The sequence below is a fragment of the Hemicordylus capensis genome, chromosome 1 (genome assembly GCF_027244095.1).
Source record: "Hemicordylus capensis ecotype Gifberg chromosome 1, rHemCap1.1.pri, whole genome shotgun sequence".
NCBI classification, from domain to species: domain Eukaryota; kingdom Metazoa; phylum Chordata; class Lepidosauria; order Squamata; family Cordylidae; genus Hemicordylus; species Hemicordylus capensis.
The window spans coordinates 157,569,192-157,641,280 of NC_069657.1; the positions used below are offsets into that span (position 1 = coordinate 157,569,192).

The 72,089-nt window shown below is 43.8% G+C and overlaps 1 long non-coding RNA gene across 1 annotated transcript; it reads right to left on the minus strand.

Moving 5' to 3' along the window:
- Window positions 1–23,447: 23,447 nt before the first annotated feature.
- Window positions 23,448–49,739, minus strand: LOC128339938 (uncharacterized). Its single transcript, XR_008313344.1, has 3 exons — window positions 49,602–49,739; window positions 36,787–36,882; window positions 23,448–23,942 (listed from the first exon to the last, which is right to left on the minus strand). It is a non-coding gene; the product is annotated as an uncharacterized LOC128339938 (long non-coding RNA).
- Window positions 49,740–72,089: the final 22,350 nt, after the last annotated feature.

Consider the following 72,089-nt stretch of genomic DNA (forward strand, 5'->3'; position numbering starts at 1 on the left):
TGTCTGACTGTGTAAACAAGAATAATAATAATAATAATAATAATAATAGGCTGACATTTTGAGCAGTCACATGGTGCTGTACTGAAGCTGTGTCCCTGTGCAACAAGGCTGCTCCAAGCTCAGCCAGAGTGTTTTGTCAAACAGCAGAACTCACTTGTGGCGGGGAGGGGAGTGATTTCCACTGACCCCCCCCGCCTCCATTGGTGCTCTTTGCCTTCCAGAAATATGTCCTTGAGGGCTGTGCAGCCATTCTTTAACTCACATTTTATGTGTGGCTAATACCTAGCCAAACAGAAGTTACCTAGTGACTCTCACACATCCAGTGATACTTTTTCTGTTCTGAAAGGGCCACTCATTATACACCCATTGCTGAAATTACAAATATGCTTATCCCTTTCCCCACCCACCCCCAAACTGGTAAAAAGACATATTGTAAACTGAACCTCATTTTGACATATTTTTCTGCTTGCCATCAAAATGAGTTTCATCACAATGAACTTCCTGACCAACAAGGGAGATATAAATACTTTGGACAGCTTAGCTAGATATGAGTATGTACCCAGCTACAAAGGCAGGCAACCCAGTGGCAAATTTATCTGGGTTGCTGACCTTCATTTCAATAAGACATGCATAGAAGAGCTTCCTGGTGGATTGTGTTCATAATTTGTAGATGGAAGCAAAATATATTGAAGATATTTCACCCAAAAGGAATACTTTCCCTAGTTGTGAGTATTAATTGCTACTTGTGGAACAATTAGGTTAATTGAGGGCAGGGCATTGGTCCAGCTATCTAAGCTTATCTTTGAATTCCCTGGATTTTATGGGTTTAAGTCTGATTCTGAACAGGCCTACAGGGTGTTTTCTTCGCGGATTAGCTGGACCTCTGCTGGAACAATTCCATCCCTGGTACCTAGTGGACAGCACAGAGCCTTTCTTTTTATTTATTTTTTCCATGTGCTTTTAATTCCTCTTATCTACTTGCCTCTGCTAAGTCAAAGAGCTCTGAAACAGGTATTAACATTGGGTACATGACAGGATGGGTGGGGAACACACTTCTTGGAGGGGATTTGAAAGGCTCATTGGCATGTCATAAACTGACTTTGAAAAACACTCCTTAGAGTGTGCTCAGCAGAGGGATGGTTTATGTCACCTCTATTCTGAGCTTCCACTATTTTATCTTAGGGTATTAGTTTGTAAAAGAGGAATGTACACAGGCTAGCACTAGTGAGACAATGAACTTACATGACCTAATGTCTTAGCCATCTTAAGACTTGACTCTGTGTATCAGCATTTAACCTGCACTGAGTGAACAGTATCAGTGCTTAAACAAGAGTACAACTTGTTCCCTCATCTTGGTATCATGATCCAAGCTAGGCCCTGAAACGGCCATTATGCCAGTGGATCTTGCACAGGGTTGCCAACGATCACAGCTATGGAGACAACCAGTATTTTTCACCACATCAGGCCACTGACATCTCCAGGACTGACTGAGATTATGGATGCCGATTTCTAGAGACTCTAAGCCAACCCTGGATATTTGTTGGCAACCATACTGTTACATTAAGGGCAATTTAGCACTGCCTTGTTCCAGCTGTGTTATTTTTCTAGGAACAGGGGCTCACATAATGAGGAAAATTACTCCATCCCATTAACTTTTTAATTTCAATGTGGTTACTTTGAGGAATTTTCCTAAGCATGTCAGCCATGGAGCTTTGCTCCCTGCTCCCACCCCCATCACGTAGGAGCATTCCAACATTTCATTCCTCCTTCCATTGCCCTACCACAGCCTTAACTGATCTAATCCAAGAACAGTTATATCACTTGATTACACTGGCTGACATCCTGACTAAACAAAGTGCATGTGCAAGCAGGATGTGTGGCAATGGAGCAGCACCCCTCACACAGTTCCCCTGTTCTCTTGCACTCATGCTGTTTCAAGGAAGACAGCTCTATCAAAGGCTACTAGTCTTAACAGCTATAGGCTAACCTCAGGCTCAGAGGCAGGATACCAGCTGCAGGGGCGCAACTTCAGAAGAGAGGGCATGCCTTCGTCTCTTGCCTGTGGGCTTCCTAGAGACATCGGGTGGATCACTGTGGGAAACAGGATGCTGGACTAGTCAGGCCTTGGGCCTGATCTAGCAGGGCTGTTCTCAGGGGTGTAGCTAGGGGAGAAGAGGTCCTCTCCCCAGTGGCCCCTCAGAGTGAGGGAGATAATGAAGAAAATAGGGAGGGAGGCCCTCAGTAGCTGGGGGGGCCAGGTACCCATCTGCTCAATGTTAACTACACCCATGGTTGTTCTTATGTTCACAAGGGGGCCAAGAATTTGAAGCACTCCCTACATTCCAGAAGTACTTAGTTAGATTACAGGAAGTATCTCATGGAGGGTCAGCAACTTGTTTCCAATCTTACTAAGAACTTCCAGAGCATGGGGAGCATGCTGGACTCAGCCCTCTTGTATAACAGCTGTGAGCACAAGAGGACAGGGGAATTGCATGAGGGATGCTGCTCCGTGTCCACACAGCCTACTTACATTCATGCGTCTTTCGTCAGGATGTCAGCCACTGAATGTAACTGGTCCTCATCACATGAGTTCTGCAGAAAGGCCATAGCATGACTGAGTGAATCTAAATGCAGTTATTTGAAGAATGGTGTAGTGTAAGTGAAAGAGGGTCCATTTTATAGGTTTCTAAAACTGCCAGGGCATGAGAGATGATTTAATTTATTACTGTCTTGTGCAATTAGTTATTGTAGAACACATGTATGCCTTGTATGTCACATTTCTGAGCTTTGAATGGTAATCAAATGTGTGAGTATGATTAGCTATTTTGTTCATAGCATTGTTTTGTGAATTATATGCCTACTAGCCGACCCCGCACAGAGCATCTGTGCGGCACTTTGGGGCCGGCTGTTTCCCCCTCCCTCTTCCTCCTGCCCCAGTCTCTCCTCTCTTCCCCTTCCCTTCTGCTCCACGCTCTCCAGCCCTCCTCCCCTCCCGTTCCTCCCCACACACAGAGCCGCAGCGAGAAGCCAAGAAGGGCCCCGTCGCCGCCATTTTTTCTCCTTCTCATCCACCTGCCGCCACCTTGGCTCTTCTCTCCCCCCCTCTGCCCTCCTGCCGCCGCAGCCTTTCTCTTCCCTCACCCGCTGCCGCCTTTCTCTCCCCCCTCCTCCGCCCGCCGGCTGGCTGGCCGGCCACCACCGGCACTTTCTTCCCCTCTCCTCCTCAGTCCTCACTTCGGAACTCTAGCAGCATGTCACGAGAGTTCCGCCGCCAAATCCTGGGCACGCATGTCCCAAGAGAATTAAATATACAGATGTTAAATATAGATATATAGATATATATTTGTTTCTAAAACTATAGCAGTCAATGAGAGATTAATCAAGAGTAAGGTGTTAACATTAAAGAACATTAAATAACCCTACAACCCTACAGGCTTGGGCACCTGGAGCATTTTCAGGCAGCAGGCTTTACCGCATGTTTACTGCGAGGCTTTACTGCAAGTTTGAAGTTGCAAAAAACAAAACAAAAAACCTGCCACAAAAAGTGCCTTTTAAAAAACTTTGGATATAAATCGGGCTACACTCTAATGCACAATGAAAAACCGAATTGTGTGTGAAGTGCTCCCCAATAGCCCACTGGTAAATCTGATTTTGGGGTGAATCTGACCAATATATGAATGCACCCCCTCCATTCTGGAGGAGATGCAAACTAAAAGCCCTGTGTGAAAAAGCATCTGGTCTGCTGAATGCTGAAGGCACATACTCAGAATCTGATTTAACATTCTGATCTGGAAAAGAACTTACTTTGATTTGCAGTTCAGCTACAAGCTGGACAAAGTCATGACTGGAACCAGATTATCATTGCTAGTTTAGATCAAGTTTCCACTTTAACAATACCAAGGCAGGAGTACTGGTACCGGTGCACCCTTATTTTTAAATAATATTTCTTTATTACAGTTCTATACTGCCTTTTCTCTGTAATGGAGCTCAAAGCAATGTACATGGGATTTCCCGGTGATGACTCATGCAGGCACTGAAGAGATCTAGACCTACTTAACTTTGGTGAGATGATTGCATCATGTGCCCTCAGACCATGCTCTGCAACCTATCTGTAGCCCTAATCTTAAGTGTCCCAGTCTGCAGATATTGTGAGAATGTGTCTGTGCTTTGATTGTTTTATTTTTAAATGGATATCTAGTTGGCATGGCAAAGGAACTTTGAATGGATACATACATATCTTATAGACCAAGAGATAAGTTGCCAAATGATGTTGACCCACATGGGCAAGTGACCACCCGCCTGCACTGCTGCGTGTAGGTACCGGTAAGCACGGCTGGAAGTGTTGCAGAACAAGGCAGTTCCACTCTGACTCAGAGCAGGACAATCAATGTTGCATGATGTGGCACCCATTATTTCCAATGATGGCTGTGTCACACAACTGTGTTTACCCATTTTCAAGTTGGAGCGGAACTGCCCTGTGCCACAACACCACTAGGGGTGCTTGCGCGCGCGCGTGCACACACACACACACACACACACAGCAGCGCAGTCGTTCAACTGCCTGTATTTTGCTGCAAGTTATATGGGTCACTCTTTTCGCTTGAAAATATTTATGTGTTTTTTTGTTGATGATATTTATATGCCACCTGATATCTGTATCTCTAGGCAGTGTACATAATTTAAAATACAACAAATATAAAAGAATAAAAACAATTACAACAATCTCACAGAATCAAAACAATTAACAGCTTTAAAATATTATTTTGATTATATATTCTATTGGTTATTATGTTTATATCTTTGCCTTTCTGTCAAACAGTAAGATGCTCAAGGTGGTGAATATCAGTAAAAACTAATAACAGTTATACGATACATTTCAAAAGAACACTTAAACAAATGGATATCACAGCAGAAAGTCAGTAGCATAAAAAGAAGAAAACAACCAAAAGCACCAAGCTAGGAACTAGCCAAGCCAAGGTAAAACAAACTTTTTTAAAAAATTGGCATCTGAAAGTCATTCGGGAAGGGGCCAATCTGATCTCCTGGGACAGAGAATTCTATAGCCTTGGCACCACTTTGGAGAAGACACTCCTTTCTCACCAGCCACCTCTGATGGTGGCAGAGCATGGATCGGAGCCTCCCTTGGTGACCTGAGTGGGTGAGCAAGATCATGTGGAAGGAGGTTGACTCTCAAGTAACTCAGTCCCAAGACATTTAGGGCTTCATTGGTAACAACCAGCACTTTGAATTGGGCTCAGAAATGAACTGGGAGCCAGTGCAGCTGATATATTTATTTATTATTTATTTATTTGTTCGATTTATATACTGCCCTTCCAAAATGGCTCAGGGTGGTTAGCAGTGAAGTCACCTGCTCCCCCAAACCAGTCCCAGTTAAAACTCTAGCTGCTACGTTTTAGATCTCTGTTTAAGTCAAGACTTCCAAACAGTCCAAAGGTAAGCTTCAACAATGACATATACCCCAAAGTCTTCCATGGGTTGTGCCATATTTCAGAATGACTGTGCTACTCGCTATTAACCCCTGCTAATGGCGCAGCGGGGAAATGACTAGCGAGCAAGATGTTGCTGGTTTGAATCCCCGCTGGTATGTTTCCCAGAATATGGGAAACACCTATATTGGGCAGCGGCGATATTGGAAGGTGCTGAAAGGCATCATCTCACACTGTGCGCGAGGAGGCAATGGTAACCCCCTCCTGTATTCTACCAAAAAACCCCACAAACCCCACATGGCTCTGTGGTCACCAGGAATCAACACCGACTTGAGAGCACAACTTTAACTTTAACTGGCAAAGATGCTCCTTTTAAAGAGATGGCTTTCTTATTTTTAGCAAGGGGAGAGCAACTGTTTCTGTTCAACCCAGCCTATCAGTCCAGTGGCCATTGCTGGTGTCTCCTTTGCGGATGGCGGGGGGTGAGAGAAAAATGTTATTTTAAAAAACAAGCTTGCGAGGGTAGTGGGGGCTCCTCCAACCCCCTGCCGGCCTCCCCAAATGACAGACCGGTCAGTCTGTGGCCCATTTTGGGCCTCTATGCATGCAGGGTCACCATAACAGTGATCTCCACATGTGTGCAGAGGCCATTTGCATCACCACCAGTGGCTGGTGGCAGCCGCTTGCTTTTAAAGTCAAAAATAACTTTTCCCTCGCCCCCTGCCCCGTACTTACTATGGCAAAATCCTTTACTTTGCTGGATTCCCCTTTACAAGTAAATCCCCTCAAGCCAGCTCATGAGCTGGCATGGGTGGCTTGATGGCCAGACTGGATGGGGTCCTGGCCTGATCAAGCCTGAGCAAAAGCCTCCTGGGGCAGCTTGAATTTGAGCCGGATTTGAGCCAAACTGGGAAAACCAGTTCCATGCACATCCCTACCAAACAATCATCAGTTTCCTAGCCTTCTCCCTGCTACTGTGAGATCGGAGGGCAGGACTAAATCCTGGAGACTGCTCCATAAGAATCCATTGGGCAGAGCCTTCCTAAGAGAGGTGCTAAATGATTCAGCACTCTGTGCTTGTCAGGTCCTGTTAGATTTGCTGGGCACTACTGTGGGTGGCTTGCTGTGGCCTGACAGAATGTGCTGTTCTTGACAGAACTTCTGCTGTTTATGGTCACTCTGTGAGCAAGCTAGTGAAGCCAATCCATTCTCTTTGCTATTTGTAGACCTGCTTTATGCTTTCCGATGCTTGGCAGGATTGGTGCTGCAGATAGTGGCTGAATTTAGTAAGAACATTTTCAGACATCTGTGTGTAATATGTGCCAAAGTGGGTGGCAAAGCACCATCTGATGCTTCATTTACATCACTAGTGGATATTTTTATTGGAGAAAGCTACTTAGGCTTTTGGGTGCTTGTTTGTTTGTTAATTTTAAGATTACGATATTTCACTGAGGACTGCTTTTCATATGTACACAGGAACTTGTGAAAGTTTATTTTGCTTTGAGAATCTAGGCTTCTTTAGACTGGCAGACCACGACAAATAGGAACTTGTGTGACGCTACACAGCATGTTACACACGTTCCCCACAGATGATCAGTTACATGTCACATGTGCTTAAGTTCCATTGAAATGAGTCAGATGACAGACTGCATAACGAGAGGCAAGACGTACAGACTAAATTGGCTTCTATGATGGTGCTGATTCATCAAATACACGTTTACTTGCACAAGATCCAGGCCCCAAACCTACAGCCAGCCTTCTGACAATTAAACCCAGTCATGCCCCCCAAGAATAATTATGTCTGATTCTTCCCCAAAGGGAAGCTGGAGGAGACAAGTGCTGTATTGGGGGCTAAAGCATCTGTTCTGTCTACAGCATAGCACTTTTTAGGGAGGAGACAGAGATGAGAAGTGATGGCCACTGGAGCAGCAGCAGAGGTGATCACCTCAAGAAGGGGGTGGCTGATGATATTTGGAGCTCTGAGCCATTCATTCAATCAGTCAATCAATCAATCAATCAATCAATCAAGCCATTCATTGGGAGCCCAAGCCCCATTGGCCATTTATGATGGTGATCATCCCTGCTGATGCCCCTTATGATGCCCCTGCCCTGAAAAATAATGTTTAACCATAACAATCAACTGCTCAGTAGAAACATGCCATACTATCAAGTATCAAGCACATCATCATCATCATCATCATCACCATCATTATCATCATCGTCATCAATATAATATATTCTATCAAGACCTATTTTGCCTGAACACAGTCAAGTAACAACGGATTCTCACAAAAAAAATGTCAACCATTACAGCTTGTAGCATTATAGCATTCAACCAGAGGCTGCTTAAATTCAATAATAAATTCAAGAGAAGTAGTGATAAGAAAAATGAATGACTCAAACTTCCTTTTCCCCATTCCTCTTCTGAAGGGAGAGAACAGTATCACTACCTCTATACATGAGGATATTTCTTCTGTGCAATGTGTGAAGTGGCTTTCAGATTCAGGGTTCTGTCCTGGTGTTGGTCTGTGCCTCAGGAATACTTCAGTAGGTTTTGGTACTGACTTGAATCATTAATTTGTCTTGGGGCAAAGACAGATGAAACATTTTTTAAGAACAGTGGCTGACATCCTAAATTGCTCATCAGCTCCCACCGTGTCCCCACAGGGCTTCCTAATGCATGTGCTTCATTAGGATGTCAGCGACTGAGCCCAACTTGCAAGTGACCTCACTGTTTTCTGTCCAGATTTACTTCCTGTTCCTCTCCAAGGTTACATTATGAGGGGGAACCCCCACCCCTGCAAATTTGTATCTGAAACTGTCCAACTACAATGCTGATTAGCTGGCACCCTATGATGTCACCAAGAACCCCTCCCAAGCCGCAAAGCAGTTACATGTTGTGTTGAAATTCTTTAAAATATATATCATTATTATTTTATTAATTTTACAGTCACTGAACAGATAGCTACGTAGCATTTCAGAGATAGCACAGCCAGCCAGCCTGAATACTCACAGCTGAACCACCATTCAATTTGCTTGAATGCGTGCCTGTCAATCGAATTGCAAAGGCAAGAAGAAGGCTCCACCCTATGGCTAAGGGATGCATTTGGAGTTTTCTTCCGTTTGTGTACGGCATTGTCACTTTGACTGCTTTGGAAGACTCTTGTAGTACTGTTCCAATGCTAAAATACTTCAGAATATAAATTATGAGGAGACCACTTGGATGCATCATTCATCCTTTAATAAGTATGGCAGCATGTCTAATTGACTGACACTCACAAGAGCCCAGAGACATATTTCAAAATACAAAACATGTGGAAAAATAGGGATGATCATGAAGACAGCCACAATCAAAAATAGTTTTCATCTGCTTTCTGGTTGGAGGCCTGCCTTTCTTGTGATTAGGGTTTTCAAAGGTGCATGTCAAATTTGGACATCTGTTGCTACCAGTTTTAGGAATTGTAGCCAATTTTCCTGTGCAACGCTGAACAACATTCTTTTGAGGGCTCCTGCTGATTACATTGAGACATAAGTGTTCTGTTTTATTGTTCCTTGCTCATATTTATTTGTGTCCAGTAACTTACACCACCACAGTTATCTTTGTTTTGTCTTTGCTGCCGGTGCTGCTGCTGCTGCTAGGACCAGAGTTTTAGATTGTTGCTCCCTTCATTTCCAAATTCTTAAACAATAATGAGGTAATTTTTCACATTAAAATATAAACCCATTGTTGCCTTTAACAGACTAACCAGGTGTGTGTGTGTGTGTGTGTAAAAGCAATAGATTCCATCATTTTCTGGGCAGTTATCTCATTGACATTTATGAATTCTATGATGGGAAAAGAATGTGCCTTATCATATGGGTCCTGTCCTTGTTATGGTCCATCCTCTCTCCCTTGCCAACCGACTGCAGTGTGGAACTAGAGATATGGATATTATAGTTGCTGACCCCGCAGAGAGCATCTGTGTGCTCTTTGGGGCCGGCGGTTACCTCTCCCCGCCCCCCCCTTCTGCCCCAGTCTCCGCTTTCTAACCATGGCCAGCCCGTGCCGGGCCCAGCCGCTTCTCCTCCCCGCTGCCATTTCTTTCCCTCCTCCTGGGCCTTGCCTCCGCGGCCAGGCTGGGCCTGCCGCCGCCTCTGGACTCCATGGCTGGCCCGCTACTGCCATGGCAACCAATCCTCCTGGGTGTGCCTCGGCCAATCAGGCGTCTCCACTGCCCAGCCAATCAGCTGGGCACTGGGACGCACATTCCAAGGCACACCCAGGAGAATCCTCTCTAATAAAAGCTTTGGTGTCCGTCCGTGGACAGACACCAAGGCGTGTGTTCGTGCCTCCCTGGGCTGTTCTGGGCATGCGCAAAGCGCATGCCCAGAACAGAGCAAGGGAGACACGACCGCCAGCACCCGGCGGCCATCTTGGGCGGCCAGAAGCGGCCGTCCTGAAAAAGCCGAGTATGCGGCAGCGGGGGGAACTGGCTGAGGTGGCGGCGATGCCGCCGCCTCGGCCAGAGGACGCAGCGCGGCCGAGGCCTGGCGGCGCCACCGAAACCGGGCGGCGGGAAGAGGCAGCGGGGGAAGCCGGCCGAGGTGGTGGCAGAGCCGCCGCCGAGGCCTGGTGGCGCCGCCGGAGCCGGGCGGGAGGGAGAAAAAAATGCTGCCGTGGCCAACGCCGCCGACCTACCACCCTCCCTCCCAACTGCCGAGTCCACCTTACCCCGACCCGTGTCAGTCGGGCGAAGATAGTCCTTAATTTCAGAGGCAGAGAGGAGCTCACAAGCAGAGCTCATCTCTCTGCAAAGCCTCTTCCCGAAATGGCATTTTGGGCGCAAAGGATGCCTACTGCGTCCTTTACGTCCATACTGCCAGTTCCGGCAGAGCCTTTGCACAGAGAGGAGCTCTATTTGCAAGCTCCTCTCTGCCTCTGAAATTAAGGACTATCTTTGCCCGACTGACACGGGCTGGGGTAAGGTGGACTCGGCAGTTGGGAGGGAGGGTGGTAGGTCAGTGGCGTCGGCCGTGGCAGCATTTTAAAAAATGATTTCTACGGCCTCCGCTCCGCCCCCGGTCCCGGCCTCAGAAAGGTAAAAAAACACAAAAAACCACACACACACTTAAAGGCGTGAGAGAAAGCTAGCGCCCGTTATCATAACGGGCTTAAAAATACTAGTTAATAATATAGATGAAGGTGCCCGTATGGTGGTTTACTGAAGCAGATGGAAGAAAGGTAAGACAGGAAATCCACTCCACTGTGGTTCTCTGCAGGCCTGTTTACAACATCCATAACATAATCCCAGGATAACAACCCATTCACTTTGCTTATAGAAAGGCAGTCTGCTATCTCTGGAAACATCAGGTGCTCTGAACCACATTAGTGATTCAGACCCAAACCAAGTCTTTAACCTAGGGATAAGGGATCATGTGAAATAAATAATAGTAGAGTTATCTCTTCATGAGTAGAGTCTAAGTAGGCCTAATTTTTTTTGAACTATCTATTCCAGAACTTGCAGAAAGTGGGTTTGCTGATTCCTATATACCTATATATAAGTGGTTAAGCCAATGAGTTTGGATTAGCACATGGGTTTAATATGTCAAAGTCTGTAGCATTTTGTAAGAGTGATGCCTCACAAAGCTTTTTGGAATGTGTTAGCCACAGGTCTGCCAGAAGTAAACTGAATGGATACACCTGTATACACAGCGGGAGTTATTATTGATAGTAGAATGGTGAATTTGGCAGAATACATTAGGGATCATGCACAGGTTAGGCGCTTCCGGGGGGTGGGGTGGAGATGGTGAATGGGATCTCTAAAAAAGAGGAGAGCAGGTCCTTACCTGCTCTCTGCTGCCCCATGGAGCTTCCAGCTGTGACAGCGCTCCCCACAAGAACTTGCGTGCAGCACCGGCATGCACAGGTTCTTGGGGGGAGCGCTGTCATAGCGGGAAGCTGCATGGGGCAGGTAAGGACTTGCTCGCCACCTTTTTAAAGATCCCACTTGCTGCACCCCCCACGGCAGTGCCGAATTCTTGCATGAACTTCAGTTCATGCACATCCCTAGACTACATATCTGTGCAAATACACCTCAGGCTTGGCTAGTAGATCTAAGGAATCTGTAATCAAACTGGCCTAATGACTTTGCCAAGTATTTGCAAATCCCCTAATACAGTAAATTGCTATAGACTGCTTATCTTAAGAAGTCCTCAGCTGGTGACTATAATTCTAGCAAGGTTCTAGCAAGGCCCTGCTTGCAAAACACATTTCTTACTGCACAGGGAATGCTGATTATTCCTTCCTGTCACAGCCTCTTGAATTGCACTAGATACTGTAAAGTATTTCATGACTGGTATTTTGGTGGGTACAAAAGTATTTCTGTAAAGTATTTCATGACTGGTATTTTGGTGGGTACAAAAGGCAAAGAGTAAAACCTAAAAAGTCCTGGTGCACAATCACCAAAGGCCACATACAACCTTTTGGATCAGAGCCAATGAATTCTGGTTGCACCAATATCATATTGTTGATTATTCTAAGTGTTACATTAGTGGTGATCTAAAGCTTGGAACTAACTGAGAAATAACTACATATTAAAGGTCAGAATACAAATACCTATATATAAAAATATGATAACCAGTCCTTTCTTTAGTAAAGTAAAGTAAAGTGTGCTGTTGTCGAGTCGATTTCGACTCCTGGAGCCCACAGAGCCCTGTGGTTTTCTTTGCTAGAATACAGGAGGGGTTTACCATTGCCTCCTCCCGCACATTATGAGATGATGCCTTTCAGCATCTTCCTATATCGCTGCTGCCCGACATAGTACCAGCAGGGATTTGAACCGGCAACCTTCTGCTTGTTAGTCAAGCATTTCCCCACTGCGTCTCTTAAGATGTCTAGTCCCACACTATTTTACACATTGTGGTAATTTGTCAACAAAGACCCAATTATGTAATGACAACTCAAGAAACCAAATTCTTGCCAGTTTACTAGGGGTGATATACTGTGCAACAGTATGTCAGCCCAATAATATTGCATTTGTGAAATTTGCATAAGTTGTGCAAACGCAAAATTTGTGTTTCATAAGAGTAAATCCATTTGAACTAATGGGGCTACTCTTATGTAACACAATTTGCACAAATTTTGTCTTTGTGTAACTTATACAAATTGCATAAATGCAGTGTTACTAGGCTGATGTACTGTTGTGTAATATGTCAGCTACTAAGATTTATTTATTTATTTATTTATTTTTATTAACACATTTTTATACCGCCCAAAACTTACATCTCTGGGTGGTTTACAACAGAATAAAAACAAAGTAAAACATTCGTTAAGACAAAAATTCGGGGTGGGGGTGGGGACACATTACAACAATTTAAAATGTTTAAAATAATATTTTAAAACAGCATTAAAACCATTAAAGCAACATTAATTAAAAGCCTGGGTGAAGAGATGTGTCTTTAAAGACTTTTAAAAAGCTGTCATAGATTATTTCACAAGGGAGCGCATTCCAAAGCCTCGGGGCAGCAGTGGAGAAGGCCTGTCCCTGAGTGGCCACCAGATGAGCCGGTGGCAACTGCAGACAGACCTCTCCAGCAGATCTCAGTGGGCAGTGGGGTTCATGATGAAGAAGGTGTTCTCTCAAATACCCAGGGCCCAAACTGTTTAGGGCTTTATAGGTTATAACCAGCACCTTGTATTTTGTCCGGAAACATATTGGCAGCCAGTGTAGCTCCTTCAATACAGGAGTTATATGGTGTCTCCCAGATGACCCAGAGACCAGCCTGGCTGCCACATTCTGGACCAACTATAATTTCTGGACTATGTACAAAGGCAGCCCCACATAGAGTGCATTACAGTAATCCAGTCTGGAGGTTAACAGAAGATGTACCATGGTTTTGAGGTCGTTCACCTCAAGAAATGGATGCAGCTGGTGTATCAGCTGAAGCTGATAAAAGGCACTTCTGGCTACTGTCTCAATCTGGGAGACCAGGGAGAAGCTCGGATCCAGAAGCACCCCTAGACTGCGTACCTGTTCTTTCTGGGGAAGTGTGACCCCATCCAGAACAGGCAGATCAAAATCATTTCTCGAGTTCCGACCCCGCACAATGAGTACCTCCATCTTAGCCGGATTCAATCTCAGTTTGTTATCCCTCATCCAGCCCATCACCGACTCCAGGCAGGCATTTAGGGAGGTTATGCCCTCTCCCAATGATGCTGACATGGAGAAATAGATTTGGGTGTCATCAGCATACTGATAGCACCCTGCACCAAATCTCCTGATGATCTCTTCAAGCGGTTTCATGTAGATGTTAAACAACATTGGAGACAATATGGAGCCTTGGGACACACCATACATGAGTTCAGATTTTGAAGAACAGCAGTCTCCAAGGGACACCATCTGGAACCTGCCCGAGAGGTAGGAGCGGAACCACTGCAAAGCAGTGCCTCCAACTCCCAACCCCCTCAGACGCTCCAGAAGGATACTATAGTCGATAATATTGAAAGCCGCCAAGAGGTCCAGAAGGACCAAGAGAGTCACACTTCCTCTGTCAATTGCCAATTGGAGATCATCCATCAGGCTGACCAAGGCAGTCTCCACCCCATAGCCAGCCCGAAAGCCAGCTTGAAATGGGTCTAGAAGCAGTCTAATAATCACCTCCTTAAGACAAGGAGGCATCCTACCTTTCCTCAGTGACGCATTTATAATCTCTTCCAGGCCTTCTACACCAACCCCGCTGCCAGAAAATATAAGCCATGTCGGGCAAGGGTCAAGAGAACATGTGGTAGGCCACACCGTTCCAATCAGCTTGTCCACATCCTCAGGATTCACAAACTGGAACTGATTCAACCTAATCACACAAGAGGAGTCGCTGGACACCTCCACATCAGAAACTGAAGTAATTGTGGAGACAGAGTCTAAGTTGGCCCGAATACGAGAGATTTCCCCCACAAAGAATTCATTCACAGTGGGTAATCGATGGTTCAAGATTCTGATTTAAGGGAGGAGGGGCACTCACTAGCACTCTCACAACCCTGAACAACTCCGCCAGACGTGAACTTGCGGATGCAATACGGGCAGAAAAGAATCGCTTCTTTGCCGCACGTATCGCCTGAGCATAGGTCTTCAAATGAGCTCTATATTGCAATCTGTCAGATTCAAGCCGAGTCTTTCTCCACTTGCGCTCCAGTCGTCTACCTTGCCGCTTCAGCCCCCATAGTTCTTCCGTATACCAAGGGGCCAATTTTGAGGCGGGTCAGAGAGGACGCTTAAGAGTGATCATGTCTACTGCCCCAGTGAGTTTGCTGTTCCAATTCTCTACCAAGGCATCAACAGGCTCACCAGCAGAGCCAACATTAAATCCCTCCAAGCTTCTTGAAATCCTATTGGATCCAATAACTTCCTCGGATCCAATTCTCTACCAAGGCATCAACAGGATCACCAGCAGAACCAACACTAAACCCCTCCAAGCTTCTTGAAATCCTATTGGATCCAATAACTTTCTTGGGTGGATCAGCCTAATAGGTCCCTCGCCCATGCGAAGGTGGGAAGTGATAGTGAGTCCAACCTTAACCAGATGGTGGTCCATCCATGACAATGGGGAAATCACAGGATTCCCCACCCACCTACGGAACACCACCCTGATCAGAGTGAAAGACCAAATCAAGAGTGTGACCAGCAATATGCGTCGGCCCCGAGACCACTTGGGATAGGCTCATAGTCATCATGGCTGCTATGAACTCCTAAGCTGCCCCAGACTAATTGGTTCCAAAGTGAACATTGAAGTCTCCCAGCACCACAAGCCTGGGGGACTCCAACACCAAGTCCGAGACCAATTCTGTCAGCTCAGTTAGGGACTCCGTTGAGCAGCGGGGCGATCGGTACACCAACAGAAGTCCCAGTCTATCCCTGGTCCCAGACTTAAGTACACACATTCGAAATGGTTGGACACTCTAACAGGGATCCTGGTCAAGGAGAAGTTATTCTTATAGACCACAGCCACTCCACCTCCCTGCCCACGGTCCCTCACCCGCTTCTCTACAGAGTAGCCTGGATGAAGAAGCTGGGACCACATTGGGCCCCCAGCCTCCCTCAGCCAGGTCTCTGTAATACATACCAGGTTGGCACCTTCATTCAGAATCAAATCATGGATGGCTTCTGATTTGTTCTGGATTGACTTGGCATTACAGAGGAGCAAGGTGAGGTTCCAAGGATGATCGGCACTGCTCCCCAAGGTCAAAGAGCTGGCAGGACAGCCGGAAGGGGAAACAGCTATTAGATTTCCAAGTCCCCTTTGCCTGTAACGGCCCGCTGACCAGCCAACGTTACTTCTTCTGTTCCCCACCACGACCGGAATGGCCGCCCCACAATCAGTGGACACGCCCCCTGTCTCCCCATCTCCTATTAAGCCCAGACACATTCTAAGATTATCTCACTCAGGACAAATTAAAACAGAAGCTCCACTATTAAATGCTCCCCCCCATACAAATACCTAGGCCAAGAGACTTGGCCCTCACCCTTGCTGTCCCCCGAACTGGCTCCCCCAGAGGGGCCGCCGCCACTGGCGGAAGCCTATATAACCCTGAGCAGGCAGCTCTAGGCAGCTGGAATGCAGGAAACTGCCAAGTCACCCTCCTCCCCGGCCCCAATCCTGCAAGGCCTCACCTCAGCACAGCAACCAGTCCTGGGGGGCAGATAACAGACGGGGGGCAGCAGGAGAAGCAAACAGGCAGGCACCCAGTCTCTCACTCTGGGGTCTACCTAGGAGCAGGTGTTTTCTCTCCTCTTCTCTCAGTAGCAAATGAGAGTTCCTCAAAATATTTGTTTAGGCTGAAATCTTGAAGAGAATTATTAGCATATGTCACTTTAAATAACAGGAACAGGTAGCATTGCAAAGCATTTTAGACATAATTTATAATATCATGTGAGGAAAAGCATCAAACAACAACAACAACTGCTGTTGTTGTTAAGCGCCTAAAATGGAGCGGATGCATTCTCCACAATGGAGCTCCAGTAGTATTCATAGTTCTGCAGGGTATCTAGAAGCTCATTCTGAATACCCTGCTTCTGAATACCTTTTGGGGCATAAAGGTCAGGGTCAGTGCATCTTGGGTGTAAGGTTAAGAGCAGCTTGAGGTCAAGTCAGGGATGACACAGAACTGGTAAAATGTAGAGCACTATTTCATAAGAAACTACAAACCTTTCTATTTGATTTTCACCTCCTTGTATAATGGCAAACATTTACTAAACGCCATTCACAATGTACATGGTCAAGCCCTGATTGTTTCCTATCTGGGGATTCTGTAGACGTGAGCAAACAAGCCACTTTTGTATTTTATTAAGATCATGAGATCTTCCTGTTAACAATCCAGCCATGGGACATACAGCTGAGAACATCTGAAGCAAATCATGTGCTTCAGATGCTGGTCACTGAAGCTGAAATTCTCAATAATTTGGGAGTATTCATGTACCCCTCCTCCCATCTTTTCCTCAGACTGTAATCTGCTCCACCCTAAACCAGCCAGTATGATCAAGCAGGGGAGGATTTGTGGAGCAGCTGGTGATTGTGACACAGTTTCCATCATCAGTGTAGTTGGGAATCACTCAGGACCACAGTTTAATGGCTTCTTCTCATCTTTTCCTCCAGTCTAGACATTTACCGCATTTGCATCATACTACTGGTACCTCTGCTCCCCACTTCAGTGGTTGATGAACCAGATTACCCAGGACTGGCCAAATAAGTAGTCTTTACAAGCACGTAGGGATAATGGCGTCGGGGAGGAGGGGATGACCAGGGCACACCCTCACCCCACATCACTCCCTCCCCTGCTGTGCTACCCATGCCACATTTCGCAACCCCCTGGTCAAGGCTGGGTTCACTTCCATGTGCCCGTCACCCCCTTCCCCTTGCATCATCATGCCAATAGGGGGCCGTGACCAGTGCTGGAAGGAATGTGCGGTGGCCCCCTCGTCCAGTTTCACCCACTGCATTGACATGATAACATGGGGGGAGGGACAGCAGGGGGGATGTGGCGGCAGCAGCAGCAAGGCAGCAGTTTGGAGGCATGCAACGGTGGTCTGTCCCTGGGCCACTGCCCAGTTTGCTATGAGGCTCTTTACTTATGGGGATGGGGCCGTAGCTCAGTGGTTTAGTTCCTGGCATCTTGAGGTAAGGCTTGGAAAGACTCCTGCCTGAAACCTTGGAGAGCCCCTGCCAGCCTGTATAGATAATGCCGATCTAGACCAATGGTCGGATTCAGTCTAAGGCAGCTTCCTATCACCGGTCTTGTTTCTGCCTTGTTCTTTCTTCTTATTATGGAATGCTGTACTTCATCTTGAATGGACCAAAACCATAAAATAGTAAAAGAGGTGCCTCTCCCCTCTGCACAGTAGGAATTTGCTTAACCAGAGGATGACAGATGGGAGGAAGCTGTAGCTTATTGTTATATTGTTACTTCTTGATGCTTACATATTGTATTCACAAGCACAATTGTGTAAATAGGAAACTGGCTGCATATTTTTTCCTCAGACATAATGTTTATAACCACACAGAGATATAAATGTTACTGAGGCCATTCACACAACCATATGGGGGTAGTTTGAGGTAGGGTTGGGTGGGAAGTTCCTACCCTGTTCTAGGCAGATGAGCAGATCTCATCTTTGTTTGGCTCTGCAAACCTCATTTGTTTGGCTCTGCAGATCTCATCTTCGTTTGGCTCTGCAAACCCCACATCCAGATGTGCAGGGCAGCTGGGAGCTTGAAACAAAGAATGTTCTCCCAGGATCTGGGGAACCTTCCTGGCATGCATCAGGCTGCCAGGAGAATGGAAACCCTCATGATGTCAGCATCTGCTCTCCGACTGGCCACAAGGGGGCAGGAGGCAGGCCCAGCCCTATCCAAGCCATTTTGAGGAATGAATAATAGAGAATACTGTGCAGAGCAGCACATTTATAGCTAGCAGCCCTTGTAGTTCCTTATTATAAACATGGTGGTGGACTGCCGGAAGCTGCTGCAAAAGGGAAATGCTGGTACATGAGCAAACTCTCAGGTAGGATGGCTTTTCGTCCTACCTTGGCAAAGAATCAGGTAAAAGTGTTGGGCTACTGAGGTTTGAGTATGCTGGGTGGCAGAGATTCCCATGGGTCCACGTGAGTCTGGAAAGGTGGGTTTACTGTCTCCAACTCTCTTATTCATGGTCATGTGAATGGGCTACTATGTTTGAATTATAAAGGCAAAATTTTGAAATATGCTATATTTTCCCTTTGGACCTTTGTTTATGACGGTAAACAAAGTTTGTTTGAATGCTGAATGCTTTTGAATAAACAGACCTTTGTTTATGACGGTAAACAAAGTTTGCTTGAATGCTGAATGCTTTTGAATAAACAGACCTTTGTTTATGACGGTAAACTCCATATGGTAAAAGCAGTTGGTAAAAAAGGTAAAGTTGTGCCATTGAGTCGGTGTCGACTCCTGGCAACCACAGAGCTCTGTGGTTGTCTTTGAATACAGGAGGGGTTTGCCATTGCCATCTCCTGTGCAGTGTGAGATGATATTTTTCAGCATCTTCCTATACTGCTGCTGCCTGATATAGGTATTTCCCACAGTCTGGGAAATATACCAGCGGGGATTCGAACTGGCAACTTCTTGCTTGCTAGACAAGTTAGTTCCCTGCTACGCCAAAGCAGTTGCTATAATTTTTTAAGACCCGAATGTGACCAAGAAATAAAACCCAGTGCGGGGCTATGCAGATGACGGGAGTGGGATTATGCAGATTCAAAGAGGTTTGATTCTAATGGCTGGGTTATGATTGGCAGGAAGCATGCCCATCATTCATTCCAGCAGTGTCCTCATACAAATGAATGGCTCTCATTTTTCTTTCATATATGCATAGTTATATGGCTGGAATTTTTAAAATAGAGTATATAGATGGGATCATTCTGACATGCAGTTTCACTTGTATTCTGTATGAATCTATATATCAGGTCTACATTTAATTAAAAAAAATCTCCCTGTGATAAAATATGTTAACTTGGGGGTGTTATATGAAACTGTAATTATCAAACAATATCATAGTTGCCACTCTTAGGCCCAAATGGTGAAATAGTCACATGATTACTTCATCATGATTACTTCAGGCACCCAAGGCTTAATTTTTCATTTAATGTCTTCACTTACTCTAATTCCATGCTCAATTTTTCTTGCTGACAGGAAAATGAACAGTGATTATAGCAAATCTAGATTGCCTACGGGAAAGGTGGTTACTGTAAAAACAACAAAGAGTCTTGTGACACCTTAAAGACTATAGATTTCTTGTGGTATACACTTTTGTGGACTAGAGCTCACAAAAGCTGATATCATAACAATTCTGTTCATTTTTAAGGTGCTACAAAACTCTTTGTTGGTCTTCCTCCAACAGACTAAACATGGCTGGTGCTCTGAACATGGTTAGTTGCACAAGTCCTGCTATTTGCAAGTCTTTAGAAACAGCACACAAATCGTAATGGCTAAGTTCTACCACAACACATTAATATCATAAAATATTTGCTTCATATTTTCCTCAGGAATTTTCTGTGTACTTCATAGGCTCAGCTATCCCTATTACCAGGGCCATCCCTATTTTCTGGAATCTGTCCCTATTTTATCCTGATTTTTGCCACTTGTGGATGTCTTCAATTTTTTTTTTCATGTGCTAAAGTTGTCCTTCTTCAAGATTTGGCTCCCTCCCCAGGCTCTAGAAATTAAATCTTCAAGTGCATGGATGGATGCATTAAGTAACTAGTGCACTTGCATGAAAATGGGTACACAATGGGTGTGTATAGTGCACAGCATATAGTGAGCGGAATCCAGTCTTCAGCAATGTGTAATGGAGCAGGGAGTGTAGGTGGTAATCCTTGGTATGAGAATTGGTTGTTATCAGTTTATCCCTAGTGCCATCCATGAAATGTTGGAGAGTGCTGCTGCTGTTTCTTCTTCTTCTACTACTTCTACTTCTACTACTACGATGTATATTATACTACGTATATTAATATACTGCTTTTCAACAGAAGTTTTCAAGGACTATACAGTAGGTTCAGCTGGTTCCTCTGCTTTGGTAATCTGAAATAATGTGCTCTGCATGCCAGTTACTTCCTGCTTTCCTTCTGCAGCATGCTTCTAGTCAAAGTGCTACACCACACTACCCTTGTTCCTTGGTCACACACCCTACACCACATCTTCTAGGTTGCCTGGCAAATGGCTACCCCCCTTCACATTCACAGGCATGTCCTTATGCTCTAGGTATGTATACTTGTTTTGAATTCTCCACCAATTTCTTTATATTTTTTTAACATGGAGTTGCAAATGCATACTGAAGAATAATAATAGTGGCTGATGTGCATGATTTATGGAACCGGAATGTTCCATGTCAGGATTGCTGCAAGCCCCGATGGAAGCAAGCCCCGATGCTGTAGAGAATCAGCAGCTACCCTAGCAGCATTACTGCTGTTCCTCCCATCATTGTGAATGGAGACAGTGGTAATGCTACTAGCCTTAACTGTCAGTTCTCTTCCAGTTCCATAGCAGCCCCAACTAACAACAACAATAATAATGTCAACAATAATTAAATAAATAATAGCCTTGCCTGTGCATCAAGGTGATGCTCTGTCTTGTGTTACACAAGTACCGTCATCTCGGAAAAAGGGCAACCTCTGTGACACTTCAGCTGTAATTCGTGGAACATACCACTTTTCAGCAACAAAGTTCTCAAAATGGTTTACATAGAAAAAGGAAAAAGGAATATTCAGATGCCTGTGATCTCCCCATGCCTGTTCTCTGCAAACATAACCAGCTATTTCTATTTCTGATAGCCACTTTAGTCTATTGTAGTAAAAACAAGAAGATAAACATATGGAACATTGTATGAACGCTCAGGCTGCCTGCAGCCAGAGCATCTATAGAACTGGGTTCCAAAAGGGTTCACGGTCTAAAAAGAAACACAAGGTAGACACCAGCAACAGTCACTGGAAAGACATGAGTGACCTGAATGAATATTCCGGAATGACATCTGTACAGGCCCTAGACTGCCTGCCTGCCTGCCTGCTGGTCTATAACATTTCTATACCACTTCATACCAATGCCTTGTTGACCATACAGATGCTGAAATAACTTTTTATGCCAGAACTATGGACCAAAAAGGCAGGGGGCAAGAGGTAGGAGCGAGAGGTCAGAGGAGACAACATTTCACCTGATCTTCTGATTACCCTTTCTAGAAAGATGAGTACAAGGGTAAACAAGGGAGATGGGAGTTTGCTATAGCTAAGCCATAATCCAGTGAACAACTTCATATATCTTGTAGAGATGATTATTATTATTACATTTATATCCCACTCTTCCTCTAAAGAGCCCAGAGCAGTGTACTACATACTTAAGTTTCTCTTTCACAACAACCCTGTGAAGTAGGTTAGGCTGAGAGAGAAGTGACTGGCCCAGAGTCACCCAGCAAGTATCATGGCTGAATGGGGATTTGAACTCGGGTCTCCCAGGTCCTAGTCCAGCACTCTAGCCACTACACCACACTGGCTCTTACAGGGTGCTCTTTTTTCTTGAACAGAAAGCCTCTACATAGAAATGCTATTTGGAAACCAGCCCAAAGCCAAACTTGGTGTGCTCCTCTTGACTGAGGCTTTGGATGCAGTCTATGACCATATGTATGCCCTTTCAGTCTGTTTTGGAATGGTTAGGGGGGAAAGAATTTTGGTAGAGTTTCTCCCCCAGACATCCTAGCCTTCATCCAAGTCTAGTGCAGGGAGATCTATGCCAAGCAGCCTGGAGGAATGGGCTGTTATTCAATTAGTGTAACTTATGCAATACATATAATTTCCTTGTAATTAACCCACGGAACATGAACTTTTAAAATGTGTATGTGTAGGTGTCATTATTGCCAACATGGGCTGTTTTCATTTGTGCAATGCATTCTGATATTGGGCAGCAACAGGTGACTTCTACAATGATAAGGGCATTTGAGAAAGTACCAGAATAATGGGAGTCCATGCTGTATGCAGGCAAGCCTGTTAACTTTCCAAAACCCTCTTGTATAACCCACTCATAACTCACCCTCTTGCCCACATTTCTAATGAATGAAATAATATTCAGATGCCTGTGATCTCCCCATGCCTATTTTCTGCGAACATAACCCGCTATTTCTGTTTTTCTAACCACATTAGTCTATTGTAGTAAAAACAATAAGATCAACATATTGACAGTTAGTCTACTACATGAGGGCATGCACATGAGCAGCCCTACCCCCCCAGGCTTGCGCAGCCCTACTGCTTGTCTGGAGGGCTGGGATTGGTCCCAGTCCTGGCACTCTTCTCCAGGCAGCCCAGGTTTTTTACCTGGTCTTGTAGTGAAGTAGAAGGGTGCAAGTGCACTGTCCTACCCCAGTCCTCAGTTGTATGAATGCTTGAGCTGCCTGCAGTTGGAGCGTCCATAGAGCCGGGCGGCTGGAGTGCCTGGCAGCAGGGAAATTCCCCAATGGACCACACTTCTTGGTGGAATTTATGGAGCTGCAGCATGGCTCCTGTGGGTGCACAAGCAGCACAGCCAAAGAGGAACGGCAATCATCTGGGGGAAAGATAGGTGCGACGATCCTGCCTTGCCGCCCCCGCCCTCCCCAGTCCCACCACCAACAGAGTTGTTCTCTTCAGCACGAGAACGACCTTCACATTTTGATTCCTATAGCTAAATGTGAAAGGAGAACAACAACAACAACAAATATTTCTTTACCGCTTTTAAACAAAAGTTTCCAAGGCAGTTTGCATGAGAAATGAAAAATAAATAAACAAAGAGATGGTAATAATAAACAAGAACATAATAAGAAGTAATACTAAATAAATAAGAAGGAACTGAATGAGAATTAACTGAAATCAGGTAGTGGTTGACATGCTGAATTGTGAGCTGGAGACCTGTGAGTAAATTACCTTATCGTATGTCAAATGACACAGATAGTCAAATGTTACAGATAGTCAAAGGTTTCCATTTTTTTGCATGTATGAATAATTTATTGTGTTAAAAGGGTTTCCAATGACCATCTCTTTTGAGAACCTAAATAAAGATTGGCTTGCTTTGCAGCCAAGATGTACATGCACATTTCAAATGAAGAATAATAACAACTTGTTGGGGCTTAAATCCAGTGTTCCAGGTGTCTGGGTGGGAAATCCTGCCAAATTTGAAGGGAACTTGGTCCTTGTTGCTGTCATTCGCTGCTGTTGGCGGGAAGGTTACAGTAGCATGAGAAATGGCTCCATTCAGATACAACATTGGGATAACAATGGCCTTTTTCAGACTGTGGACTTTAAGTCTCCCATGTGAAGTGGAGCAAGAAATTAGACAAAACAAAATACTAAAGAATAAACTGTGAGGTACAAAGTAGATGTCCTACTGGGTCTTTTCTATAGCTGCTTTCTGTAAGTCAGTGAAATTCAAGGCTGAAGGAAAGGGGCATGTTCAGTTTACCGATGAAAAGATTAACAAGGAGAGCTGTAAAAGTAACCAAATATTGTAAAGGTAGTCATAAAGAAGAGGGAAAACAACTTTGTACCAGAGACACTGATGGAAGGGCAAGAAGCAATTTGTTCAAGTTGCTGCAGAGAAGATTTTGGTTGGGATAAGATAAATTCCCCTTAAGTTGCTAGTACATAGGAACATAGGAAGCTGCCATATACTGATTCAGACAATTGATCTATCTAGCTCAGTATTGTCTTCACAGACTGGCAGCGGCTTCTCCAAGGTTGCAGGCAGGGATCTCTCTCAGCCCTATCTTGGAGAAGCCAGGGAAGGAACTTGGAGCCTAGATGCTCTTCCCAGAGCGACTCCATCCCCTGAGGGGAATATCTTACAGTGCTCACACTTCTAGTCTCCCATTCATATGCAACCAGGGCAGACCCTGCATAGCTAAGGGGACAAGTCATGCTTGCTACCATCAGCTCTCCTCTCCTAGTCAGCCAAAGCAAACAGGGATGTGCTGACATTTCCTTTGAGGAAGTCTCTAAAATGAAGTTTAGATGGGCTTTTGTTGCCCAAGTCCAGTTTTATATATTCTGCTGATATGTCCAGAGTTCTGAATCATCTTTAGTGTTGTTCAGGACAAAAATAAAGGAAAGTGTCTGTGGAAACACTTAGGAAAGTGTGTGTGTGTGTGTGTAGTTCCAGTCTTTCACCAGTCCTACATCACTACTTCTTCTCTACCACCTTCCTATCTATCATTGATGCTATTGCCACAAGCAGAGCAAAGGGTGAAGCCAGGCCAGCTTTTCCAAGCATGCTTGGAAAGCATTCTTCCAAGATGGACGTGGCCTCCAGACCTAAAGAGGAGAGAAGAATCTCTGAAGCCTTGGAGTTGGTGAATTTCCTTTCCGGGTTTTAACATGGTGACTGACTCTCCATCCTTCATGCTTTCTTCTTATGGACTGAGTCACAGCACTGAATCCCACGCAGTTCCCAGAATGTGCAGCACTCACTATAAAGGCTTGAACTTTTAATTCATACTTGTACCTGGAAGAAGCTGAAGTCATGCTGTAGACGAGTTGGAACAAATTATTTGGAAAGGTTAACAAGCTGGTTGTGGTGCTACAGTGTTCCTTTCACTTTTGTTTTACGGGATCTAACTGCTAAAGGTCTAGCAAAATATTAAAAGTTCAGAGAGCATAACTTTAAGTGCTCCCTGGACCCATTGTCTCCATTGCATACAGTCAAAATCAATCAATCAATCAATCAATCAATCAATCAATCAATCAATCAATATCACACAAAGCTTTATTTCCCAGTTTACAGTAACCTAGTCTGGACATGAATGGTCACTGTGGTCAGAAGGAATGAAGTACAAATTAGATAAGGGGACATACCAGAGCAAGTTCTTTTAGAATGTAGTCTGGCATATCCCCTCTTCAGCAAAATGGGAACTTTTTGTTGAAAAGCAGCACAACAACAAGAACAACAAGACCTTTGTGCTGCCCTGTTTATGTACAGTGGACAATTTAAACATTCTAGCACACATGCAGCCGCAATATGCATGTTTAAATCTCACCTCAGCCATGAATTCACTAGGCAAATTTCTCCAGGCTCGGTTTGGAATGGGCTTGCCTAAAACAAGAAGTTCATTTGGACCAATGGGCTTGTTTTAAGTTTAGACTCATTCGGAGCTTCAGGTTTTGTCACACTTCCAATGATGTCATCAAGAATGGTCTGCCTCTGAAGCCCTTCCCCACCCCTTGAAAGCCCCCCAGTGCCCCCTCCTATTAGCCCAAATCTTTCTAATGGTAATGACAACAGAGGCTCCACTGCAGCCTTGATTAGGCAGCAGCAGCAGCAGCAGCAGCACTGTGAGCACCAAGACACCCTGGGGAATTGTAGTGTCCCCAGAAGTCTTGGCACTCCAGGGTTGCTGCTGCTGCTCTTTCTTGCCACAACAGCCCTTCTCATCACTGTTTCAAGGTATGTAGCTATGGCAATGGGGAGTGTTGGAGCTGGGGCTGAGCTGATGGCAAGCTTGGCTCATAATTAGCTCAGGAGGCGTTCTGAACTGGGCATGTTCATACTCTAAACTTCCCAATGCTTCCCTGACTGCCTCACTTTTCACATAGTCAAGCTCCTATTCTGACAATTAGTCAAGCTCCTATTCACATAGACAAGCTCCTATTCTGACAAGCTCAATGCCCCACCTGTAATGTGGGGATTCTAACATTCATCTATTTTACAAGACTGCTGGGAGGGCAGCTAAGATTCTGGGCGGGTTCTTATGTTCATGACAAGCCTGGTGGAAGGGAAATTGGGAGAGGCCCATGGTGTGCCTGCACCTGGTTTTCAGACATAAGAACCCAGAAAAGTTCGTCTGTGTCAGATTAGCACCATGCCAACCTGACATTGAACAGAAACAGGTGATCTAGGATTTTATCTAGGGCGAAGGATCTCCTTTATAAATGTTGAGTCAGTGCAGTGCTTATGTTTGGAATTTGAGATTGTGCATGCGATCTCCCAACTGGTCTTTTGCCAGGTTAATTGTGGTTTTAAGAACCCACCCTCTGCATGTGAAGTAATGTAATTGAAATATGCTATATGACTGCTAGGTAATATTACATTCAAATTGGCTGGTACATTGGGTAAAGTATGGTGGTAGCAAAAGACCTGGGGCCATTGTGGAGGTAGCAGGGGTCAGTAGCTGGAATAATCTGGATCCCCAAATCTGGATTTAAGGCTGAGGCTGTAGTTCAGTGGGAGAACATCTGCATGTAAAAGGTGCAGGATCCAAGATCCAATCCCCGGCATCTCCAGGTAGAGCTGGGAAAGGCTTACCTGAAACCTTGGAGAGCCAATGGTCTGATTTGGTGTAAGGCAGCTTCCTATGTTCCCAGATCGTTTCTACAGGTAGATTCAGGTGATCCAAGTCTATTGGAGTCCTCCCTGAAGCTATGTGTGTAGTCTTTCTAAGGGCTAGTTTGCTGGGTTTTGAAGACAATAATGCTACAATGCGGAGCAGCACCCTTGCCAGTTCCCAAGGGCTGACATTTCTAGGTGCTGGCTGTTTCCTTCTGATCATACTAGTGATGCATATTTTAATGTATTTGATGTATAACTAATGTGATGTGTATCTAAGGCTAGCTGTTGACTGTAATACATTGAATTGACTTGTACATCATGGTGATGTAAGCTTTCATTTGCTTTGATGAGTTAATCTGCTGATAAGCAGCAGAAGCAATGTTGTAATATTTTAGATGCCAAACTGTGGTACACCTAAAAAGTATGCATGAACAACTGATAGATAAGGGATGTAAATTTCCTGATAACATTATTTATAGGGAAATGTTTGCTTAGCTCTAAGGGCAATGGATATAATACATAGCCATAAAAATAAATGGAAGATTTGCTACTGATTTCAGTGGGATGTAGATTGTTACTGTGGCACACAATTCAGATAACAGATGCATTCCAGTCAAAGTTCACTGTATTCAAGTCTCCAAAAACATGCTGAAGAAGAAGCACATGCTTAAATCTTTCTCACAGAAACTGACAGAACTTCCTTAGCTTTGGTTGAGTTGTATCCAAAGTTAGATATGCGTATCTCATTTATTTCAGTTGGGCTTAAGCATTCCTACTTTTATTGGGATTGCATCTATTTTCTCTAGATATTCCACAGCTTCTTCCCACCCACCACCCACCCCCAGCATTCCCTGTTGCATCAGTATTCATGGAAATACATTTCATGTTGCTTGGGGGAATAATTATGTGCTCAAACTTCAATCAGTTCTTCCTTCAGTCTGAAAAAAGTGTTTGAGAGAAAATACTTTTGCATTTTTAAATTTTATTGATTTTAACAATACCTTAACAATCAAGTTACACTTAATTAAGTAAATATTGACTTCCCGCTTACCAGTCTGCGCAGTTCTTGTTAACTATACATATAAGCCATTGCTATAACAATACAAAACATATATACTCCATCTTACAATTCCTACCCAACCTGCTGCTGCTGAGAGAAAATACTAAAGAAAAAGGAAAAGCCAAATATACTCTTAAAAACTAACAAGGGCAAATTGTTTTGCAGTGGGCAGGGGCAAGGCCAGCAGCAGGAGCTGAGAGCTGCTGTGATGTTGGCAACCTGGATTGTGTGGGCAAGCAAGCTGGGCTTCCCACCCGCATTCCTACCCATGTTTTCTGCATCACCCCACATCTTGGTTAACTTTGAGCCAGCATTATTTTGATTGTGAGAACCCGCCCATAGTGTTTTTCATGCCCATTCTCAAAGTGGCACTGCTCTATAGGATATTGCTGACTCATAAGGGGTCTTTTTTGTGGAACTTCTATCTATCTATCTATCTATCTATCTATCTATCTATCTATCTATCTATCTATCATATTTATACACTGCCCCAAACTCTGGGAAATTTACAACAATATAAAACAAGTTAAAATAGAAATAAAAATCTTAAAATTGTGAGTCTAACCTTAGCCACGATGGCTCATTGTTTACCAACTTAATGGGACTATATTTGAGTCCCTTGATATGCAGTCCTTTTTGCCCACGGATGTGGTGAAGGACCAGAGTTCCTTTAAATTGGTGACTTGAATTACCATTCACACACTGAGTGGTGGCTAAAAAAGCAAGGAAGGTACCTACTACTAGGAGGCAAGCAAAGGGAAGCAGTGGCATTGGGGCTCTAGTGACCTGTATTGCCAGTGGTATAACTGGGCTCTCAGCAAAGTCCAACACAACTGATGGTATTTGGCATATGAGGCAACATCGATGCAAGAGGTCAACTCATTCCTTCATACCAGTCCTGGGACTGAACTGCAGTACATGCACTGGAGAGAATCCCTTATCCGGCATCCTCTGGACCATTTAGCAATCTAGGGGCCAAAAAGATGGAAGGGGTTTTTCTCCTGTAGCAAATGGTCAAGTAATTGCTGCTATTTGTACCATGCAATTTATAGAAATGGGCTGTCTAATGGCTGATATGCAAAGCATAGTAGGCTACCATTGTGGGTATAAGTAATCTGAGCTCCAGTTGTGGAGTAAAAGCACCTTTGATTGTGGAGTAAAAGCACCTAACAGATGTAGGAACTCTGCTGGGACTTCTCTGAAGTCTCGTTTGCAGACACAATAGCGTCATCCTTCTCCCCTAAACACATACAAACATGTGCTTCTCTTGGAGAAAAGAAGTAAATATTGACTTATATGCGTATCTCTTGAATTAGGTAAAGATAAGGATAAGAAACGAAATGTCTTTCGTCTAGGATGTAAATAATATAAATATTCCAGGCTAGTGCTGAGCTACAACAACAAAATCTGAGGACTAGGATTTCATTTCTGAGTAAGTCCTTTCAGAAACCTGCATGTTTATTCTCACCATAACAATGTGGATGTGTCACTCAGATGCCAGGTCCTTATTCACAGTCAAGACATTCAGTAACCATTATTCACAAGCCAAAATCCCTGCATTTTTACCAAAAGTTGAATTTGGGTACTTCATGTTCTTATCCTTCCATAACTTCCTGTTCCATTCTAAAAAGACAGGGAACTAAACATTAAGGGGAGGGGGGAATTGCTTGTACACACATCTCACCTTAACTCTGCCCCCTCCCCCTCAAACATTCTAGTGGAGGTCATTCTAGCCTCTTGCAATAATGGCACATGAATGATGAAGATGACATCCTACATGACCTCTGGGTTAGCAAGCAGGAACATGGACTGATTCATTTCAAAGCTATTTAGGATATGATGGAGCACAATGTCCTTGCAGATAGTGCACCAGACCATCTTCTGGATGGACTATTAGTGTCCATAAACTGATTAAGTAAAATAAAGCATTTAATTTCACATGTCAGAGCAGCACATTCTCAGTGATTTAAAGGGGCATGGGCTAAATACAAGAAGCTACCTTATACAGAGTCAAGCTACTTATCCATCTAGCCCATATTATATTTAGTGGTTGTGCTTCATAGGGTCTCAAGCAGAAGCTTTACCACTTGAGATAATTGAATAGGAGATGCCAAGAACCAAATCTGGAAGCTTAGGCTAGGTCCTCTACCCCTTTGGGGCCATATTTCTTGCCAAGAACTATATGTAGGTTGAATGTTATGTCTTCTTTTGAGGTCCACAGAGATCCAAGCATATATCTGCTAGCTAGAATCTTCGTATTATACCCAGAACTGAGGCATGAAAAAGAACTCTAGGAATTTTAGCTCTGTTTTCTTAATTTGTTTCCAAATGTCTAACTCCAAGACAATTCATACTGAGCATGATGACAAGGCCGAAGGGTTTGATTTGTTGGAACCACAGAAATATGTAACCTTCCGCCCTGGAGAATTGTAAGCATTTGCTTCATATCCACCAACATCTCCTGTCCACTGAGCAAACCAAGCCATATTTTGCACTGAAAATGGCAACCTGGACAATTACCAAAGGGAGTTATGACTTATGATAGCTTTAAATGGAAATAATCCAGAAATAGCCTCTATGGGGAAAAGCAATACCTTTCCCAAGGAAAGCTAGGATTTAATCTTGTGCAGGTTTTCCAGCTAGTATGTGATCAACTTGGGAATAAAGGTACAAAGCACCTTTTAAGGGTCCTGTGTACCACACAGAATGGGACTCCTGAACTATAACCTCTAAGTAGAAGCTTTTCTGAAATGTCATATTTCCACCAGATGGAAGTAAGTGACAACTACTCTCAGCTGTCAAGCAGGGGGGAAAGACCCTCACCAAACTGTACAGCACAGTGTGTGTATTGCACGGTCCCAGCCAAAGGCTAGAGTAATTCCTTTACTGTTTAATTATACCGTAGAATTGCCAGTACAGAAGACAGAATGCCAAGCGGCTCATTTACACTGATTATTTTAAAGTAAACTTTCTAGAAAGCCAATAAGATTTTATAGCCATTTTAGATGGACTTTGGTTCCTAGAAGAATCTGCTATCTCCCTTACTAACTGGGCATCGTTTAAGTGATGGTTCTCTTATATTTAGCAGGGAGAGATCATTGTCTGTTCAAACCAGCACAGTGGCTGGCATCTTGACTGACAAAGTGTACATGTTTTGAGGGACTGCGAGGGAGCAATGGGAGCCTTCACGCAACACCCCCATTCTCCTGCATAGACACTGTTGAATAAGAACCGCAATGTGGTGGAGCTGGGATGTTTTAAAAACCTTTTGGGGAGGAGTTTTTGGCAAATTTTCAAAAATTATAAAGCAGGAAATAACGCCAAATCCTGCAATGACATTTCTGTCTAGGACTGAAGACACAAGGACCTTTAAAAACAACAACAACAACAACAACAACAACAACAGGTTGCAGAATGCCTGTAGATAGCTAAAAAATCAGAGCAGTATTGACTGGAAATATGGTATCAGAGAGTTTGGTATATTGCCTTATTAGAAAAACTGACAAATGAAATTAGATCATCAAAAGACTGCAAAGACCCATACATTTTTATTCAAGGGCATAGCAAGATTGGAGTGAGCCCTGGGACAAAAAAGTAAAGATGGACTCCAGCCCACCCCCTACACCACTTCAGAGAGGGGTGAGGGGAGAGCAAAGAGCAAGCTATCACCCTGCCAGGGGGCTCCCCACCCTCAGGGCCCTGGGATATTTGTCCCCTCCTTGTTAAAGTATAGCTAAAGGTAAAGTGTGCCATCAAATCAATTTCAACTCTTGGCAACCACAGAGCCCTGTGGTAGAATACAGGAGGGGTTTACCACTGCCTCCTCCCGCACAGTGTGAGATGATGCCTTTCAGCATGAGATGATGCCTTTCAGCATCTTCCTATATCACTGCTGCCCAATATAGGTGTTTCCCATAGTCTGAGAAACACACCAGCAGGGATTCAAACCAGCAACCTCTTGCTCGCTAGGCAAGTCATTTCCCTGCTGCGCCATTTAAGGTGACCAAGTATAGCTACACCCCTGCTTTTGTTGTAGTGTGGTTCAACTTCATGTCATGCAACATCAACAGCACCGAATCATCTATTTAGACCAGCTCCAGGAAGGAAGTTCTTGGATGAATGTTTAGTGACCATTATATAGCCTCTGGCCTTTAGACTGGAGAGGAGAGCTGGTCTGCTGGAGAGAAGAGCTGGTCTTGTGGTAGCAAACATGACTTGTCCCCTTAGCTAAGCAGGGTCTGCCTTGGTTGCATATGAATGGGAGACTTGATGTGTGAGCACTGTAAGATATTCTCTTCAGGGGATGGAGACGCTCTGGGAAGAGCAGAAGCTTCTAAGTTCCCTCCCTGGAGGCATCTCCAAGATAGGGCTGAGAGAGATTCCTGCCTGCACCCTTGGAGAAGCCGTTGCCAGTCTGTGTAGACAATATTGAGCTAGATGGACCTATGGTCTGACTCACAATATGGCAGCTTCCTATGTTCCTATGACTTTTCATACTTACTGCCTTAAAATACTTCCCCATAACCTTTGTACTACAGCCTCTTGTAATGTTTGCATTTTTTAATGGAAATTAATTCTAAAAATAAAAAATGACCGAGATACAACAGTTTGGAAACTTTCCTCAAAGAAACTGAAAAAAATGAAAGAAGATTATGCATTCCAGTCAAAGAACAGCTCTGACCTCATTGATTTGCAAACACTATATTTTTTAGAGCATGGGTGGAAATTGTAAATACCGTAACTCTCATCTTATAGAATCAATATTAAAATACTGCATAGACTATATATTGCGCATTGGTTACTTGCTTAGCTGACTATGTTTGTGTTATTAGTTTAGCAGTGTCATACTCCTATGAGGGTAAGGGATGTTCCCGCCAACCTTTATTATGGCTGTCTACATGATGTGGATTTTTATTCTGTGTACAGAGTGACCAAATGTAACAGAGGACAGAGCCTATCTAACTTTTAATATTTGTGTGAAGGAATAAACTACGGTAGGCAGAGGTGTATCTAGGGAAAATAGCGCCTAGGGCAAGCACTGAAATTGCGCCCCCTGTCCAAACATGTGACACCCATCTTTCAGATAATTTTACCATAATATCAGCTCAAAAATACAATTCAAGCTCATTAATCTTTTAATATTTCAAAAACTATTTAGCAGTGGATGTAGACAGACCAAAAAATGCTGGAAAACTACAAATTTCAGCATGCTGGGGCTCATGAAATACCCAAATACTATTACATAAGTTTTAAGAATAAATGGAGAATTTGACTTTTCCCAGACACTCTGAAAAGGATATGCAGAGTAAGCTGTGTCATTGCTTGGAATATATTCTAGAAAGACAGTTAAAATGAGAGAAAGAGAGCAAGAAACTCCCAGTTGGCCTTAATACTAAGTATTTCACATTGATTCGAAGACAAATTCACCATTAATAGCCATATTATTAAGACATCACATTTAACTCACTTATCACAAGAATCAAAGTAAGATCAAATGAATACAATCCTAGCCCATAAGCTTCAGCTCAGTATTCACAAGCCCTGATTCTCTGTACATAGTGCCAAACTAAATATGTGTACAGTGACATATTATATTAAATTTATTTATTTATTTTTACCTGTAGCCCCTTCGGGGAGCTTCCTAAAGGGGGGGTCTGCAAAGGTTTCCCCTCCCGCCACTGGCCTCTAGGGCCTCACAGGGACCATTTGAGCATGTGCGGGGGGCATTTAATTTTTTTTTAAAAAAAATAAAATAATTTTTTTTTAAAAAAAAAGATGGCCACTGGGGGGGAAAAGGCCACACGCATGCTCAAATGACCTTTTCAAGGCCTAGCATAGGACCTCACAGAGGCACTTTGAGCATGCACGGTGGCCATTTTGTTTGCAGTGGCCATTTTTTAATTTTAAAAAATTGCGCCCCCTTCAAGTGGCACCCAGGGCATGTGCCCTGCCTGCCCTACCCTAGATACGCCCCTGATGGTAGGTATGGCTTTCTTCACTATTACAGGAGTATGACACAGCCAGCTGCATCTGTCAGATTTCCTATTGCACCTATTAAAGGCACAGGAGCATTGTCCTTTACAGTATTTGATCACCCTATCTGTCCCTGCATGGCAGCAATGTAGGATGGTGTTAGTATGCCACAAGTACATATATGGGTGGGGTAGAGTCTGCTTTTAAGCTACTATGTAGTCGGACTAGATGATCATCATGAATCTTTTAATACTATGCTGCTAGTATTTCATAGTTTTAGACTTCTGAAAAATTAACATAATGCACAGAATTCTGAAGGCCTTAAATATGTTCCAAAGAACATTCAGTGAGAGGCCAAATAACACCCAGGAAACAGGTATATATATCTGGGAAAGGCAGATTTTCGATAAGGCCCAAGCTTTTGCTCATTCTTTTGAACTCTTTCAACTGAGCAGACGCAGCATTAGCAAGATAGCCATAACTTCCTGATAGTAGGAAAGCCACTTAAAATGAAACACCCCAAGGTTTTTTTGATATAGTTGTGTTAAGATGGGGAGCTGCATTTGCAAACACTGATATGAAGTATTTTGCTTCTCAGCTTGTTTGATTTTTTTGGTTGGGTTTCACCATGAATGTCTGGTCTCACACATTGCAACCCACTGCAATATCTATATTGTTAACCGACAGTGTTGGAGTACTCATCAGTCCTCATCAGTCAGGGCAAAAACAAGAGGAAAATTCTGCAGAAGGTACTGCAGAAAAATGAGTCTGTCTAAAAAAACCCCCCAAAACCAGCCTGATGCATTTTGAGTTTTTCTGTTCTTTTCAAAGGTCTTTTCTTTTGGTGATTGTTCCCAAAAGAGACCAAGTGTCATCCTTCACTTCTTTTCTGCACCTGAGAAAGTAACAGTGAAAGTAAATGAAAAAAGAGAACATGATCATTCTTGAAAAACACCCTTGAAAATGCCCTTGGGCGGGCAGGGGGAAGGGGGAGACCTGGAAAGCCTGACACACATCAGGCCATTTTCTGAAAATAAAACCAATCTTCTGCAACAGCTTTTGATATTTTCCTTTTGTTTTTGCCATGGATTGGTGCAGCACTCATGTCTGGTTCATCATCAATCAGACACAATTATTCATCCAGAGGTTCTGAACACAAAGCATAGACAGTTACCTTCTGGATTTCATTTGTCAAGTTCAAGTTAAATGCATTTGTTTCAGCCATTCAGTCATTTCAGAAAATAACCCTTGCTAACTTGGCGCAGAGGCACCTTTTAACATGGTGATTCTCTTTATTTAGGAGGGGGAGAGTAACTGGCCCTATCCACCCCAGCACAGTACCTCCAGTGACTGTTGCTGGTGTCTATCTTATGTTTCTTTTAGATTGTGAGCCCTTTGGGGACAGGGATCCATCTTATTTATTTATTATTTCTCTGTGTAAACCACCCTGAGCCATTTTTGGAAGGGCGGTATAGAAATCGAATGGATGAATGAATAAAAAGTAATAACACAATGGATTTAGCTTCTGAAAAATCACCTATATGTCTCAGAACCACCTCAAAAACATAAAGGGGGCTGAAACAGTTAAAAAAAGGAGGTGAGGGGAAACTGCAACTGCCAAGATTGCTATTACCAGATCAGCTTTTAGGTGGTACAAGCCCTGTCAGAGGCTCAAATGGGAAGGCAAGGAAAAGCCCCTGGGCTTGCCCCAATTCTTCATGCCACACTTTCTTTTGCTGAGCTGAATAATGGGAGATGACAAGGGATCTGTACAAATTGGACATCCATCTTGTAGTTATAATAAGAATACTGACAAGGAGCAGGACCTTTTCTGTGGTGGCACCTGTGCTGTGGAACTCCCTCCTTTGAGAGACGTGCCAGGTAAACTCCATGGTGACTTTCAGAAGGCTGGTAAAGATCTTCCTTTTAAAGGGAATCTTTGTAAAGTGATATTATACAAGTGACAATATGCTTGTAATATGGTAATTTTGATCTGTTTCTAGTTATTTTTACTGCTTTAAATTATAATTATGTATTGTTTTCATGCTGGTCTATTTGATTATTATAAGCTGCCTTGACAGCCTTATGGCCATAGGACGGGGGTATTCAGTTAAAACATGATATGAGTTAATGACTGAGGGATTGATTTCCCCCTCCCTCAGAAACTGGTGTGGGTGGGCATGTGAATTACCAACCTTTAAAAAAATTGGATCTACCCCTGTGCATTTAGTATGCAGAAATTAAGCCTGACATGCAGAAATTAAGCAGTTGAGTCCTTATGGTACTGAGATAAAGTGACAGGAAGAGCTGCTCAACCCTTTGAAATCTGGCTACCCTCCATACCTGCTCAGCTGGAGGCCAAGACTTGAAATGAGTTATGACAATACACAGTACATTGTGTCATAGGGGGGAAATGTAGCTCTTTAGGAAATACAGAGACTTCTAAATATGTTTTGGCCCTTGGCTTCTCTGTAGTGTGGCAGTGGTGGGAGAAGATGCACATGCCAAAAATTCTACCTTCTGTGCACTCATTTAAGGCTTATAAGCCTTGCTTTGTATTTTGAACTGTAGGGAGAGGGTTAGGATAGAGTAACCATAAGAAGAATTGCCATCTGACCATTTCTTGACCAGCCTCACCACAACACCCAGGTCCCATCTGTTTTTAATGCCATAGGCCACAATCCGGAGAACCACACAGCGAACTCTATGCAGTCAATGGGGCTGTGAGCAGCCTTTCACCAATAAGAAACTAAAGGGTGGAAACCACATTTGCAAGGTTTTTACCACCTGTAATAAGCTTAGCCTACTCAGCTTGGCTCAGTCAGTGCAACTAATCAGCTAGGAAGACCTTGTTTTGACCAAATGGCTATTCAGTTATGGAACTCAGTTGGGTAAACAGAAGAAATGCCAAGGAAAGGTGGGAGAGTTCCTTATATCTCAAAGCCTTAATTTTGGGAGGAGTTGAATCTAACATACCGGATAAGAAGTTTAGAGTCTCTATCACACAAAGTTGAAATTATCTTCTGTTCCCGCAGGGATGTGACGCTCAGGCACCGTCAAAGTGTACCAGTGCTGCAATAAGGAAAGAAAATAACTGATTGCCTTGAATGAACTCCTTCTTGTTAGTTCTTTTCACAGTGAGGCTCTGGGAGCCCGTGAATCATGGGTCACTCTGAAGGTGTCCCTTTTCCCTTTTTTATGGCATCATCTAAGGTGCCTGTTATAGAAAGCCAGTTCATAGAACCAATGTGTGTGTGTATGCGTATGTGTGCACACATGTATGTATGTGCATGTTTGTGCGGTTCTGTCCTTCAGAGCCTACTTTGCATGGTACCCGTGGCAAATTGGTACTCTGGAATATTTGCCACCTTTCTTATCTGGTCCCCTGCTGTGCTTTTAATGGTAAATTTGGCTGATAAGCCAGCTGTGTCCATTTCTCGAGATAAACGACCTCAGAACAGTGGTACATATGCTGGTAACCTCCAGACTTGACTACTGCAATGTGCTCTATGTGGGGCTGCCTTTGTATGTAGTCTAGACACTGAAGTTGGTACAGAATGCAGCAGCCAGTTTGGTCTCTGGGTCATCTCGGACAGACCATAACACTCCTCTGTTGAAAGGACTACATACACTGGCTGCTGATAAGTTTCCAGGCAAAATACAAGGTGCTGGTTATAACTTATAAAGCCCTAAATGGATTAGGCCCTGGGTATTTAAGAGAACGTCTTATTCTCCATGACCCCCACCACACTTTGAGATATCCTGGAGAAGTTCGTCTACAGTTGCCAGTGGCTCGTCTGATGGCTACTCAGGGACAGGCCTTCTCCGAGGTTTTGGAATGTGCTCCCTGTTGAAACAGGAGCCTCCCCATCTCTGGCAACTTTTTAAAAGGCAGTGAAGACATATTTGTTCAACCCAGGCTTTTAATTATCTATTTAATCATCCAACCCGGGCTGGATGAGGGAGAATAAACTGAAACTGAATCCAGATAAGACAGAGGTACTTATTGTGCGAGGTCAGAACTCTAGAGACGATTTTGATCTCCCTGTTCTGGATGGGGTCACACTTCCCCAAAAGGAACAGGTTCGCAGTCTGGGAGTGCTTCTGGATCCACACCTCTCCCTGGTTTCTCAGGTTGAGGCGGTGGCCAGGGGTGCTTTCTATCAGCTTCAGCTGATACGCCACCTGCGTCCGTTTCTTGAGATGAATGACCTCAAAACAGTGGCACATATGTTGGTAACCTCCAGACTTGACTTCTGCAATACACTCTATGTGGGGCTGCCTTTAAACGTAGTCCGGAAGCTTCAGTTGGTACAGAACGTGGCAGCCAGGTTGGTCTCTGGGTCATCTCGGAGAGACCACATCACTCCTTTGTTGATAGAGTTACACTGGCTGCCGATAGGTTTCTGGGCAAAATACAAAGTGCTTGTCATAACTTATAAAGCCCTAAATGGCTTAGACCCTGGGTATTTAAGAGAATGTCTTCTTCATTATGATCCCCACCTCCCATTGAGGTCGTCCAGAGAGGTTGTTAAGGAGAGGAGAGCTGGTCTTGTGGTAGCAAGCATGACTTGTCCCCATAGCTAAGCAGGGTATGCCCTGGTTGCATCTGAATGGGAGACTTGATGTGTGAGCACTGCAAGATATTCCCCTCAGGGGATGGAGCTGCTCTGGGAAGAGCAGAAGGTTTCAGGTTCCCTCCCTGGCTTCTCCAAGATAGGGCTGAGAGAGATTCCTGCCTGTAACCTTGGAGAAGCCGCTGCCAGTCTGTGAAGACAATACTGAGCTAGATAGACCAATGGTCTGACTCAGTATATGGCAGTTTCCTATGTTCCTATGTCCGTCTCCAGCTGCTGCCAGCTCGGCTGGTGGCCACACGGGGACGAGCTTTCTCAGTTGCTGCCCCGAGACTGTGGAATGCGCTCCCTGCTGAGATACAACCCTCCCCATCTCTGACAATTTTTAGAAAGCATCTGAAAACCCACCTCTCCACCAGAGTGGGGTGGGCTGGTAGATAGTGCCTAATGGGTGGAGGCTACCACCCGTCCCAAATTTCAGAGTGATTGGCCAGAGGGCTGGATTTTGTTGATTTTCTGAGGTTTTTCTTCATAAAGTGCAGTGTGGTAGATTGATTCATTCAATATTCATAGGAAGTGAGAGTGTGAATAAAGTGAAAGTGGTGTCATGAGAGTTCTTTAATTGAAAAAAAAATCTCATTTGCTATCATTGAATGAAAATTCACACCTCAGAAGTTTTTCTGAAGGGATGTTATTCCCTTATTTTCTGAGGTGTGAATTCTCATTCAATGATAGCAAATGAGATTTTTTTCAATTAAAGAACTCTCATGACCCCACTTTCACTTTTTCACACTTGCATTTACTATGAATATGATGAATGAATCAATCTACCACAAAGCACTTAATGAAGAAAAACCTCAGAAAATCAACAAAATCCAGCCCTCTGGCCAATCACTCTGAAATTTGGGACGGGTGGTAGCCTCCACCCATTAGGCACTATCTACCAGCCCACCCCACTCTTTTGGGGCAGATCCACTTTCTGCCCCCAATCTGCCCCTAAGACACCAAAATTTCAAAAATTCCCAAAAAATCAGCCCTCTGCCCAATCCCCCTGAAATTGGGCTGTTAGCTGCCACCCATTAGGCACTACCACTCCACCCCACCCTTTTGGGGCAGATACACTTTCTGCCCCCAAACTGCCCCAAAGACACAAAAACTTCAAAAATTCCCAAAAAATCACCCCTTTGTCCAATCCCCCTTAAATTGGGGTGGTAGCCTCCACCCATTAGGCACTACCACCCCACCCCACTCTTCTGCCCCAGGCCCCACTTTCTGCCCCAATCTGCCCCAAACTGCCCCAAAGACATGAAAAATTCAGAAATTCCCCAAAAATCACCCCTTTGTCCAATCCCCCTGAAATTGGGGTGGTAGTCTGCACCCATTAGGCACTACCACCCCACCCCACTATTTTTGCCCAGATCCCATGCTATGCCCCCAAACTGCCCCAAAGTCACTAAAACTTCAAAAAATCCCCCAAAATCGGCCATGAGCCGAATCACCCGAATTTTTTGGCCCCGAAATTCGGGTGATTCGGCTCGGCCCCAAAAAATATCGGGGGATATCGGGGGTGATTTGGTTCGGCCCCAAATCACCCGAAATTGCTCATTTCTGGCACAGATCGATCTGTGCCCGAAATTTTTTGCAGATCCCTAGGCCCCCCTCCTCATGGGTCCAGGAAGAAACATTCGTTCCCACTTGTTCAATTATAGCTGCGCCCTTGGGAAGACCCCTCCCACATCTTTTACATCACATGTAGTTTGGCCCAAGCCCATGCAATGACTGTTAAAATGAATGGAAGTTTCTAATTCAGAAGTCATTTTTCCTCTCACTGTATTAGTTATGAACTGATGGCCCATGAGCTAGAAGGAAATCTGGTGATTTTGCTTAGTCTTCATTAATTTTCTTCTTTTTTAATTTCAGCATTTTCCTCTCAGTTTTGTGCCTTTTAAAATCCTCAGGATACCTGCATCACCCTTGATTGTTCTGGCTGAGAAATGTTGGAGTTCGTTAGGCGAATATAATTGCTTAATTCCAGCAAGCCAGGCTCCTCTCTTCCTTCTTTTGTCTTCCCATCATGGGTTCTGTACTTTTACTTCCAAGTAAATGATGAATATTCCTCATTCCTAAATTATTACTCAAAGTTACTAGAGAGTAAACATTTGTGTTGGCTCTGCCCTTGACAAAATGAACGTTTCACAACCACCACTTATTTTATAATTTAATTAATTCAATATGCTCTCAAGTTTCAGTTTCTTGAGACATCCAACTGCAGTATGATAAGACCTCTGGCGCACAGCTAGACACCATAATTCTGTTTGCTTTATCAATCAGCATTCTTTTAAAATGCTATCCTTAAGTTATTTGTTGCAACTACACCAAGTCTTCTGTATAAAACTACTGTTGTGTATTCCTGTGACTATTTTCCTTTCTTTGTGGAAACCAAACCAAGTCTTACTTGGCTGTTGGCTGATCATCAGAACCTCAGTGGGGCAAGTTTCTTCTTGGAAGGAAGTCCTATTGAAACCAGTGCTTCTGTGCCAATATTAGAGCTGTCAACTCAGTAAAGATTTTGCAGTTGATTAAATAAATTTATATAATTTCAAAACCTCAACAGTTATGCCGTTTTGAAACTGTTGAAGGAAGTGCACAATTTATCTTAATTTTACACTAAAGAAAAATGCTAAGTATTAGAAGAAAAACAAGTGGGGACGTGTAACAAAATGTTGCAGTGTATATTCATCCCTGAGTAAGAGTATTTCTGTTCACAGTTCCAGCCAGCCAGCCATGACATCATCCAGGATACTATAAGCTGTTCGGGGTTCAAAAAGACTAATTACCTTTTCCCCATATCTAGATTGTAGAAGATCCAGATTTTGAGATTTTAAATATATTGATATTGATTCTCCTATAGCCTGTAATTCTTATTGCTGTAAACAAACTCTGAAGCATCCTGCAATGAAAAATGGCTGCTGTGTTTCAATAACAACTGGAAAGGTTTTTTCCATAACTTGTTCATGTTCAAATTGGCATCAGGGTTGCTTTTCCCCCTTAGGCCATGGAGGGCCCAATCTAGAGCGGGACGATGGCAGGAGATAAACTTAAAACCCTCCTCATCCATGCCACAGTCCCACTGCACCTGCAATTTATGTTAACATAGTTACCAACATAGTTACTGTACAGGTAGCTTTAACATAGTTACCAACAGGTAATTTTATTAATAGCTGCCTACTTGAGTTTCTCTACAAATACTCAGTAACAGAAACTGGCAGCAGCACCACTGAAGGAAGAAACACAGGAAGAGGATAAAAAATAGGTCTGGCTCCATATTTTTTTTTTGGGGGGGGCCTCACAAACTGCCCTTTATGAACATCCTCCTACCTGGGTGGGCTCCTCTCTAAGGTTCATGGTGAGGCTTACCTTGGATGGGATGGGATGGGATGGGATGGGATAGGATAGGAGAGATGATGTTGGAGGAGCTCTTTTGGCTGAGAGAATTGCTCTAGCACAATTGCATGAAAGCTATGGGTACAGAGGTGACCTTGAGGGATGGCAGTGAGTTTGGCACCTGCCTGACAATGCTGACCCCTGACACCAGTCCTGATAATGAAGATGCACTGAGCATCACAGAAGTTTGGGTAGAGTTACAGGGTGCTCCTGGGTCACTACCAGTTAAAGCAGCAAGGCATATATGGAGAATCCTGGGTTCTAGACATGGCTTTGATCCTTTTCAGCATGAAAAGCTTATATTGTGGGTGAATTCCAGTTCAAAGATTGCCCTTAAGTCTTTTTATTGGGCTAACTGGGCCTCATGCAATGTCATTATATTAAATCAATTGATATCTTCTGAAGCTGTTTTAAATCCTTTCACACTTTGAGAGCAGAGTTTGATATACCTTCAAATGCTAGATAGTAGTTTATCCAGCTAAAGCATTTATTGTCACAGCACTTTGGTCCTGATGTGATTGCAGCTTCTGAAATTCCATCTTTTTTATTAGATTTGGAACATTTATTAGATGTACCTAAGCCAGTAACTTCGCTCTATGAGAAATTTAAATACATTGATAAGATTGTTATTGATTATATTTGAGATCTTTGGAATAATAACCTTGAATACCCTATTTTATTAAATCAATGGTGGGTCGCATTGAAGGCAATGAAACATGCCTTTTTAGATCTTAAAATGTGGCTAATATAGCGGAAATATTTCTTCCTTGTCTATTGGACATCTATTGGACACCAGAGAATGTTTAATAAGGGATAGTTGCAGACTTCTACATGTTGGAGGTGTAATTTGTACAACGGTACACTTACACACATGAATTGGTCTTGTCTGGTTATCACACCGTTTTTGGTTTGAAATTGATAAGGTAATCAATATTATATTGCAGTTATCATTATTTTTAAGGATGTTCATGTTTTGTTGGGATATATCCCCAGGATATGGACAGGGGTGCACTAGGTAATAATGGCCCCCGCCATGAGTCCCCCCATCATGAGGCCCCCCAAAACTTACTTTGGGGGGTCCTCCTGCTGTGTTGAACCTCTTTTTTTTATTTCAGCTGTTGTGTGGCTGAGGGGTGGCTGCCGGGTGTGTGTGTGTGAGCCGAGCAGTCCTCCCCCCACTGCCGGCAGCGGCCAGAGCAAGCGTTGGACCTGTCTAGCCCAGCGACTCTTACTAACTACTACTACGACGAATATTTATATACTGCTCTTCAACAAAATTCTCAAAGCGGTTTACATAGAAAAATAAATAATACATAAATATGATGGTCCCCTGTCCCCAAAGGGTTCACAATCTAAAAAGAGACATAAGGTAGACACCAGCAACAGCCACTGGAGGGATGCTGTGCTGGTGTTGGATAGGGCCAGTTGCTCTCCGCCTGCTAAATATAACATAATCACCACTTTTAAAAGATGTCTCTTTGCTCAGTTAGCAGGTGACATCACGGGCTTGTGACGATATTTCTCAAACTGCACAGGTGCGCCTCACAGTTAGTAAGAGTCGCTGGGCCGAATGGACAGGCCCAGCACTCACTCCAACCACCACCACTAGGAGGAGAGGTCTGCACAGCTCACCCACCAACAGCCACCCCTTGGCCGCAGGGTGGATGAAATCTTTTAAAAATTGAGGTTCTGCATGGTGTGGCAGCGGTGTGGCGGGTGCAGGGTGGCTGCAGGAGGCCCCCTGGCCATTTGGAGCCCTGTGGAATTTGGAGGCCACGGACTGGACCGGACCGGACCAAGGTCCGGGGGTTAGAGCGTCTCTGGATATGGAATTTAGCATTACTTCAAAAACTGTGGATTCTTTGTGCTTGGGGTGTTGCCAAAAGGATTATAATACAACACTGGAAGGACAAATTTACTCCTGAATTACAAATTTGGATTACTGATATGTCTTTCGGGTTTTTTGTTTTTTTTTTTTTGCCATTGAACAGGGTTTTTTTCATTGTCAAGGTAAAGGAGCAGAATTTGCAGTAATTTGGTCAAACTTCAACGAACTGTTTATGCTTTGAAACATAAGTCAAATATCCTTGAAAAAGGTGGTTTTAAAAAATCCATTCTTTTCCTCTCCTGCGTTGGTTGTATCCTATTATGTTAAGATGTGTTAAGAGTTCCCCCGCTTCTTCTTCTAGTTATAATTACGTGTATTATTATCATCCTTGATTATGTCTACAGATTGTAACCTTATTCCAATAAAGGACAAGTTGTTCTAGTAAGAACTACTCAGTCTACTTTCCTTTCACTGTCTCTGCATCTGAACTAAATTTGAGGCAAATCGAGGTCCACAAGTTAAATTTCTTGTGCCTCAAATGTTCATGTGTCCGCCATCTTGGATCAGGGTGAATGTCATAGTTACAAAATGCACCATTGAGGTGTCCCTGTGTGTCACTCACTTCCAAATTTTGTTCATATCAGTTAGTCCTCAAGTTAGTCCTCAATCAGTCCTCAAGTTAGTGCACTTGTGCCTCAAATGTTTATGCATCGACCATCTTGGTTGGGGGTGGATGACAGCATCACAAACTACACCATTGGGGCATCCCTATGTGTCCATTCAGCTGTAGCAAATTTGATTCAAATCATTTAGACTGTCCACAAGCTAGTGCACTTGCACCTCTAATGTTTATGTGTCTGCCATCTTGAAATGGGGTGGATGACATTGTCACAATCTTTGCCATTGAGGTGTCCCTATGTGTCCCTACAGCTGCAGCAAATTTGGGTTAAATCAGTTAGAATGTCTACAAGTTAGCCCACTTGTGCCTCAAAAGTTCATGTGTCCACCATCTTGAATCAACGTGGATGACACCATCACAAGCTATGCCATTGAGGTGTCCATGTGTGTCAGTCACTGCAACTGTACCCAATTTGGTTCAAATGGGTTAGGCAGTCTACAAATTAGGCCACTTGTGCCTCAGATGTTCACATGGACGCCTTTTTGAATTGGCGTGGATGACATCATCACACACCATGCCATTTGGGCAGCCTTATGTGTCCCTATAGTTGTAGCAAATTTAGTTCAAATTGGTTAAGCAGTTCACAAGTTAGTCCACTTCCGCCTCAAATGTTTATGTGTCCACCATCTTGGATTGGGGTAGATGACATCATCACAAATGATGCCACTGAGGTGTCCCTATGTGTCCCTACAACTGTACCCAATTTGGTTCATATTGGTCCAGGCATTGCGAATTTTGTTAGGGTTGGGGGACACACGGACACACATACAGAATGCCAGGTGATCTCATAAGCCTGCTGGGAAGTAGGCTAAAAAATTATACAGCAAGGAGTTCAAAATCGGGCATCCACCAAAAAAAAAGAAAAGAAAAGAAAAGAAAGAAAAAGGAAAGGGGGGGGGGAAGCGCTTCTTTTACAGAAGTAACATGTTATTCACATTATTTAATGTAAGATGCTTTGAGTCTCTATGAGAAAAACTGGGTTAAAATATTCTAAATAAACACACAGGAGAATGATGAAACAGAGATAATTTTATAATTGTTTTAATAATCTTTTTAATATACTATAAAAAGTTATAATGTAACTTTATATAATATAGCTCTACATTTTGGCTTCTGCCTTCCTTGATGGTGCACCAACTAACTGCCTGAAAAACAGTGTACTATGATTACAAGGCCTATTAAATTCACTTCTAAAATGTAGGCTAATTTTGGTGGCTTTGATCCATTCATAAAAATTTGATCAGCGAAGGCAAGTATTACGAGACATGTATGAACATTATGGGAATGTGCTTCACTTCCAACCTCCACTATACCTTCCTGTTGTCATCTTAGCTTTCTCTTTGAGCAAGGAATCTAGCAGTCATGTTAAATTGTAGAGTGTCTTTCTGATGTGGATAAATATAGTCTCCAAAGTAGACTGAGCCCACCCAAACGCATCCAAGTTGAAATTATGCCAGAGGCTACTAGGGCTTTCTCTACTTAGTGAATTTGGAAGGGGCCTCTGGTACCTGTCATACGGAAATTAATGAATAAATGGGAATTGGACCTTGAATGTGTTCTGCCACTTGATCTCAAACACTGAACCAAAGTCTCTAAAGGTGAAAACAGACAAAATCAAATTTTTTTTTTTGGCTTCTAGGTTGGTTGGAATTTGACAGGAGCTCCTCTTTGTGTCAATATAAAGGCTCCCAAGAATAAACAAGACATTAAGAGAAACCCCCCCGCCCCTTTCATGTTTGCTCTTCATATGGCTGACGCATCTTTGCTATAGTTGATGTCAATAGTTGAGCAAAACTGCATTCATATTTAATCACTTGTGATTTCATTACTTTGGAAATGCAATTTTGATGAGATTTTTAAGTGTGATCTAAAGACACACGTTGTGTCAACTGGTTATGTAATGGTTCTTGAGGGATATCCTTTGACATAAGAATGTGTGAGAGAAAACATTAACATATCCAAATCATATCCAATGATTTGCTATGTTGGTGGTTGGACCATTAGACAATGAGGGAGTGAAAGGGATTATTAAGTAGGATATGGAGGTTGCAGAGAAGCTAAATGAGTACTATGCGTCCTTCTTCGCGACAGAGGATACTGAGAATATACCTGTTCCTGAATCAGGCTTTTTGGAGATGGAGGCTAAAGAACTGAGTCAGATAGAAGTGACAAGAGATGATGCTCTAAACTGTCTGGAAAAAACTGAAAACTAACAAATCACCAGGGCCGGATAGCATCCATCCAAAAATTCTCAAAGAATTCAAATGTGAAATTGCTGACCTCATTGCTAAAATATATAACTTATCCCTGCAATCAGGCTCTTTACTGGAGGACTGGAGAGTAGCAAATGTAACACCAGTTTTCAAAAGGGATCCAGGGGCGATCCGGGAAATACAGGCTGGTTAGCTTAATGTCTGTTCCAGGCAAATTGATGGAAAGCATTCTCAAGGATAAAATTGTAAAGCACATAGAAGAACAGGCACTGCTGGGAGTGAACCAGCATGGCTTCTGCAAAGGTAAATTTAGCCTCACAAACCTTTTTGGAGTTCTTTGAGAGTGTCAACAAGTGTGTGGATCAAGGTGATTCAGTTGACATAGTATACCTGTACTCAGAGGTGTAGCAAGGTTGGAGGGGGCCCAGAGACAAGATTTTAAAATGGGGCCCCCCTCACTGAAGCTCAGCTCATGAAGTGTGTGTGTGTGTGTGTGTGTGTGTGTGTGTGTGTGTACACACATACACACCGCCCTTCCAAAAATGGCTCAAGGCAGTTTACACATAGAAATAACAAACAAATTATTATTATTATTATTATTTTGATTTCTATACAGCCCTTCCAAAAATGGCTCAGGGCGGTTTACACAGAGAAATAATAAATAAATAAGATGGAACCCTGTCCCAAAGGGCTCACAATCTAAAAACAACATAAGATAGATACCAGCAACAGTCACTGGAAGTACTGTGCTGGGGGTGGATAGGGCCATACACACACAAACACACACACACACATCCCCTAAATTATTTTTTTAAAGGCTTTGTAAATTGTGGACGCCCACAACTGAAGGAAGCCTGGGCGGGTGTGTGGCTGGGGGAGTCAGTCATGTGACTTACCTCTGGTGGGGCCCCCAAGGCAGTGGGCCCCCAGACAATGGTCTCCCCTTGCCCTATTATAGTTACGCCCCTGCCTGGACTTCCAAAAAGCTTTCAACAAAGTTCATAATCAAAGACTCCTGCGGAAACTTAGCAGTCATGGGATAAGGGGACAAGTACATATGTGGATTGCTAACTGGTTGAAGGACAGGAAACAGCGGATAGGGATAAATGGAGAGTTTTCACAATGGAGGGAAGTAAGAAGTGGGGTCCCCCAGGGATCTGTACTGGGACCGCTGCTTTTTAATTTATTCATAAATGATCTAGAAGCAGGGGTAAGCAGAGAGGTGGCCAAATTTGCGGATGATACCAAACTCTTTCTGGTAGTGAAATCCAAAACGGATTGTGAGGAGCTCCAAAAGGATCTCTCATAACTAGGTGAGTGGGTGACAAAATGGCAAATGCGGTTCAATGTTGGCAAGTGTAAAGTGGTGCACATTGGGACAAAAAACCCCAACGTCAAGTATACGCTGATGGGATCTGAGCTGTCAGTGACAGACCAGGAGAGGGATCTTGGGGTCGTGGTGGACAGCTCGTTGAAAGTGTTAATGTGTTGAAGCTGTGAAAAAGGCTAATTCCATGCTAGGGATGATTAGGAAGGGGACTGAAAATAAAACTGCTAATATTATAATGCCCTTATACAAAACTATGGTGCAGCCACATCTGGAGTACTGTGTACAATTCTGGTCAGACATCTGAAAAAGGACACTGTAGAACTGGAAAAGGTGCAGAAGAGGGTAACCAAGATGATCAGGGGCCTAGAACACCTTTCTTATGAGGCAAGTCTACAACAACTGGGGCTTTTTAGTTTAGAAAAAAGACGATTGCGGGGAGACATGATAGAGGTCTATAAAATCATGCATGGTGTGGAGAAAGTAGAGATAAATTCTTCTCCCTTTCCCATAACACTAGAACCAGCAGTCATCCCATGAAATTGATTGCCAGGAAATCTAGGACCAACAAGCGGAAGTATTTTTTCACACAACGCATAATCAATTTGTGGAATTCTCTGCCACAAGATGTGGTGACGGCCAACAACCTGGATAGCTTTAAGAGGGGTATGGGTAACTTCATGGAGGAGAGGTCTATCATTGGATACTAGTTAGAGGGCTATAGGCCATCTCCAGCATCAAAGGCAGGATGCCTATGAGTACCAGTTGCAGGGGAATAACAGCAGGAGAGAGGGGATGCCCTCAACTCCTGCCTGTGGCTTACAGCGGCATCTGGTGGGCCACTGTGTGCGGGGGGGGGGAAGCAAGGTTGGAGTGGGCCCAGAGATGAGATTTTAAAATGCCATCCCCCCAAAAAAGTCCAGGGCCTCCACACACCCCAGGCTCCCAAGGATTTAAGTCTGATATTTCAAAATAAGTATGCTGCTTGGATACATTTCACTGAATACACACACACACACTTCACAATATATAGTGATATACATTCAATACTATACATTTGTGCTACTATTAATGCCTAGAACACACTAGAAACACTAATTATTAAAATGGGCTCCTTGCTGTAGATTAGCAAAGGAGATGTTCAACCATGCAATGTGAGCCTATGTATGTTTTCTCAGAATTTTGAACATATTCAGTAAAGTTTGATTCCAGGAGGTTTTTCACATGGGGCTTTTAAAGCCCGTTAACACACATCTCCTCTGGAATGGAGGAGCTGCATTCACATGTTGTCCAAATTTACCTGAAGTCCCTGCGAGTTATTGGGGAGCAGTTCACACATAAGAAAAATAAAATAAAATAAAAGCACAACACATGCTTCACAGTTCTCACTCAGACCTTCTGGGTTACAAAACAACTTGAACATAAGTGCATTTATGAATGAATATATAATATAATATAATATAATATAATATAATATAATATAATATAATATAATATAATATAATACTGTTTGTTCCAGAAGTTTTTGTAATTTTCTGCCATGAAACAAGCCACTTATAGGACTTTTTAGATAGTTTTTGTTTTTAAAGCCAGCAAATTTTTCAATCTGTTTTAAATTAAATATTCAGAGACTTCTCAGTCTCCCCCTGACCCATATCAGAGCCCTATGGCAAGCAGATCCCTATATACCGGGGGGGGGGGGTAACCACAAAAAGGAACTCACATTCTACCTGCCAAAGGCTGGGCTGGCCTGGGCAGAGCGTCTGCTGCAGAAAACTGTGGTAGCCACTCTGCCTGCCTCCTTCCTTGCTTGCTTGGGGCCTGCCGGCCTACTGGAGTCCAGGCTTCAGCAAGGCCTACATGGAGGCCTCTCTGGAAGCCCTGCCCACCTGCCAATCAGCTGAGAGGTGGGGAGAGAAGGAGCTCTAGCAGCTTGTCCGGCCAGGAGGACAAGCAGGAGAGAGGGCAAACAGGGCAAGTGGCTGAGGGGCCTTGGGGCTGGGCAGGGGGCAATGGGGAGTCATGTGAGGTGTCTCTGGGGGCCCCCTCCAGGCAGTGGGGCCCCCAGACAACTGTTTTCCCTTGCCTAATCATAATTCTGCCCTTGACTGTGCAAAACAGGATGCTGGACTAGATGGGCCTTGGGCCTGATCCAGCAGGGCTGTTCTTATGTTCTTACCTTCAAAGTACAAAAAAAGCAATTAATGGCTGGCAGCATTAAGCACACACTGAAGCTGTTCTCATGTGCAGGCAAAACCATGCTAGAGAAACCCAGCCCGGTTTTCCCAGTGTGTGAGAACCAGCAGGAGCCACGTGGCTCCCGGCAGCACAGGGGCAAAACTGCAAGGGAGCCCTGACTGTTAGCCCGGGTTAGGGGTGCAAATGTGCCATTCGCCCAGGCTAACTGATTGTGTGTCAGTGCCGTGTGGCTCTGCGTGGCATCCACACACCAGCAGCCTCCTGGCTGGCATTGCAGGATCATGAGAAAGGGATCGTGAGGAAGGGCTCATTCACAAACTAGAAAAAGGGATTCATTTCATGGGAGCCAAAGAGGGTATATTAAACAGGCCAATGAGGGTACATTAGGGTTAAGAGTGTCTGACTGCCCCACCAAGAGGTTCCCATCTGCCCCATCCTCAATTATCCCTCATCTTAATGGACCCCACTTCATTATGCACCTCATCCACTTTATAAGACCACTTTCTAGTTGCGAAGGAAAAGCTCTTCTGGGTTATAGCTTTGATGCCGTCTCTAACTCCAAAGTGATCACAGGTTGACATTAGAACAGGGTGAGGTGTCACATATGCAAAAGGTTTCTTTTCTATAGAAACACAAAATGATACAAAAAGCAAAAAGCAAAACCCAACAATTCAGTAACTAATCTAGCAATTAAATTAAACCACCATATCTCTATATAGAGAACAATGAAGTACACAATTATTAATTATTTATGAATAAATGCATAATAAATATATAAATATTTATTGAATGCAGTAATAACAATCCAATACAAACATTTCATCAGGATGTAACTACAGAATCAATAAATAAAACCAATTGTATAATAACTAAACTAATTGTATAGTAATTGTATAATAAATCAATTCATCATTATTAGGCTATAACAAAATTTCAAATAACTCAGAAATGTAATCAGTGCCATAAATAATTGTACAATATGAACATTGTTATTATTTTAGGGAAACATCCACTCTTGTCCTTAGTCTGGGACAGGAGTCCTTACTCTGACCAAGATCTCTTTTCTAGGCTAAGGACAATTGTGAATGTTGTTGTTCTGTTATTTTATAAAGAATATGTATCACTTTTCAACAACAACACTTCTTAATACATAGCAAAGGAATAGCAAAAGATAGTTCCCTGTCCTAAAAGGACTCACAGTCTAAAAAGAAACACAAGGGGGACGCCAATAACAGATGGGTTGATATGCTGGGTTGAGAAGGGGCACTTGCTGAGGCTATACTCACGACTTCAGGAAAGCGGGCTAAGGGAGCCCAGCCTGCTTTCCTGCGGTTGTGGGAACCACTGGGAGCTGTGTGGCTGCCGGAGGTTAGTCTGCTTAAGTCTGCCCCCCCCTTAAATGAGGTTAGCGGAGTGAGTGCTCTGCTAACCCCATTTTGGCCATTGTGAGTTGCCATGGCATGGCTCTGCACCACAGCGACTGATGAGGAGATCCCCCACTGGGAGGCTAAAACAGGCCTCCCGGCCTTGAGGCACTTGTGTGGGGCATCCTGGGGCTTTTGGGGGCCAGGTGGCCCCCGATCCCCACAGGTTCTAATGGCTCCATGATGGAGCTGGTAATCGTGTGGGCGGCCGATCTGGCCACCCAGGGCTCTGTGGGTACTCATGTGCGGGGAGAGTGGGCTTGGCCCGCTCTCCCTGCCTAACCCCATCCAGCTCTCCACACTACTCGTGTGGAGAGCCTTGCTATCTCTCTGCAAAAGATGACAGCCATGACTTTCAAAGGTGCCACTGTACATTAACAGAGGAGAGGAGAGCTGGTCTTGTGGTAGCAAGCATGACTTGTCCCCATAGCTAAGCAGGATCTGCCCTGGTTGCATATGAATGGGAGACTTGATTTGCGAGTACTGCAAGATATTCCCCTCAGGGGATGAAGCCGCTCTGGGAAGAGCAGAAGGTTTCAAGTTCCCTCCCTGGCATCTCCAAGATAGGGCTGAGAGAGATTCCTGCCTGCAACCTTGGAGAAGCCGCTGCCAGTCTGTGAAGACAATACTGAGCTAGATAGACCAATGGTCTGAATCAGTATATGGCAGCTTCCTATGTTCCTTTGTACAATGTAATAATATTAGTCAGTTAGTTAGTTAGTTAGTTTAAAATATTTATATCCTGCCCCTTCAGTACAATACTGCTCAGAGTGGCTTACAACAGCAGAACAATAAAACAGAACAAGTATAAATTTAAAAACAAAATAGTAAAAGGGATAAAACACTAAATAGAACAATAGGTAGAACAGAAAGATTAGTTTTTACTATAACATATTGTATTATTGTTTTAATTGTGTCTGTTTTAGTTGATCTATTAATTTTATAATAGTTCAACTAAAACATAACCAGTTAAAACAACAATACAATAAGTTCTGGTAAGAACTTACCTGCCTACTTTCCCTTCACTATAATCTTAATTGATAATTACCATCTTTACAAGTTAGCCCACTTGCACCTCAAACATTCATGCATTCGCAATCTTGGGGTAGATGACATCATCACAAACTATGCCGTTGAGGTGTCCCTATGTATCCTTGCAACTGTACTAAATTTGGTTCCAATTGCTTAGGCGATTCACAAGTTAGCCCACTTGCTCATCGAACAATCATGCACCCACCGTCTCATCTTGAACTGGAATGAATGACATCATCACAAATTATGTCACTGAGGCATCCATCTGTGTTGCTGGCCTTTCAGATCTGATTCAGTTCAAAATATGGCCCTTGTTAAAAATTTCTTACCAGCAATGGATAGACACACCATCTGAACAGGGGTATACCCCAGGTCTCTTTCACTGAAGGGGGAAGATAAAATAATAGGGTTATTCTAAAATAATAGAAGATAAATAATAGGGTTATTCTAAAATAATAGTGGCATTATTAAAGGAGGTTCAGGGGCATGGGGATCCCCTCAATGCTTTTTGGGGGGGTCTGCCCCAGACCTCTTCCATCTCACCTCTCACCTTGTCTAATGCCTCACCTCCTCCACCACCGCTGCTGTAAGGACAGTGGCAGAGGAGCTAAACTGCACCGCCGGGCATGTGAAAAGCGAGCAGGGAAGTGGTAGTAGGTGTGCCCGTGCCATTTTCAGGCTGGCTTTTTGCATGCTGGGCAGCGGTGCACGGTTTAATTCGGCTGCTGCCATCAAGGCGGCAGTGGCAGCGCCAGCAGAAGCCCCGCCCACCAAAAAAACCAAACTTTTAAAAAATGTCTTGTCCCAGGCCCTGGATCCTTTCAGAGCATAGCAATGCCCCTGATTGGAACCAGAATTCTTTCAAAGTGAAATTCAGAAGAGAATGTTAGTATTCCTCCAAGGCAAAACTGAAATTCAAAGGAAAAATCTCTAAGAATTTTCTCAGATGGTTTGCCCACATCCCTGAAAATAAACAGTGCTGGGAAAGGCAAGGGAAGAGGGTGGTTCACAGCCACCCTTGAATTCAGAGGCATAGCTAGGGGAGAGGGGGCCCATATTCACTCCTCTCCCTGGTGACCCCTTGGAGTGAGGGAGATAATGGAGAAAATAGGGAGGGATGAAGCCCTCAGGAGCTGGGAGTCCTGGTTTCTTTGAACCCATCCGCTCAATTATAGCTACACCCGTGCTTGAATTATTTTGTTTCCATAAAGAGGGTGCTTCAATTTCACTGATTTCTTTCAGGATATTTTGATTCTTCTTGATTGGCGCCCTGAAGGTAGAACAGGGATTAACACCTGACAGAACTGTAAGAGCCATACTTTCCCATGCACACTGTCCCAGTTTCACACTCCACTTCTCTTCAGCGGTTATTTCTGCTGGCTTACTGCCATGACCATTTAATTGCTTATGTGAGTGGTTGGTCTCATGAGCAGAGTAATACTGGAAGAGAGTAAAACAAACCCAAACAAAACAGGTAGCCACATTGATCTGTGTGGGAAGAGTGTACACAGCTCTGCAAACTGACTTCTATAAGAGAGATTTCCTGATCTGAAGCACACCCTGTTCACAAAAGCTGATCTGTGGGGTTCATAGAGCAACCTTGCTGCTCTAGTCTTTACCCCCTAGAAAAAGATGGCTGGATGAGGAATACTTTGTCCCTTTTAAATATCCTGGAAGGATCCAATTCAATTCATTTTTCAATGAATTCATTTTTCAGTGAATGAACAAAAGGATTCAAATTGGTACAACACATGGATGATGTAATTCTAGAGAGAGAGGAAGAAATACCACATTCTGTTTGCCTTCTGAGTCTTCCTTAAAACCACAATGCCTACACAATACGTATATCACTCATCTGACCTTTAAATCAATCCTTTGACTCAGTGTTAAAGGAGCAGGATTTTTTTAAAAAGTCAGTTCTCTTCTTTACAACTGCATTGGTCTAATTACAATTTAATTGGTGTTTTATCATTTTTTCATAGATTATAATCTAATCTTTATCTAGCAAATTGAGGAAAGATCACTTTCCAGCACTATTTTGGTGAAATTATATTATTCAAGTAGCAGCAAAGATATTTCATGTCATCTGAGGGCTTTGTTGGAGTAAGAATCATGGCTTGGATTCTTTTAGAGTCACGAATCATTGGACTCCTGTTGCTAAAAATAAAGTATAGAAGATCTTGAATTATTTATTGAAGATTACATTTAGAATTTGCAGCTAAAACACACAGGAGTGTAAAAGTTCAAAGGTGGAACATTGCTTCCCTTCTTGTCAAAATAAGTATTTTGAAAGTTAAATGAGTAACTTTTAATCACTCTGCCCTGCATTTTTAAAGGTTTAAAACACACTCACACATTTTGAAAATGAAATGCAACATGTAGAAATGTTGGCATTTTAAAAATGGGTGGAAAGACTTATTTCCATTCCAACGCAAACAGCAGCAACAGGAATATCATTGCTGTTTAACAACAATATTCTTGCTTTTAAAAGGAAGGCATTTCATACCTTCAACCATGTTGTCTCAGAGGAAGATGAGCTTAGTACTTAGTGCTGGGTCAGAAGCTGGTCAAGCTGCAACACTTCATGGTTCTTGACACAACTCTGATGTAAGAGCTTAAGCTCTGAAGACTGCCGGGGAAGAGACAACTGAACTCCATTATTTATATCTTAGAGCAAAAAGTGTGTCTGGTTTTTTTTTAATTGCTCCAACTGGTAAGAGAACATGACTCGCAGAGCAAGTTAATTTCCTCTTGTGTAGAAAATTCTACATTGTTTTTTAAATAGCTTTCTAGTCTCCTCCAGCTCCACAACATCATACTTTACAGAGATACAAAAGTCACAGTTTAGACTTGGGTGAGTCTCCCTCCGAAAGGAGTGCTAGAGGAAGACAGCCTCTTTTCTGAGGTGTATGAACTTGATACAAAGACACAGTAGTTAAGGTCGATAGATGGAAGGCTCCAGACTAGACATGTCAGCCAACATTCTAACTAATGAAGCACTGGTTCTCCACGAGATTTGCCAGAGCTGTGGACCAGTTCCAGACTAATGCATGGGGTGGGCGGTGAATTTCAAACTCCCCTTTCACTTGAAGTCTTCTCTGTCACCCAAAAATACATCCATGAGGGCTGCATGATGCACAGGACATATTTCCAGGGAACTACCAGAGGAAGGGGAGGTCATCAAAATTTTCTCCCTTCTTGCAAATGCTGGTGTGGAGTTAGTCCATTCTGTTTGCAGCACCAGTGCATCTCGAGGATCACCCATGCTTCATTAGCCAGAATATCGGCCAACAGCAGCAGTCTCGTCTTTTCAAATTCAGGTCTGTCCCAGCTGCACATAAAAATAAGGAGAGGTCTATTGATGGCTACTAGTCGGAGGGCTGTAGGCCACCTCCAGCCTCGGGGGCGGAGTGCCTCTGGGTATCAGTTGCGGGAGAGTAACAGCAGGAGAGAGGGCATGCCCTCAACTCCTGCCTGTGGCTTCCAGCGGAATCTGGTGGGCCACTGTGCGAAATGGGATGCTGGACTAGATGGGCCTTGGGCCTGATCCAGCAGGGCTGTTCTTATGTTCTTATAAGCTTGGGCTGCCAGGTTTAAGAGCACAAGGATGTACAGTTGAGGGGTGCTGAATTCTCCCTCACCTTAGCTTAATTTCCTGAAGTCGGTCTCCTCCCAGTACTTCCTTCCCTCTACTGAGAGAAAATTCAGTTGAGAGAAAATTGATACTGGGGACAAACTGAGGAAACCACAGCTGGGAAAGAGCTGATCAAACTTCACCTGCATGCCTCTTTTACTCTTGAATTGGGACTCCAGCTTCTGCTTTACCCATGGCTGTGGCAGAGGCACAATTAAATAAAAGAGTCTGCCACCACCACCATCTTATTTGGCTCTTGGAGATTGTGCTGCGGCAGGCACTTTACTGTAGCTTAAGGGGCATGGTTTGTGCTTGAACACATGCTTTGCATGCAAAGGATCAACCCTTAACATCATCATCTGAAGGATCCTGAGTTGCAGCAGGGCTGGAAAAGTCCATTAGCTTTATCTGAGATCTTGGAGAATTGCTGCCAGTCAAAGAAGAGTATAGGATGAGTGGACCAATGGTCTGACTCAGTATAAGGTAGCTTCATATGCTCCACATGTGATTCCAATATTTTTTCAAATCTCCCTATTCATTTTGCATTTCTGCCCTTCTCATCCACTTCCTGGTTACAAAGCTCATTCCGAGGAGTGTTGTTGTTGTTGTTTTATTTAAAGGATTTTATATAAATGTCAGCTCATGAGTCAGAGTAAATTATGTCACTTCTGGATTTGTTGTGTGTCCATGTCTGACTCGTGAAGTATGAAAAAGATATTGTTACCCTGCCAGAAGTTTCTCTGCCACAAGCTCACATGGCCTAAAGATACTTTCCTCCTTCATTCCCCTTCCCTGTCCTCACTACTCCATCAGCTCTGTCTTCTCCCTTCTCCTTTATCTTGTCCATCTGGCTTAAGTCCTCTGGAAGAAAATCATGTTCTGTACTATCACCAGACTTGGAATTTGAGAAATGTTAGAGACCTAAGTATTAAGCTTTTGGAGCAAAGTCAAGTGATGATTAAAAACATAAGAACGGCCTTGCTGGATCAGACCAAAGGTCTACTAGCACTCTCTCTTCAACAAGTGTAGTTGGCTAGGCTTTGGGGAAGCATACAAGTGGGGCATGAATGATAAAGTGTTCCCCTGTTTTTCCTTCAGGCATATTGTATCCAATAGTATGCTCCCTCTGAACATGATATTGCAAGTAAGTACCTTTTTAGGGCCATTGCATTAATGACCAGGTGAGACATTGTCACAACTAAAATTAGGTCAGAATCAAGGAAAAAACTTTGGGGTGAGCTCATGGTTTGGTCTCAGAGCATGTGCTTTGCATGCATTAGTTAAAGACTCCAGTTCAGTTCAGTCCTCAGAATCTTTCGTTAAAGGCCCTCACATCACAGGACTGGGAAAGACCTGGGAACCCATTGCCAATCAGAGCAGACAATATTGGGCTAGATAGACCCATGGTCTGATTCAGTATAAGGCAACATCATATGTTCATCTCTTGCAAAGTCAGGTCTGGCCTCTAGACTAGGGATTCTCAGTGTTGGGTCCCCAAATGTTATTGGACTTCAACTCCCATAATCCCCAACCAAAGGCCACTGGGGCTGGGGATTATGGGAGTTGAAGTCCAATAACATCTGGGGACTCAACACTGAGAATCCTTGCTCTAGAACATGGACAGTACTAATTAAACTGCCAGGCAAACCAGTCCCTCCTCATTGTCTTCACCCATCATAGAACTGTCCCAAACACCTACTGCTGCTGCTCCTGGTGCCCAGTGATAAATGGTGGCCAGTATACAATGCCAGCAGAGAAATTTGTGGGTGGAATGGCACTGGGGCAGGGGCAGGGAGGCAGAAGTGACTCAACAGGCTACCCATTTGCTGAAGAAAACAGCTATAGGCAACATTCCCTCTCTTTTGGACTGGATATGAGACTGCCTGCTCAGTGCAATCAGAACAAGTATTTCATTTTTAATTATGCAAGAATGCTTGAAAAGTAACCTTTGTTTTGCTTTTTCCATTTAAAAAATAACTAGTGCCTCTCCCTCAAACACTGTTTGCTTGTCGTTAAGTAACATTGGCACTCTGGGTAGAGCTGCACAAGAGAAATAAAGACTGTATTCTATAAGTTGATTACACTCAGGGGAAAGTAGGTGTGCCAGGCAATGAAGGGCCTGTAGTTTAAACAACAGTAACTCAACCCCTAGCACTTTTGCTCATGGCATCTGCAATGAAACACTGTCTGGGTGGGTTGTGATGGTGCGGTCAGGTCCCTTTTTATAGTTGTTTCTTGTAACTTTGATCTGAAATTTTCTCCATTATAGCTGGGTGGGTGTATCCATTACATGAAGGATAACTTCTCCTGATTTTGCAGGCCTTGGCATGATTTTGGATTTATTGCTGCATTTAGACCTTTGGGAGAGGATACCAAGGATACTAGATGCTGCATTTGATAAAAGGGGAAGCCCTTTTAAATGTTTTAGATCACCAACTATCCATTTTGTGTTCTTGAGATTTCATAATAATGTGGGATAGCCCCAAAGGCTGTTGAGAGATTTTTCACCTTACAATGGGGGATAGCCTATCCTGGGCATATTACAACAAGGCTACAGCATCTATTTTTGGCAAACAGAGTAGCTCTTCCCTACTTTCCCACCAATAATAATAATAATAATAATAAGAAGAAGAAGAAGAAGAAGAAGAAGGCATAATAACCTTGGGCATTGATGAAATTACAACACATCAGCTACAGAAGGCCAAGCTACTCAGGACAGCACGAATACTATGACACTATCTTTAATTTTTCTTTAGTTATCCTAGACCCCTGGAAAGGGCCCAATAATTAAAGTACCAAATCCAGTCGATAATATCATGTGTGTAAATATCATCATCATCATCATCATCATCATCATCATCATCATCATCATTATTGTTATTATCATATTATTATTAATTGTTATTTTTATTATTTTAATTAAAACACATTATTGGAAGGATGATAAAGTACTGTGGTGTTGCAATAGTCCACACAAATTGTTGCCAGCACAACCCACTTCTCTCTTCTCCCTTTCCCTTCATCAGGACCTCAGAAGCCTCTTACTGTAGTATAAACAAGAGCTGGATTTGGATCCCAGATCCAGTGGAACCAAGGAGACCAGCTGTAACTGTGTGATGGTAGAATCTGTTGTCAGATTTCTGTCACCCTGATTTGCTGTCATTGCAATGGTTCATGCAATGGCATCATAAGGTTGTGATCTTTTTGTACATTTACATAGAAGTACATCCTACTGTGACTTAAGGTCAGTTCCTAATGAGTTGCTTTTTGTACTAACATGCTGAAGCTGGGATGATCTGACCAATGTAACATGTGACAGATAGTCCACATATATCTGAAGTATCAATTCCATGGCTTCCAGTGATTTGAAACATATGTCAGAGGTGGTGGGAAAATTCAGCAGCTTAGTTCTGTGAAACACCATCTTACACACAATAAACCTTTGAATGCAGATGCTGGGATGACTCGTGTCAGTGCAAAACATGGCTCAGTATGATGTGTCATGCCATATGTCTTTAGGATATGACATATGTTATGCTCTTTTCTAATGCAATCATTTTCATAGTGGTTTCTCCCCATAAGGGTGACAAAAGCCCTTTTCAGATGTTTGCTGCTACTCCTCCACTACTAGATAACAGATAATATATACAAGTATTCCGATTAAGTGCCTTTCGTTCAAGGTACAACAGGGATCCAGCAATGTGGGGCAGCAGCAGGAGGTGAACTCCTTGTTTGGGGGATGCCTGCCCCTGTCACTTCCCCTCTGGTGCTGCCTATGGTGCTCAATGAATGCACATAGGACGAGACTCTTCCCCCGATCACCAAGATTTCATTGAATGCCTGAATGCCTACAGCTGTACACATGGAGAGCTCTTTGCAGGATTCTTGATCACACGGAGAGAGCCCTGCGTACATACAACTGTATCCATGGGCTCCTGTTGAGGCATTCAGTACATGTGTAAGAGGCTGCCCCTCATACACACGCATTCATTGAACATGCAGGGGAGCAGTCAAGGACTAAAAGTATATTATGTGGTGGAAATGATTTCAACTCACGTTTGCTGCCTTCTGAAGCAAATACATCTACCTTCAGGGGAGAGAATGGAGCTATTCACAAGACCAGGCGGGGTGGGTGGGTCAGGGGGAGTCTGTGCAGTCCTTACCTCCCTGCCCCCCACCCCTCAGATGAGCGAATGATCCCTGCTGGGAGCACTGACCATACTCCCACATGGCCCAATCTCCAGAGGTCGGGATGACGCATCCCAGCCTCTGGGTATCCCACAATGCACCGCACACCAAGTGTGGTGAATGGGGGATTCTCATAGAAGACAAGCCCTCTAAGCGCTCATCTCTGTCTCTCCTCGGGCTGAACATAGCCTGAAGAGATACACGATCCTGGAACCTGGGTTAATGGTGTGCTGGTGCTGTTAAGCCATGCTAAAAGCCAGGCTAAACAGCTGAGCTAGGCGGCATTGCCCTGCTGGGTTAGGCTGCACAGGAGAGCAGCTTCAATGCATGTTGAAACCACACTAAGAATGCATGTCTGTCAGACACTTGTCCAAATGCAAGCCCAAGGCCCAGACCATTGTGACACAGCAAAAAATATATCCAATGTTTATTTCCAAGGTTTTTCTCTCCTGGTTTTCAGGGAATTTTTATCTGTGAAAAGTAATGAGAAAAATTCTTCACTCAGCAGCTCAGTCTAGCTCCAGAATGTCCATAGTTGAAGGAACTGGCCAAAGGGAGCGGAACGAATATATCTCTGTGTGTATTATGAGGAATAGGCTGTTATGAATGTTCTGTTTATGAAAACAAAGTTTCCTTTCGTGGCTAGATTTCACTTTCCAGCTCAGCTATGTGTACATTTAATCCCTAAAACTGTACATGAATCTCATTTTTGTTGAATGATATCAGGCCAATGCTGCACATTCTCACTTCATTATGGTGGACTCTTGGCAATAATATGAAATACCCAGCTCTGTCTCTTTATTCATTCTGATGATTTGCTTTCTTTGCTTTTGACAGGCTTAATTTCTGAATTTCTGCATGCAGCATTCAAATAACGTTGATTTGGCATTCCCTGGAAGTGTATTTATCATTCCTCACTGAAGAGATCAGTCATGACATGCAGTCATCTCTGTAACACTAATGTCACTGCAGGTCAACAAGCCACCAAGCTCCCCCACCAGCTCTGCCCCCTGGGTGGGAGCTGGTACTGACACTGGCCCACTTCCTCACTGGTCCCACCCTGACATTGCCAGCCCAGACACTATCCCTCTTTCCTCTTGTCAATTGGCCTCACTTTCTGCAGCACACCACGTATTGTTTGGTGCTGGAGGAAGGGATAATGGAGGAAAAAGAGGGGAGCGAGAACTCGTGTTGATGCAATAGTGCAGTGGCAGGGCATGTAGAGGCCTGCCAGTGATGCCACCATGCTGGAGGCATGAACTGGCAAAGGAGGTGGGGGTAGGGCCCGCGAAAGAGGGACCAAAGTTTCACAATTTGTTGGAGGTAGTTGGAACGTTGCACGATGTTGTGTGATTTGTAATCCAGTGTCTCAGCAGAATCTTGCACTGGAAGCAAGAGAGCTCCTACCTAGGCAAATAGTTGGGGGTTGCACATCTATTTCTGGAATCTCACACAAAGTCTGAGCAGTTGAACGGGAACTTGGCAAAGAAAACAAATGGAACTCTGGATGGAAAAACCAAATGTGTATTAGTTTGCACTGCTTATTATGGGTATGGCAATATTAATGTTTAGAATTTCTTACCAGAAATGCTTACGTAACAACAAACATTGTCTCTATCTTAAAATACCTGTGTATGTATGACTGCAGACTTGGGTCTTACAGATCTGACACTGATTTATGCCTATGGTGATTTGACTCAATTAAGGACTGAAAACTGCACCCACTGAATGTTTTGGTGAGTCTATGGCTTTAAGTGAGTTGGTGTGCTGTTTCCCTTCAGAAAGGACTTAGAGTGCTCATTTGCATGTCAATACCCACAATGCTCTTCCAGCTCATTTCTGTTTCATTGCGCTGTTGGTGTCAGTTCTCTGGAACAGCTGAAAACAACCCGATTTGCACGTGCATGTGTGTGTGTGTGTGTGTGTGTGTGCGCGAGAGAGACCGTATTTGTTTGTATGTGTAGTTCTTTTCCTCTGATTCAAACAATAACAGGGTTTCAGCATTCTGCCTGAAAGGAGGAATCAGGTTGCTCATATCTCATCTTAACCACATGCCACAGAAAGAAAGATAGTCCCATGGCCACCCAAACAACTTGTGAAGTCTGCTTCAAGGAATCATACCTTCTGGAAAGCAGCTCCCTGCTTTATCCCAGACAAAGAGCTGTGTGAAATTTGGAACCTTCAACATTATTCCACTTCCATATCAGGCTCTCTTTGTCTGCATGATAATGGGTCCAGGTTGTGGGATGATACTGAGAAACAAGACCATGTGATGTCTATTACCTGGGGAGTAGGAGGGATCTGGGGTATATGGAGACTATAGTGAGTAGCAAAGGGGGATTATGGTGTTGACCTAAATCTATGGTCACATAATTTATCTGCAAAATGTATCAGTTGCAAGATACAGGATCCAAGCAAAATGGTTTATTTTTCCATGGAGACATTTTTCCTATCCTACTTTTCAGAGCTCAGAAGGGCCCTCCCTGTCCCCTTAAGCCAGCTTATGGTTACTATATGCTCACTAAATAGCAGGAATATTTTCCCCACTGTATATACTAAACATACGTATATTTTGATTAACTTCTTGTTTTAAGTTAACAATAACTGACCATCAAAAAGAGGACTGGCAAATCATGAAAGGTAAAAATGATGAACCTTTTACCTTTCAAATCAAGAAAGGTAAAAATGATGAACCTCATGAAAGGTTTCAAAGGGCCCAGGCATAACCTGGAGGTATATGTTGCAGCAACCTTGCTGAAGACAGGTGGGTCTTGTTTTGTCAGTGGGTGAACAGGAGACCACTTGTGAACCCTATGTACACCAATCTGAGTTCCCTGGGCGGAAAGTGGATATCAATGTAATATGACATTTTGCATCACCGCTTTTGATATCACTCCAGCTCCAGAGTCTTTCAAACTCTGTAACTGAAATAATGCAGTGGAATGTTCCTATAAACGTTCAAGGCACTGAGCTGATATTATTATATTAAAGCCATTTTCACATGGTTCAAATGGATCCTGGATTATCCTAATACATGATAGCTTCAAAGCTGATTTTGTGCCTTGGGTAAACATATAGTGGGAAGATGCATCTACACTGCAGGAAGATATGCCAGTGCTGAAGGAAGCTTTTCTAGCTGTGCATTATCATGTGAACAGCAAGGAGGAGTGAATTTCATCAGTTTGCGCTGCCTCCAGAAGTACCTTCTGTCACATTAAAAAAATGTCCCTGAGGGCTGCAAGACCCTCAGGGACATATTTTTGTGTGACACAGGGCACTTCTGGAGGCAGCGCAAATGGGTGAATTTCATCTCCCCTTCACCGCAGCATGCTGGCACACTGGTAGTTGCCCACAACATGGACACATCTTTCTGATGTGTCCACATAGTATTGCTCTGGATGTCAGCCAGTATAGCTGAAGGGGGATGTGACATGATGTATGCTGATGGAGCATACTTTGTTGCCTATCCAGTAGCCAGTGGGTCAGTTCACATCATAATAGGCAAGTCTGCAACAGATTCTGACCATGGGAAAATACCATTGTTTGGAAATTTATGAAACTATCTATCAGCATAGGCTTCTCCCATGAAGTTTTTCACTTGAACTGTATAGTCATCCAGTTGTAGCCCAAGTGGGCTACATTCTGCACAGTCTTCCATCGAGATAAGGGGCCTACCAGGGCTGCTCTGCAACTTCAAAGTGCTGAAGTTGCACTACACCCAATGGTGTAGCAACTGGCTGATGTGGAAAGACTTTAAATACTTCCAGGCAGCAGCGCAGTGCTCCTCCTTGCCACTGGAAACAATTACACTTTACATCTCATTGCTACACCATCAGGACTGCCTTTGAAATTATGCAGGGGAGATTCCTTAGGACAGAACATGCCCCACTAATATGTAACTTCCTCCTTTAATTTGTTACTGCATTTGCTTCTCTCACTGCTCTGCTCCCTGTGTTATCTCTCCCACTGTTGAAATTTACATTGCAAGCTCCTTGGAACAGGGAATTGTCTTTGTTGTTTTTGTTACTTGTCCTCCTCTGTAATGTGCCATGACCAGTGAATTCTGTCAATAATTAATAACATGTATCTATGCTGGGCTGATTATAGCTTTTGAGCTCGCTGGCAGAAAGCAGCACATCCCTCCATCCCCCTCCATGTTAAAGGAGCCTGAGGACAGATACTCCTCTAGTTGGTCTTCTGGTAAGCCTGATGTGAAACCATTTTTAATTCCTTGGGGATATTTTCAGCATGCACGTTCTTCTTTCAGTTAAGCCAAGGTACTAGGCAATGGCCAATGTTTAGTTTTTATACTTTGAATTCATTAACAGATGTCAATAAACACTGCAACATCTCTCTCCTCCACAAGTGCCTTCTTATTAAAGACAGTGGCTAACATCTTGACTAAATTACTTGAGGGGAATCCCATTGAAATTTATAGGGCAAGTTCGTCATGACTAACTCATCCTATTAATTTAAATGGGACTTCCACTTGTCCTATTAATTTCAATGGGAATTCCAAAGCCGTTCCACTGGCTAACTTCCTGACTAAATTACTTGATGGAAATTCCATGGAAATTAATAGGAAAAGTTAGTCATGACTAACTCATCCTATTAATTTCAATGGGACTTTTATCAAGTAATTTAGTCAGGATGTCAGCCAGTGGGATTGCTTTCTGTTCCTACCATTCTTGATTTGTACATTATGGCACTACTTTGGCTGTTTGCTGTCCCATATGAAAATGTTGCCCCTTTCCCTGGAGATAGATTAACCACTTTACTATTCTTGTCTGATTGTGCCTCAGGGAAAATGCTGATGGATCCCACACAGTGTGAATCTATTATAAAGATAATCTGATGCTATTTTGGTTGTTCAGAGAGGTCTTCCTCCCCCCCTTCCTTGCAATCACATAACTCCCACTAGTATTAAATATGCAGAGTGGGGGGAGAAGGGGTTGTATCCCTGGGGTTTGGAAATGTGTTGCTATCCTTCTCAGCTGATTAAATCCTGGTAAGTATAGCTGTTTAGAAATCAAGCTGGCATTTAATTAAAATACAATAGACCCTTTTCCTGAGATGCCAGTTGTGAATCTGGAGGCCTGGTCATACAGATGCTAATTTAATGAATATTCATATATCATGAATATTCAGCAAGTGTCACAGCAATGTTCTTTTGTGCCCTGCTGCTTCACCAGGTCCTACTGGCACGGCAGATGGCAAATGCTGAAGGAGGGCGGCTCCTGAGAAGGGGCACAGGGAGGAATCCTTGCTCTCAGACAGGCGGCATTTGTCTGGAAGGCTCTTAGAACAGGCAAAAGACAGGAGATTAGCTGGCAAAAGGCCTCAATGTGTGGCTGAAAAGTAGAAGGCCAAATCTATCACCATCATGAGCGGGCTTCTAAAAAATGTTTTATTTGAATTCTAACTCATGTTGCCTTATTCTGTCTAGAAGCTAAATTTCATTTTCTGTTGTCCACCTGCAGAATTGATGGGCATGGTGACTGTTATTTTTCACATGCACACATGTCTATGAGGAGTAGTCTGGGCACTATTTGTGAGCCCTTTGGGGTCAGATATCTATCTTATTCTTTTTTCTATGTAAACCACTCTGAGTAAAATATATATACTGTTATGTACTGTTGAAAAGCAGTATATTAGTAGTAGTGGTGTTGGTGGTCGACGACTCATTTGTGAACTTCTTAATTCACTTCAGCAGCATGGGCAAGCCTGTACCCCTTTTCATGCATGGCACATTTAAGTGACTAGACAAGCTGTTCCAAGATTAAGGACTCCATTTGTGTACCACATTCTCTGTATCAGTATGGCATGGCCACATGTGCCTGGAGCAATGGATCTGTTGTTGCCCCCACCCTACCTGTTTTGCAACTGTGGCAGCTGGTAGATGCAGGGGGCCTTCTTATTTCCACTAGTGGTCTACTGACTGAAAAGAGCAACATACACCACTTCACAGGCTACTGCTAGGAAATTACCTCGGCCAATGATTTTTCAAACTGTGTTCCAGAGAATACAGGTGTTTCAGAAGCTTCTCAGGGTTTCCCTCCATCAGAAAACCAGTAGTGACAGAGAAACTTCCTTGAAAGACAGGGCTGCCACTAACAATCTTCTACCAATCAACCACTACTACCAATATTCCCCCACAGTGTGCAATCCACAGGTGAATACTGGGTATCTCCTATGTTACACACTCAGTTCACATGGGGCACTATTGAGGGCCAATTTGCCTGCCCAGCATCCACATAAACTGAGTGTGGTCCTTGAACATGTCTCCAAATACTCTGCAGTGTGGTGGGGTTCTTTGGCAGATGTATAGATGTTCCTTGCCACATGAGTGCAATGAGCTGTCTGGAGGGCGAAAGTCTGAAAAGTACCGACCTAGGTCATCTGACTGGGACAAATGATGTTCTACTGAATAAAAACAGAGAAGAAATACATTTGAAAATTTATGGGCCCTGTGACCCAATTTCTGTCTTTAAGTCTTTGATATCACTGTTTGCTTATTCGGTCATCCATGTTTCATTGTTCACTAGACTTCAGCATGTGACAGATCTGCATACTCTGGGACAAAAGTGAATATATCTGGGGATAAGATGTCAGCTTCTGATAAGCACACAGTGGAGTTCACCTGACTATGATAAACATTGATCTTGAAGTTTCCACAGCTAATGGTTTAACCTCCCCTCAGTGTTTTTGCAAAGATTTGTTTGTGTTCACGCCGTAGTGCAATTAATCTGACAATTGCTTTGGCTGCACCTAACCAAGGCATGATACCATTTCAAACTGACCTTCTCTTCAACTCTTTCTTAGATCATATGCAAAACACAGTATTTGTAATAGCATAGGATCGTTGGATGGCCTACTGCCTAGCATTTTCAGCGGTACCTTTCATTTTTGGAAGGTGCTCTGCAACTATGAGTAAACTAATGAACATAGTTGCTCTATTGTCAATAAAAAAATATTGAAGTTTAAAGGCATGATTACTATTTAGAGTATTCTTCGTTTATTTATTTCCTCTTTTGTTATCATTTATATAGGATTTGTTTGAGTATGCCAATGCCAACTTGTACTCCTTTCATTCAGATTCACAGTATCCTCACAATGTAAGGTACTGGCCAGCCACTTAAACTCCATGAGCAAAACTGGCCCTTAAGTGGCCAGTAAGTGACCCAGCAATGTAGCCCAGACCAGAAGCCTGTTTGAAAACTCTCTCCTGTCATCTGTTTCTTCTCTTTACCTTTGGCCTTAACCAGAACAAGTTAAGAAGGAAATAGGAGAGAACACATGATCAATTTTCTATTGTTCCTGGGACATGAGGAAGAAATGCAGGAAGAATATGGTGGTTGCTAGGCAACCATTCTAGATGTTTTCTCCAGTGCTTCCTCCTTAGGTTACTTTGGCAAAGGACAAAAAATTAGAAGAGCTTCAATAGTAAATACTCTGAGTACTGTTGCAAGGAAGAAGTGATTAAGAAGGGAGAAATGGAGGACTAAAAGAAGCACATAACTGAAGCTCACGATCCATTGCTCCAGTGCTGATTATATGACTAGTATTCCAAATCTGTTGACCTCTGAAATAAACTATTAGTGTTTTGTTTTCTTTAATGTATTTTCATACCATCCAAAACTTACGTCTGTGGGTGGTTTACAACAAAACAAAATAAATGACAACAGAAAAAGGTAAAACATTAGAACAATTAAAAAATAATAATATTTTAAAACAATGTTAAAACTATTCAAGCAATATTTAATTAAAAGCCTAGGTGAACTGATGCGTCTTTAAAGACTTTTTAAAAATTGTCAGAGATGGGGAGGACCTTTTTTTCAGCAGGGAGTGCATTCCAAAGCTTTGGGGCAACAGTGGAGAAGGCACCAGATGAGATGGTGGCAACTGAAGACAGAACTCTCCTGATGGCTTTATAGGTTATAACCAGCACCTTGTATTTTGCTCAGAAATCTATTGGCAGCCAGTGAAGCTCTTTCAATAAGGGAGTAACATGGTCTCTTCGAGATGAACCGGAGACCAACCTGGCCGCCGCATTCTAGACCAACTGTAATTTCTGGGCTACATACAAGGGCAGCCCCACATAGAGAGCATTGCAGTAATCTAGTCTGGAGGTAACCAGCATATGTACCACTGTTCTGAGGTTGTTTATCTCAAGAAACAGACACAGCTGGAGTATCAGCCGAAGCTGATAGAAGCCACTTCTGGCCACTGCCTCAGCCTGAGACACCAGAGAGAGGTTTGGATCCAGAAGCACCCCCAGACCGCATACCTGTTCATTCTGGAGAAGTGTGACCCCATCCAGAACTGGCAGATTAGAATAATTTCCCAAGCTTTCACCGCACACAGTGAGTACCTCCATCTTATCTGGATTCAGTTTTAGTCTGTAATCCCTCATACAGCCCATCACTGCCTCCAGGCAGGCATTTAGGGAGGTTATGTCCTCTCCCGATGATGTTGACATGGAGAAATAGATTTGGGTGTCTTCAGCATACTGATAGCACCTCACACCAAATCTCCTGATGACCTCTCCCAGCGGTTTCATATAGAAGTTAAATAACATCAGAGACAATATGAAGCCCTGAGGGACACCATACAAAAGTTCAGATGTTGAAGGACAACAGTCTCCAAGGGACACCATCTGGAACTTGACCAAGAGGTAGGAGCGGAACCACCACAAAGCAGTGTATTCCACTCTCAACCCGCTCAGATGCTCCAGAAGGATTCCATGGTCGATAGTATCTAAAGCCAAAGAGAGGTCCAAAAAGGCCAACAGAGTCACACTTTCTCTGTCAATTCCCAACTGAAGATCATTCATCAGGCTGACCAAGGCAGTCTCCACCCCATAGCCCACTCGAAAGCCTGTCTGAAATGGGTCTAGATAATCAGTTTCCTCCAAGACTGTCTGGAGCTAGGAGTCCACCACGTTCTCAATTACCTTGCCCAGTCATGGAAGGTTGGAGACAGGCCAGTAGTTGCTCAATCCAAGGGAGGGATCCAAAGGCAGGCCTCTTCAGAAGTGGTCTAATAATTGCCTCCTTATGACAAGGAGGCATCCTACCTTCCCTCAGAGAAGCATTTATAATCTCTACCAGGCCTTCTACACCAACCCCCTGCCAGGTAAAATAAGCCATGTCAGGCAAGGGTCAAGAGGGCAGGTGGTAGGCCGCACCATTCCAATCAGCTCGTCCACATCCTCAGGAGTCACAAACTGGAACTCATACAACCTAACTCATCCTCCTAAGAGGAGTTGCTGGAAACCTCCACATCAGACACTGAAGTACTTGTGGAGATGGAGTCTAAGTTGTCCCAAATATGAGAGATTTCCCCCACAAAGAATTCATTAAACATGTCACAGAGGGTAATTGATGGTTCCAGATTCTGATTCAAAGGAGGAGGGGCACATACTAGCCCTTTCACACCCTGAACAATTGCGCTGGGCATGGACTTCAGGATGCATAATGGGCAGAAAAGAATTGCTTCTTTGCTGCCTGTATGCCTGAGCACAGATCTTCAAATGCACTCCATGTTGCAGTCTGTTGGATTTGAGTTGAGTCTCTCTCCACTTACACTCCAGTTGTCTACCTCGCCACTTCATCCCTCGTAGTTCTTCTGTATATAAAGGGGACAATTTTGAAGCGGGTCAGAGAGGATGCTTAGGAGTGATCATGTCTACTGCCCTGGTGAGTTTACTGTTCCAGTTCTCCACCAGGGCAGCAACAGGATTGCCAGCAGAGCCAACACTAAATCCCTCCAAGGCTTCTTGAAATCCTATTGGATCTAATAACCTTCTTGGGCAGACCATCCTACTAGGTCCCTCTCCACTGTAAAGGGTGGAAGTGATTGTGAGTCCAACCTTAACCAGATGGTGGTCCATCCATGACAATGGGGAAATCACAGGAGTCCCCTCCCACAGAACACCACCCTGATCAGAGTGAAAAACCAAATCAAGCATGTGACCAGCAATGTGCGTCAGTTCCAAGACCACTTGGGATAACCCCATAGTTGTCATGGCCGCTATGAACTGCTGAGCTGCCCCAGACAGATTGGTCCTGAAAGGAAGTCCCCCACCACCACAAGCCTGGGGGACTCCAAGGCCAAGACCAAGTCCATCAGCTCAGTTAGGGACTCTGTTGAGCAACGGGGCGATTGGTACACCAACAGAAGTCCCAATCTATCCCTGGTCCCCAAACTTAAGTACACACATTCGATATGGTCTGACACTTCAACAGGGATCCTGGTAAAGGAGATGCTATTCTTATAGACCATAGCTACTCCACCTCCCTGCCCATGGTCCCTCACCCTCTCCTCAGCAGGGTACCCTGAAGGGAGAAGGTGGGACCAAACTGGGCTACTAGCCTCCCCCAGCCAGGTCTCTGTAATACATTACCAGGTCAGCATCTTCATCCAGAATCAGTTCATGGATGGTTTCTGATTTGTGCTGGACCAACCTGGCATTACAAAGGAGCAAGGTGAGATTCCAAGGGTGGTTGGCACTGCTCCCCAAGGTCAAAGAGCTGGCAGGGCAGCTGGCAGGGGAAACAGCTATTAGATTTCCAATTCCCCTTCCCCTGTAATGGCCCACTGACCTGTCAATGTTACTTCTTCTGTTCCCCACCACCAGCAGAATTGCCACCCCTTAATCAATGCATATGCCCCCTGTCTCCCCATCTCCAGATAAGCCCAGACACATTATAAAGCAATCTCACCCATGACTAATTAAAACAGAAGCCACACTATTAAATATCACCCACATGTGAATTCTTGGGCCAGGAAACCTGGCTCTCACTCTTGCTGTCCCCCAAATTGGATCCTCCAAAGGAGAGACCCCCTTTGGGGGAACCCTTTCGGTGGGCATCCCACCGGTGGTGAGCCTGTCACCACAAGCAGTATCCCTTTATAGGCCCAGAGATGGCCACTCTGGTCAGATGGTATGCAGGGACTGCTGAGTCACTCCTGGGCCCCGATCCTGCACAGACTCCCTGCAGAGCAGCCACAGTCAGAGGCCACAGTCCCACAGGTCAAGCAGGGTCTGGCAGGTCATCTCACTCTCTCCCTCTCCTGTAGGCAAGCACTTAATAGCAGCAGCAGCAGCAGCAGCAGCAGCAGCAGCAGCAGCAGCAGCAACAACAACAACAACAACAACAGCAACAGACAGCCAACACCAGCTTCTCACCCTGGGGGCTGTCTGGGAAGCAGATGGTCTCTCCCTCTGCTGCAGGGCAAAATGGCCACCACATGCTAACAGAGGGCCAAAATGGCCTGAAAATGGGCCAAACCAGCCTGTGGAAGACCGGTGGGGGAGGCTGGTGAGGGGAGGGGGAGCCCTCAGAGGTGGTAAGTGTGATCTTTAAAAAAAATAAATAAATAACCATGTGTGGCACCAGAGGCGTAACTAGGGAAAACGGCGCCCGGGGCAAGCACTGAAATGGCGCCCCCCACTGTGCCCCCCCACCGCGCCCCCAACATACTACATTATACTTAGGTTTTTCCTCACAAGCGCCCGCCGCCGCTGCCAAGCCAGGCCACTGACTGGCCGCCAGGTGCCAGCAAAGCAATGGGGGGGGCGCAGGCGGCGCGGAAGGGACTGCTAGTGGGGAAGGGGGCACCGATGCGCTCCCTTGACTGCTGCAGCACTGCTGCACTGAGCAGGAAACGTTTGTATTAACAAAAAATTTAAAAATTTTTTTAAAAAATTGGTCATGGCAGCGCCCCCCCA